General features: G+C 39.6%; 1 protein-coding gene across 1 annotated transcript; it reads left to right on the forward strand.

Annotated features, from left to right (window-relative positions):
* Positions 1-38,725: 38,725 nt before the first annotated feature.
* On the forward strand, positions 38,726-55,984 carry LOC308684652 (immunoglobulin lambda-like polypeptide 1; the record flags this gene model as incomplete). Its single annotated transcript, XM_081355903.1, has 5 exons — positions 38,726-38,848; positions 49,558-49,676; positions 53,505-53,559; positions 54,237-54,285; positions 55,489-55,984. 5 exons carry the CDS (start codon positions 38,726-38,728, stop codon positions 55,803-55,805), a joined length of 663 nt encoding a protein of 220 aa, XP_081212029.1. The 3' UTR covers positions 55,806-55,984.
* Positions 55,985-72,089: the final 16,105 nt, after the last annotated feature.

The raw sequence follows: 72,089 nt of genomic DNA on the forward strand, positions 1-72,089 counted from the left end.
ACGCCCAAACCACACCTATGAGTAATGAAGCTCTTCAGACCAACCCATTTTAGATTTGCGCCGGGCGCAAGAGTCATTTATCCCACCGGGAAAATAGCAACAGCGCCAAGACCCGCCCACAAAGTTACTTGCGCTTTGCGCTTTGACAATTGCGTTTCAGATCGTTAAAATAGGGCCCTATATGTTTACTTATACATCATAATAATGAATAAAGTCTGTGAAAGGTTTGATATTGTGTAGTTTGTGATCCTCCATCAGCAGCTGCAGTTTCTCTCAGCTGTATCAGTGCAGTCACTGTGACGTCTGACTGACAGAGGTTTTTGTACGACTCTTTATCACTGTGTGAACACATGTTTACTGTTGATATAGTGATAACTCTGACAGTAATAATCTCCTGTATCTTCAGTCTGGACTCCACTGATGGTCAGAGTAAAATCACTGCCAGATCCACTGCCACTGAATCTAGATGGAGTTCCAGTATTACGGGATGTTGCTGCATATATGAGGAGTTTAGGAGCTTCTCCAGGTTTCTGTGAGTACCAGTGTAACTCATTACCATTCCACACTCTACTGCTGGTTTTACAGTTTATTCTGACTTCTTCTCCTAGTTGAACTGCTGTTATTGATGGACTCTGAGTTACAGTGATCTGTCCTCTACACTCTGAAAGAAAACAAAAACAAAAATTTAAATGATATATATGACATATATGGCAAATATATACATTTCACATTTTAAGAGAATTAATAATCATTATAAAAACTTTATTACACAAACCTTGAGCAAACAGTGTAAGAGTACAGATGAAGATGTTGATTGTGTTCATTGCTGTAGTTTAGTCTTGTGTGATGATGAAGAGTGTGTTCTGTTCTGCTCTCAGTCATGAAGTGTTAAACTCACAGCACTATAAACACTCTCAGAGCACTGAAGCATGTGCTGACAATGCAAAGTGACTCTCTATTTAAATCATTATCCTGAAGACTGTAGATCAGACACAAACACTTTTCAGTTTACAAAACACTTTACAATAAGGATTCATTAGTTAACATTAGTTAAATACATTAGTTAGCATGAACTAATAATGAACTGCATTATACAGCATTTATTAATCTTTGTTAATGTTAATTTCAACATGAATACTTTATTAAAATCTTAACAACATTGTTGAACAAACAGTGAACGGCTGTATTTTTATTAACTAACGTTAACAAAGATGAACAAACACAGTAACAAAAGTATTGCTCATTATTTGTTCATGTTAGTTAATACATACATACATACAATACATTAATGTAATACATTACACACAAGGGTAACCAAGGGAACGTCTCGGGTTACTATTGTAACCCTCGTTCCCTGAGTGGGGAACGAGACGCTGCGTCGATACTCGACTCTTTGGGGAATGCCTTCGGCATGCCTTCTGAAATCTGTAGTGGAACTACTCCAATCTTGATTGGTGCTGCGTCTTTCGTCACTCGTGTCGTTGCATGTGACGGTAATCCGGAAGCTATAAAAGGACACCGGCACATAGCCACGTCAGCTTTTGAAGGGTCGAAGCAAGTCGTTCTCAGGAGCGCGAAAAGTGTGACCGAGGGGCGCAGCGTCTCGTTCCCCACTCAGGGAACGAGGGTTACAATAGTAACCTGAGACATTCCCTTTTGCAAGAGAACTCCCGCTGCGTCGATACTCAACACTCTGGGGAACGAATACCCACACCGCCATACTGAGAGACCCCGTCCTGGTGTGAAGCAATCTGGCACACTCAAGACATGAGAACTTGTGAACCTGGTGCAGAGGGCAGATCCAGACTGTAATGTTTTATGAAGGTGTGTGGGGAGGCCCAGCCAGCGGCATCACAGACCTCTTGAAGAGAAACCCCTACTAGCAAGGCTCTAGAGGATGCCACTCCTCTAGTTAAGTGGGCTTTTATCAGGAGAGGTGAAGGAAGATTGCGCACCTCGTAAGCTGAAGAAATAGCCTCTACTATCCACTTGCTAATAGTCTGTTTGGAGACCGGGGAGCCATTCTTGGATAACCCAAAACACACAAACAGCTGGTCCGACTTCCTCTAGCCCGAGGTCCTATGTACATAGGCCTCAAGAGCCCAGACCGGGCATAACAAGTGTAGTTTAGCTTGATCAGCCGACACTGATCGGCTGGAGTGAACTCGAGGCAAAAGGGAGCCACAGATAGCGCCTGCAGGTCGCCAACTCGTTTCAGGGAAGTAATAGTGAGCAGGAAGGCTACCTTAAAGGATAAAAATTTCTCAGACACCTTATCCAGGGGTTCGAAGGGTGCCAGGGATAACCCTTTGAGGACCACTGCCAGGTCCCACGTGGGGACCCTAGGCTGGATGGCAGGCCTCATCCTCCTGGCTCCACGAAGGAAACGAATTATGAGTGGGTGTGTCCCCAGAGTGCCCACCGTTAAAGGCGTGTGGAAGGCTGATATAGCCGCCACATAGACCCTAAGCGTGGACGGGGAGAGCCTGTCAGAGAAACGATTCCGGAGGAACTCCAGCCACTGAAGCCACTGGGCAGTTAATTGAGTCCAAATGACGTTCTCTGCACCATGAAATGAAAATTTTCCATTTAAATGCATAAAGTTTCCTCGTGGAGGGGGCTCTAGAGTTTAGAATGGTCTCAACAACCTTGGTTGAGAGACCAGAATTTGTGAATTGGTCCCCCTCAGGGGCCAATCCAGCAGCTTCTTGGGCTTCAGCCAAGGGTGAAATATCAGGACCTCGGACTGAGGAGGGAGGACCATCCTGATCCGGATTTACCGCGGAAGGCCTGCCAGGAGAGCCCAGATATTTGGAAGCCATATTCGGGCCAGTCAGTACGGGGCTACTAGGAGTAAGCTGATCCCGTACTGCCGAACCTTTTTGCACTCTAGAACCCCCGGGGGCAGAACAATCGGGGAAAACATACACAGACGTGGCTTCAACCATGTCTGTATCATGATATCCAGACCCAGCGGAGCTGGAAGAGCACGGGAGAGGTGGCCGTCCGCATGAAGGGGAAACGGTACCACCTCCGACAAACCGACCTCCATCCCGGCTAAAGCCAACTTGGGGTGGAGTTTGAAATCCCCGGGCCGCAGCCCCTGCCTCGACAGGATGACTGCACCCTCTTGATCAGAGAGACCACCGACGTTTTGTCTGTCAAAAATAGAACCTGATGGCCTCTCTGAAATCTCCTCACACCCTGTGTTTCCAACACAGGTTCTAGGAGCAGAAACCATAACTTCCTCCCCATGATCAGAAAACGAGGGCATATGCGTGTAACTCTGGTCATGCGGAGTGGGTTCCCTCTCGGGAAAAACCCATTGGTCCTGAGCCACTACTAAAGGGCCCCCATGTACAGCAGGCCAAAGAATAGTATGTTGAACACTGCTGCCAGCAAACCCACTCTTTAATAAGGTCATATAGTGGTGGCCTGGCCTAGCTTAATATTCATGACTATGGTCAGGAAGGTGAATGTCCGAGCTAGAGACAATTGTGCCTGCATCGTTTCCAAAAAATGGCTTTCCATTTTTCAAATGGCTTCGGTGACCTGAAGCAGCTAACTGGCAGGAACTAACCGAAATATGCTCTCTACAGACCTCCTGAGAGGCGGCGAACTCGACAGGGCCGCAACGTCTTCGGGCAGACACTGCGTTTTGTGTTCGCTGGAAGCTGATGTGTCCCGAGGCGCCATCGGCAGTGGGAAGCAGACATCGATTTCCTAAGGGCTGCATAAGGAGGCGAGACTCTTGTACTCGCTCTCCTGGGGGAACGCCCCTAAGGGTCCACGTGTTACAACAAGACCTCTTAGTCGAAGCCATCTTAACCCGAGAGACTGTCCTCAGACCTGTCTTCGGTATGGAGGGCTTTGTGTGAGAATGTTTCCTCTGGCCCCAAGCCTTATACGGGGGGGCACGAGAGGCAACCTTCTCAAAATATGAGGAGCTGGTGGCTGTCCCATGAGGCTGCCCCCTGGCAGCAACCCCATGAGACCTGGACTGATAACTGGGGATAGCTGATTGTCAGTCTGCTTCCTGAAGCCTCTTGACAACGGTTCTTGACGCGTCGCCAAAGAGGCCAGAAGTCGAAAGCGGGGGATCGAGAAGGAAGGCCCTGTCCTTCTCCCCGATCCCCAAGCGATTTAGCCATAAATGTCTCTCTGAGACGACTAGTGCTGCCATAGAACTGCCAATGGCACGGGCCGTCTCTTTAATAATGCGGAGACATAAGTCAGCCTGATAGAAGAGCAACTTTGACTGAAAAAACTACTCGTTACAACCGAGGTATGCAGCAAAGCATTTGTGAAGCCACAACACGCACAACCTTGAGGCGGATGGGCTACAACAGCAGAAGACCCCACCGGGTACCACTCATCTCCACTACAAATAGGAAAATGAGGCTACAATTTGCACGAGCTCACCAAAATTGGACAGTTGAAAACTGGAAAAATGTTGCCTGGTCTGATGAGTCTCGATTTCTGTTGAGACATTCAGATGGTAGAGTCAGAATTTGGCGTAAACAGAATGAGAACATGGATCCATCATGCCTTGTTACCACTGTGCAGGCTGGTGGTGGTGGTGTAATGGTGTGGGGGATGTTTTCTTGGCACACTTTAGGCCCCTTAGTGCCAATTGGGCATCGTTTAAATGCCACGGCCTACCTGAGCATTGTTTCTGACCATGTCCATCCCTTTATGACCACCATGTACCCATCCTCTGATGGCTACTTCCAGCAGGAAAATGCACCATGTCACAAAGCTCGAATCATTTCAAATTGGTTTCTTGAACATGACAATGAGTTCACTGTACTAAAATGGCCCCCACAGTCACCAGATCTCAACCCAATAGAGCATCTTTGGGATGTGGTGGAACGGGAGCTTCGTGCCCTGGATGTGCATCCCACAAATCTCCATCAACTGCAAGATGCTATCCTATCAATATGGGCCAACATTATTAAAGAATGCTTTCAGCACCTTGTTGAATCAATGTCACGTAGAATTAAGGCAGTTCTGAAGGCGAAAGGGGGTCAAACACAGTATTAGTATGGTGTTCCTAATAATCCTTTAGGTGAGTGTATATGCATGTATCGTAAACCATCAGCTAAAATAGAATTTTATAGCAATCTTAAAACCCTTATTAATCTTACGAACATGAAAAAAGAGTTAATTCTAATAGGTGATTTTAATATTAACTGGGACAATAAGAAAGAAAGAAAAAACCTTAAACAGATAACTGATTATATTAATTTGGAACAATTAATTAAAACGCCAGCTCGAGTAACTAACTGTTCCAAAACAAGAATAGACCTAATTTTTACAAATAAACCTGCAAGAATTATTAAAACCTACAATCTTTTAACTGGTCTGTCTGATCATAATGGAATCTTTTTTTCACAAAAATTAAATAAAACACGATCTCGTAACCTCAAATTTTCAAATAATTCTTTGTATCATGATATAATCCCCAAAAGTCAACATTCAAATCTGGAAATAGTCCTAAATAAGCAGGATTGGGCTGCTTTTATCTCATGTGAAGATGTTATAGACAATAGTGTCACTTTCCACAGTAAGGTTAAAATGGTTATGGCATCATTTATTAAAAAGGTGAGGCATAGAAGAACAAATGACAATGACATACCATGGCTTCATAATGATTGCAGGTTGCAAATGAAGATAAGAGATCAATTACTTAAAAGGGCGATTAAAACTGGCCTTACATCAGATAGACAACTATTTACATCAGCTAGAAATAAAGTTATACAAATAATGCGGAAAGCCAAAGCACATTTTTTTATGACCATTATTGATAGTGCAAAAGGGAATGGGAAAAAAATCTGGCAAAGCATTAACAAACTAACTGGTAAAGAGAATAAACAAGATAAATTAACTGAACTTAAAATTAATAATGTACTGGTGAAAGATCCACTCATCCTAGCATCTGAGTTAAACTCGTTTTTTAAAAATTCTGTTTCAAGAAATATCTCAATTATACATCCCATCTGAAAGTGTTTCTTTCCCTGTTAACTACACACAGCCTATATTTATGATAGAAGAAATTACGGAACCAGATGTGGCCACCATCATTGATGAATTCAATAATTCCAAAGCTAAAGATGAGTTTGGATTGGAGACAAATTTCATTAAGTTGCACAAAGAGTCTTTAGTATGCCCTATTACACATATGATTAATCTATCAATTAAACAGTCTGTTGTTCCCCCAGACTGGAAGATGGCCAAAAGTACACCAATTTTTAAATCAGGGAGTAGATTAGACATTAATAATTATAGACCAATCAGTATTTTGCCTGTTATATCTAAAATTATTGAAAAATGGATAGCAAAACAATTAAGCATTTAAATGTATGTGGCTCTCCTTTGCATCCCATGCAATTTGGCTTTCGTGTCCATCATTCTACTGAAACAGCTGTAAATGTCTTTACTGAAAAGGTCAAACATTCGTTAGACACTCATTCTGTTGTTGGTGCTGTTTTCCTGGATTTGAAAAGGGCTTTTGATACCGTCAATCATCAAATGCTCTTGTCTAGATTGACTAACTTAAATTTTTCCGAACAGGCCATCAGCTGGATGAACTCGTACTTAACCAACAGAATGCACTGTGTCTCTGTCGACAATATTAAATCTCCTTATCTCGAATGTCCAGTAGGAGTCCCCCAAGGCTCCGTACTTGCACCAATTCTATTTTCCTTATACATAAATGACTTGCCTACAGTATGCCAAAACATCAATATTTTAATGTATGCAGACGATGCAGTAATTTTTACACATGCAAAAACTGTTAAAGACGCCTCTCAGTCGCTTACATCTGCACTGAATCGTGTACAGGAGTGGCTCACAAAATCATGTCTACTTTTGAATCCTAAAAAAACTGTTTGTATAATGTTTTCTAAACGGCAGATTGAATTGACACGTTCAAATATATTTTTAAAACAAGAAGAACTACAGATTGTAAACGAATTCAAATACCTTGGTGTTGTATTAGATTCCACACTGTCTTTTAAAAATCATATCAAAAGCCTTTCAAAAACTGTTAAATTTAATCTAGTTAACTTCAGATATATCAGACCATCACTCTCATGTAAAGCAGCCAGGGCTGCGTTTCCCAAAAGCATCGTAAGCCTAAGTAGATCGTAAAAATGATCGTACGACTGATCTTAATATTACGGTCTGTTTCCCAAAAGCATCGTAACTTAAGTAGCACTTAAAAATCATCGTAGATCTACGAGTGCTCTGGAGTAATTGTAAATCCCCAAGTGCATCGTAAGAAGACAGATTTATGAGGTCACCTCCAGGACAACCGGCAGATTACACCTTTAACTTTATTGAAATGCAATGTAATTATAATATAAGGTTTTGATTGTACTTTATTGTACACTTTATTACTCTTTTTTTTGTGGTTAAATTAATGTATAAATAAAATAAAAAGGTCAGAAAAGAAAACAAAAAATATATAAAAATTGAAATCTAATAATTTTAATCAAAATTAAAGGAATAAACAAAAAAATAAATAAAAGATGTAATATGCTTCAAAGACTGGGAAAAATTGGGATGAACAAAAAAAAATCTGTCAATGACTTGCTGACATGCTCGAAAACGTACTCGGTTACTAACGTAACCTCGGTTCTCTCTAGAAGAGGGAACGAGTACTGCGTTTGAAAAACGCTGCGGGAAAAGTCTCTTTTCACGAAACACTGAAGCAAAAATTATCCTTTAATTTTTCATATATGTAAAACGCGTTGCGGCAGCAGCAGACAGCTGAAGCAAGACGGCTTGTCTGCTCATTGGCTGCTCTGCGGCAACTGCATAAGCCTATCGAGCGCAGGCTGATGCAACATCAGACCAATGAGGGCGCTTCGCGCCCTCCTCGCCACTTCCCGCCGAGACGGGCGTGGCTTACCTCTATAAAAGGAGCTCGAGAAGGCTGACCCACTTGATTTTGATCGCCGAAGCGAACCAGACTGAACCAAACGCACGGCAAGGGAACGCAGTACTCGTTCCCTCTTCTAGAGAGAACCGAGGTTACGTTAGTAACCGAGTACGTTCTCTTACGAGAGTTCTCTCGTACTGCGTTTGAAAAACGCTGCGGGAACCCCTTGCAAAACGCTGTGCGTGCTGGGATAAAAACACTGATCACCGGAAGCCATTTCAGGCATACAGTGCATAATCACCAGATAGACTCACACAGAGTCGGGGAATAAGGGGGGGAAGCCTTAATTCCCTATACTGTAGCGTCTGCAGGCTTAACATGACCTCACAGGGAGAGTCTAAAGACAGGAGGGGATTCCTCCTATGTCCTATAGACATGTCCACAGACGCGAATATGACATCACATAGCCAGGGTAGGGAGCCTGCACTAATGTGGGAAAACGTGGGTCTTACACAGTTCAGCCCAGTATAGTCGGCATAGTATTACACCGACATAAGCTTAGCCTGTAAGGCGGGAACCTCTAGGTTATAAAACCTGATAAATGTAGACGGAGAGGCCCAGCCTGCCGCCGTACATATATCCTGTAAGGAAATCCCGCTGGACCAAGCCCACGAGGAGGCAACGCCTCTCGTAGAGTGCGCTCTGACTCCCAACGGGCATTGAATGCCCTTGGCAGTATAAGCCAGCGCTATTGCGTCAACTATCCATCTGGATAGGCTTTGTTTCGAAACAGCCGTTCCTTTGGAACGTCCGCTGAACGAGACAAAGAGCTGCTCTGTCTGTCTAAAGGCAGCAGAGCGGGACATATAAGTTCTTAAAGCCCTAACAGGGCAAAGAAAACTCGAGTCCCCTTCCTCACTCGACGCCGGCAGGGCAGCCAGGGAAATGACCTGAGCCCGAAAAGGCGTGTTGAGGGATTTCGGCACATAGCCGTGCTTAGGTTTGAGTATGACTTTAGAGTCATTAGGACCAAACTCCAAGCACGTCGGGCTCACGGAGAGCGCGTGCAGATCGCTTATGCGCTTCACTGAAGCGAGAGCCATCAAAAACACTGTTTTGAAAGACAAATGTTTGAGGCTGATTGACTGGATAGGCTCGAAAGGGGCACCTTTCATGGCCGCCAGGACCGTAGAAAGGTCCCACATAGGGACTGACGGAGGCCTGGGTGGATTCAGTCTCCTAGCTCCCCTGAGGAAGCGGATGACTAAATCATTCCTTCCTAGTGACTGACCCAGCGTTGAACCTGAGAACGCTGAAATAGCCGCCACATACACTTTGAGCGTGGAAGGGGATCTGCCCTTATCCAACAGCTCTTGTAGGAAGGAGAGAACCTCCGTTACCTCACATTCGAGGGGTGAAAGGCTCCGAGCTGTACACCAGCCGGAGAAAACCGACCACTTTGAAGCGTAGAGTCGCCTGGTCGACGGCGCTCTAGCCTCCGTGATGGTATTCATGACTCCCTCTGCGAGACCAACGGGTATCCGTTGAGCGCCCACACATGAAGGGACCATAGCTCCGGGTGTGGGTGCCAAATCGAGCCCCTGGCCTGCGAGAGGAGATCTCTCCTCAACGGCACTGGCCATGGAGCAATGTCTGCTATCTGCATCAGAACTGGGAACCATGCCTGGTTCTTCCAGAACGGTGCTACAAGCAGCACTGGGCATTTCGTTTTCCTGACCCGTTCCAACACCTGAGGCAGGAGGGAGACGGGGGGAAAAGCGTATAGCGGGCAGCGCGGCCACCTTTGGGACAGCGCGCTGTCGGTCTTTGAAAAGAATGCGGGGCAGTGAGCGTTTTCGTGGGACGCGAATAGGTCCACCTCCGCTTTGCCGAATCTCTCCCACAACAGCCGGACTGTTTGTGGGTGTAGAGACCATTCGCCCGTAGGAACGTTGTTCCTGGACAGTCTGTCCGGGCCCACATTTAGCAGCCCGGGCACATGTACTGCTCTCAGCGAGCGTAGGTTGTGCTGAGCCCATAGCAGGAGGCGTTTCGCCAGCCTGTACAGGGATATGGAATTCAGACCGCCCTGGCGATTTATGTAGGACACCACTGCCATGTTGTCCGAACGGACTAAGACGTGTTGGTCCTTGATGTGGGGACAAAAACGCGTCAGCGCGTTGTGCACTGCCAGCATTTCTAGGCAGTTTATGTGTTGGAGCTTTTCCCGTTCCGACCATAGGCCGAAGGACGGTCTGCCGTCGAGCAGCGCTCCCCATCCCGAGGTGGATGCGTCCGTAGACACCATCTTCACCCTCGAGGAAGTCCCCAGGCTTACACCTGATTGGTACCAGTCGTTCGCCATCCAAGGTACCAGGGCTGTGACGCAGTCCTGATCGACCTTGAGGCGTAAATGACCGGACACCCACGCTCTGCGCGGAACCCGCGCTTTCAACCAGAACTGCAGCGGGCGCATGCGGAGCAAGCCCAGCCGGAGAACTGACGATGCTGAGGCCATGAGACCCAGCATCCTTTGAAATTTTCTGAGCGGGGTGAAAGTGCCGCGGCGGAAAGACATCGCCGCGCGCTGAATGTTCAGCACGCGCTGTGGCGACAGCCGCGCTGTCATAGACTGTGAGTCCAGAACTATACCCAGAAACGGAATCGTTTGGCTGGGGTTCAGTGAACTCTTCGCCCAATTGACCGTGATACCAAGATTCTCGAGGTGATCGAGTAAAATGTCTCTGTGCTCTATGAGCTGAGATCGTGATTGGGCTAGGATCAACCAGTCGTCCAAATAGTTCAGCACTCGCATGCCTCTGAGTCTGAGAGGAGCGAGCGCTGCGTCCATGCATTTCGTAAAAGTACGAGGTGCCAGGGACAAGCCGAAAGGCAGGACTGTATACTGGTATGTCTGACCCTCGAAGGCGAATCTCAAGAATCGCCTGTGATGTGACGCTATCTGTATTTGAAAATACGCGTCCTTCAGATCTATCGACATGAACCAGTCTTCTCGGCGAACATGCGCGAGAATTTTGCTGGTTGTGAGCATTTTGAAACGGCGTTTCACTAATACTCTGTTCAGTCGTCTTAGATCCAGAATGGGTCTGATACCGCCGTCCTTTTTGGGGACTAGAAAGTATCTGCTGTATATCCCCTGTTCGCTTTGAACTCGGGGAACAAGCTCTATCGCCCCTTTGCTTATCAGTTTTGATATTTCGGCGCGAAGTAGGTGTGCTACATTCAGCGGTACCGAAGTTTCGACGCGCGCTGTGAAGCGCGGAGGGCGTCGATAAAACTGTAGTGAGAAGCCTCTCTTTATAATGCCTAAGACCCAGTCCGAAACCCCTGGAAGCGCTGCCCATGCATCTGCATGGTTGGCTAAGGGCCGGATACAGAGCGCGCTCTGTTCGCCGTGCGACAGAGGTGCTACGGGGCTCACAAACATAGGCGTTATGCCTGCGGCATTTGAGGCGGGGGGCGCGCTTAATACAGCGGGCGGAGCGCTCGCCCTCGACCTTACAACAGTGTTTGACTGAGTGAGGGAGGGCTGCGCGAGCCCCGTGGGACTCATGTGTGCGAGTAGATGTGGGCTGTGAGCGGGCACATTTACTGCTTGGGGCGCGCTGCTTGTGTAAGCAGCGCGCGCGCTCACAGGTCTCGTTTTTACAGAGAGCCTGTGATCTGATAGACATAGTGTTCGTGGGCACTGAGTAGTGGGCACTTTTACTATGTGGGGGGCGCAATCGACCTGAGTCGATTTTATTTGCGCGAGCCCTGGGTGCAGGGCTGTGCTTATGTGTATGGATTGGCACAGAGGAGTGGGCATCGACACTACACTTATAGCACCATTGGCCGTGGCCGGGACACCAGAAAACACACTCTTTTCGAGACATATCTGGGTAGCCGTAAAAACGGCTTTTGAGTGCAGGCAAGGGGGCACTTGTACTGGCTTGCGCTTTGCAGAGAACGCTGGGACAGCCGCGAAGCTTGGGGATGAGACAGCGAGGCGCTTGGGTGGGAGGCCGGCCGCAACGGGACTCACACATCTGCGCTTTCCTAGGCGGGCTAGGACTTCTTCGGGACCTCTGGCTTCACTACAATCCTCGGTCGCGGCGCGCGCGCGGGGCGCCGGGCGCTCGATCGAGAGCGGGGTCTCGAGCTGCGCTGTTGAGGCTGCTGCGAAGAGGGGGCCGAAGGCGGCGGCTGAGGCTGTGCGGTTCGCGGGGTCCGTTTGTCTCGACCCGCCACGGAACCAGAGCGCTTCGGAAGGAAGTGCTTGAAGGCTTGAGACGCTTTCTGGGCTTCGGTAAATCTCTCTACGAACTCGGAGAGAGAAGAACCAAAGAGGCCAGCGGAAGACAGCGGGGCGTCGAGAAACGCGATGCGCTCGGAATCGGCCATCTCCGTGAGCGTCAGCCATAAGTGCCTCTCAGCGACAGTGGCGGAAGCCATACAGCGTCCCATGGCTTGTGCGGCAGCTTTGGTGGCTCGGAGCGTGAGGTCCGAAGCACTCCTCAAATCCGCAATGCAGACAGCATCAGGTCCAGCCTCGTCCCATTTACGGAGGAGATCACCCTGGAAAATCTGCAATGTAGCCATGGTGTGTAGCGCTGACGCGGCTTGCCCAGCGGCGGAGAATATTCGCGCGAGCAGCGTCGACGTCATGCGGCAGGCTTTTGAAGGCAACACCGGTTTAGTTCGCCGTCCAGCAGAGGGCGGGCACAGATGGGTCGCTATAGCCTGTTCCACCGGCGGCAGAGAGAGGTAGCCTCGTTCATTCGCCTTGTCCAAAGAGGAGAATGCAGGCGACACAGATGAGCGTGTACGCGCAGAGTAGGGCGCGTTCCAGGCCTTCGCAACTTCTTCATGTAACTCAGGAAGAAAAGGAGCGGGCTTGGATTCCGGAGAATTGCGCTCACCTGGGAGGAAGCTACCATCGAGCCGGGTGCGAGAGGGGGGCTCCGGTGCAGACCACTCGAGGCCGAGGTTCGCCGCGGCCAACGCGAGCACTCGCATGAGCTCCGTCTCGATGCTGGCTCTCACTGAGGGCTTTCGGGCAGGAGGCGCGAGGTCCTCAGAGCTCGCCCAATCCTCGCTGCCTGAAGCGAGGAGAGAACAGGAATCCTTTTCCCCCGACGCGGCCTCCGAAACAACTTCCTCTGATGACGCGGCGGCGGGCTGCGGGCGCTGAGCATCAGGAAGTGATTCGGGGGAGGTCGGTGAAGCTGGCGGGCGAACCGGCGAGCTTGGTCGGGGTGGAGAGGGTTCCGGGACCCGCTGCGAGCGGCGCTTCTTACGGCGCGGCATCGCGGCGGAGAATGCAGGCTTCGAGAAGGATGCCAGGCGGGTCCTCAGAGCCACCATAGGCAAACGCTCGCAGTGAGGGCAGCCGCCGTCAGCGAGTGCGAGCGCTGCATGGTCCTCACCGAGGCAGGAAACACAGATGACGTGGTCGTCTCCCCCGGCGAGTGGGGCTCTGCACGAGCCGCAGGATTTAGGCATCTTTAGAAAGACGCCGCTCTTTTAGGGGGTGAGTGCTACGAGAACACTCACACACACACACAAACAGAGCACAATAAAGGATATGGGCGTCGGAAAGCGCAGCAGGTACGGCTGTAGAAGGCGGCGTAGGCCAGCGGCTTCGAGGGCTCGTCCCGCTGAAGTGCTTGCTTCTGACGACGCTGCTTCCGTGATCCAGCGATGCATGCGCTTCGCTGAAGAGATTAAAATCAAGTGAGTCAGCCTTCTCGAGCTCCTTTTATAGAGGTAAGCCACGCCCGTCTCGGCGGGAAGTGGCGAGGAGGGCGCGAAGCGCCCTCATTGGTCTGATGTTGCATCAGCCTGCGCTCGATAGGCTTATGCAGTTGCCGCAGAGCAGCCAATGAGCAGACAAGCCGTCTTGCTTCAGCTGTCTGCTGCTGCCGCAACGCGTTTTACATATATGAAAAATTAAAGGATAATTTTTGCTTCAGTGTTTCGTGAAAAGAGACTTTTCCCGCAGCGTTTTTCAAACGCAGTACGAGAGAACTCTCGTAAGAGAACCAGCCATGTATTGGCCATTTCTTGGTTGGCCATCATTGGTCCCACCACCTGTTTTATTAAATGTTGTCCTCTGCAGAGCCCTTTTCCTTTTAGCAAGGCTGGCAAAGTCCTGCCACTTCTTCCTGACCTCCTTTCCTGATCTTTTAATGTACCTAGTTACAGTCAGTTTTCTAGCAAAATTCTCCCAGATTTTTTGTTTTTGTTTATTCGTATGACTTCCCTTAAACCTCCTAAAAATAATGTTTGTATAGCTCCACCTCCTCTAAAATGACCTTAATCTCTTCTTTTAAAAAAAGGTATTTTCTTTTCTTTTTTTCTTCTACAAGGTGACATTTCAGCACTTTGACAAACGGACAGCGACTCTTAAGTAGCACTTAAAGCACAGCTGCGAACGATCGTGCTAAGTGCATTTTTGTGAAACGCACGTGAAATGAACACGAACGTTCGTAAAGTCGCTCGCAGAAAATCCTCGTAAGTGCTAAGATCCATCGTTATCTGGAAACACAGCCCAGAATGTTTCTTCATTCTATGATCCTGTCCCATATTGAATACTGTTTGACAAACTGGTCACTCACAACGCTCAAACAACGCTCAAACCAATGGTGTCACTTTTCAAACGAGCTTTAAAAATATTTGATAAAAAACGTACTTGGTTACTAACGTAACCTCGGTTCTCTTTAGAGAGGGAACGAGTACTGCGTAATAGCTTACGCTAGGGGAAAACTCCTTTTCCACGAGATATTGAAGCCAAAAATTATCCTTTGTTTTGTATTAATGTAAAACGTGTTGCGGCAGCATGCAGACATGGGCGAGACGGCTCGCGCGCCCATTGGCTGCCCTGCGGCAACTGCACCAGCCTATCGAGAGAGCCCTCTCATGACGTCAGATCCAATGAGGGCGCTTCGTGCTTGGGCTATAAATATAGTCTTGGAAGGCTGGTTTAGCTGATTTTTCATCTCTTCAAGCGAAGCTCACGCATCGCTGGATCCCAAGATCCCAAGAGGAAGAAGCCGTGCCGTCTAATAAGCCTTCTGCGGGACGAGCCTTCGCATCTGAAGCAGCTGGTCAACAACTCGCCGTTCCTGCTCACGCTTTCCGGCGTCTATATCCTTTTCTGCTATTGTGTTTTTGTGTGTGTGTGTGTGTGTTCGCCGCCACTCTCATTGCACTAAAAGAGCCGGGCGTCTTTTTCAAGATGCCCCTTTCCTGGGTGAGGATCACGCAGTTCTCACTGCGAGCTAGTTACTGCCTATGGTGACTCAGAGGACTCATCTGGCATCCTTCTCCGAGACTGCACCTCCGCCCGCCGCGGTACCGCGCCGTAAAAAGTGCCGTGCTCAATGAGTCCCAGAACCTCCCCCAACCCGCAAAGCTCGCCGGTGCGCCCGCATGCTTCACCTGCTTCGCTAGAGTCTCTTCCCGATGGACAGCGGCTGCCGTGTGCCGTCGCTTCCGTCGTGGATATCGACCAAGAAGCCGCGTCTGTGGGGGATGATACCTGCTCTCCGTCTGTTCGAGCCGCACAAACTGTGCCGTTCACAGGGGATGTCTGGAGCGGACGGTCACGGGGCTAGCTTTCTCTCTCCCTCTGTTCGAGCCACGCAAACTGCGCCGTTCACAAAGGAGGTCGGAAGCGGACGGTCGGGTTAGTTTTTTCTACGTTACAAGAAAGCTACCCTGCCCATGCACCCCATTCACGCGTCACTCACAGGCGAAAGGAGAAAAGAGTGTTTTTAGTCCCGCCGAGGCCGGATTGACATTTCTCACACATTTCTCAGTCCCCTCTTAAGTTCAGGCGATTGGAAATATCAATATTGCAGCAAACGAGCCTGTTATATACACGCACACCTGCAAACAAACGCCGAGGCAAACATGTTGCAGGGCTCCAGACTAACTTTTTGCCTTGGTTGCACTGGTGCGCCTAACTTTTTTATTTAGGTGCACCAGCACAAAATTTGGGTGCACCCAAATCTATACACATTCATATATATTATGTAAATTAATTTAAACAAGAAGGTGTAGGTAAATACGTTTTTTTTTTTTATTTGAAGCACAATTTTTAAAGGTATTAAAAATTCCTACTCTTACCGATACTGCTTAGCTTATCGACACGGTATTTTAACTGTATTCTTATGGTTCTTTTTGTTTTTTTATATATAATAAACAAAGATAAACAATAGATAAACAAAAGATAAACAATTAAACAAAGATACACATTATATAGGCCTACACAGTGCTTTAATTTTAGGAAGGCCTACTAACATTACTGTTCAGGCATGGTCTAAAAAGAAATCTAATAAAGTAATAAAATGTTTTATGTTTTATGTTTTTCTTGCCAATGGGTTTTTTACTACAGTGTTGCTAATTTTGAGTTCAAAGTCTTCAATTGATTCTTTTTTTTGTCTACCAAGTAATTTGTTGAGATTTTGCCAGATCTTTTTGCCATTTCCTCTGGCATTAGTGATAATATCCATGAAGAATTTTGCTTTTGCCTTTCGCATATAGTCTTCTTGTGCTGAGTAGTCCACTCAAACAGACAGAACTATCATTCCGTAACTGGTGCATTACATTAACATTAACAGTGTCTCTTTCAGTAGACAACACTCTTTTCCCCTCTTACTCGTTCGTCGCTCTCCCTCCCTACTTTTCCGTTTCAATCGTTGTCTTCACATTTGCTCTCGCTCCGCTCACTTCCTTGTCCTTTGAACTCAAATGCGATTGGTTCTTCCTATTCTTACAGGCATTTTTGGAAGCATTTTCACATATTATTTCACAACAAATATTTAACATTTCAAATGCTGTATTCAGTAAAACATGAACATTACCCAATATGCATTTCTCTCATTGAGCAAAGTCATTACTTCATTGCTGGTCAATGAATCTTAACTTTTTAACCTTAAATTCAATTTATTAAACTATGAAATTATTTATTCAAACTTGTATATCTTATATTAATGAATACATTTAAACAGGGTCACACTTAAATCATTACAACAATACTTTAAATCATTGGTTATTTAAATTTAATAAAACCATTAAAATGGAATCAAGAGAAAAAAAAGATAATTTGGTAAAAAAAAAATAATAATATATTTTTAGCACTATTTCATAGTACCCTAAACATATAATTTATTTATTTTTTTTAATTTTAAGTTATTGTTAAATTGTATAAGTTTCATGATTTCAATTAAAGTTTTTTTCAACTGCTTCCACACATTTTCAAAACTTTGCCTCTTTTTTTCAAAACTTAACACAAATCCAAGAATGGCACACACAAAATGCAAAACGCCTCACATCTCTTGCAAAATGAAGCACTGCATTCAGAATATCACAAAAGCAAACATCTGTCTCACGTTGCAAACACCTTTGCCAAAATATTATATTTCTGGATACATCATACACACAGTTATTCAAAACCTGCTCTTCTTTCATGCGCTCCTATGTACATTTCTGTACAAGATTACAGTTTTTCTCAGTCGCTTTGGTGCATTTCTCACATCACTATTTACATTTGCACAACAGTTAGTTCAACCTCCACAACATTTAGTCATTTGTGCACATCACAGTAGCAGTTTCTCATTCCTTCCAACAAATTGCAAATGCTTTTGGACACGCATCAATTGCTTTCATACAACTCTCTGCTGTTTTATAACATTATCATATGCTTATGTCATGTCAGTCAAAATTAACTATACTTGTGAATTCTGAATAGTCATTCCATATAAAACTAATAGTCCTCATTTCATTGCTTGAGTCATTACATACAAAATTTTTTAACTAATTGTCAAAATCTGTCAAAAAAGCAAGACCGTTTCTCTTTTTCTGATTGCAAGAGATGATATTCGCTGTGATGTAGATGAAATTATGTGGCCAGACAGAGAGGAACGTCTGGATGTGCATGAATGATTACAGTACTATGTATGTTGTATGTTCAGTTCCAATATGTACTGCAATATTGTTTACAGTTGTGCACAGCTCTACCCAACACTGTAAAAAAAATAATAAAAAAAAATTCTAGTGACTGATAACATCTAAATTTTTCAATTAGTCTGACGTATTATTTCTCATTGAGCCAATGTTACTGTAACAGACTATTGCAACAAGAATTGCACTTGGGCCAATTTACTGTAAAAATTTAGATGTGATTAGTCACTAGACAGTTTTGACTTGGAGAGGTTAGAAATTTCTTACAGTGAAAGGGAGTTTATGTTTGTTGTAAATAAGGGTGTATTTTTTCTTTTGCACAATGCTGTGAGCAAATTTAGAATTGCAAAGAGCATATGCAGTAAAAATGTGAAACACATATATTCAGTGTCTTGTACTCAGTTACCTCACTAAATACAGTAATGTGTAACTTTACTGTATTTTTCAAATGGCTGTGCAAATAGTATATAGTGCTGTCTTGAGCATTTTCAGGTAGTGTCACCAAGATCTGACTTTTTTGCATTGGAAAGCATTTACAGAGTAAACTGTCATAATGAAAACATGACAAAGCCATTTGACTATCTTGTTCATAAACGATGGTGTCAGGACTTTTCATATTGATGACACTGACACTTTCATTGACATGAATACTTGCTTTTGAGGAATGAGCTCTCCATTTTGAGCAAGTGACACGCTTTTGCAGGTTATCAACTAGGTTTTGCAGTTTGTACTAATTGTTTTGAGAACTGCATTAACTGTTGTGCAAATGTAAATAGTGATGTGAGAAATGCACCAAAGCGACTGAGAAAAACTGTAAAAATAATTGTCAGAGAGATGTTGAAAAATTCACGGTAAACACGAAATCAAGATTGAAACCAAACTATTTTTTTTTTAATGTAAGCATTTGTTCATGCTTACATTTCATGTTGTCATGTTCTGTGTGAACACGTGGCTTATGAGTGCTCTCATTGGCTGCGTGCTCATGTCTCTTCTGTAAGCACATGGCTTGTGATTAGTTTTACTGGCCATGTGCTTGTGTTTTGTGTGAGCACATGGGTTGTCATGTGTTTCCTTGTGCCATGTGCTCTCCTGTCTGTCTAACCCTGCCCACCTTGTTACCTGATTATTGATTCATTTTCCTCACCTGTCCTCCCTCATTACCTGCTTTGTTTGCTCTCCCTATTTATTCCTGCTGTGTTTGCAGTAGGGACAGGCGATATTTTTGGTACAATTTTAATGATACCAATACCACTTATTTTTTTAATTGTACATGTGATTTTTTTTTTGTATTATTTAATGTAAATTTTTTGTAAAATTTGATCATTACACTTACATGCAAATTACATCCACATGACACATACTGGCCATTAATAAATTTATTACAAAAGCAAATTTTACAACAAATAAATAAACATGTTTAAAATAATACAGTTTTTTACAAAATAATATTGATTAAATAAAATATACATTATAACATAAATATTAATAAAATAAAATACTAACAACATAAATTATGCATATTTGCATTCATTTTTAACTTCATACATATTTTTCCTATTTAGCAATATTCAGATAGACATTTCAATTTCAATGTCTTTTTATTTTTAATTGCTGATACAGTTTTTCTAATCTTTAAGCTTCAGATTGGTGTTAAGGAAAGGCAACATGTTAACATTTTTGGGTTTAAGCCGATTTTGCCTCTGACTAATTGTCTCTCCTGCCTTAGAAAACAGCCTCTCTGCTGGAACAGAGGTTGCGACAATTCCAAGATATTTTTTTGCGAGGTTTCTGAGCAGTGGAAATGTGCTCTCATATTTTTTCCATCAAAGGGTCCTCACTTCTTGGGATCACCATTTCTTCCATATATCTGCGCATCTGAATGTATGCATCTGTATTTGCTGTGCGATTCCCCTGAAAAGCCAACATACGTGTGTCAAACTCCTGCCATAATCCTCCCTTGGATGTTGAACAGTCAGCATCCCTTTCAGTGTCTGCAGCAGATGACTCTTGAGACACTGTCAAGGCTGTTCCTGTAGAGGTGCTTGATACTGAGGGTTCACTGCTTGTAGCCCGTCTGCCCAGAGCTTGCATCTCACTGATGAGCCGCGATTTGATGGTTTCCACATTTCCAGTCTCACAAAATGGAATGTTTCTGAACCTAATGTCCAAAAAGGTGCTGGCTGCAAGAGTATAGTTGTGCTCAATGTTTTCAAAGCGTTGTTTGCATTGTGTTGCGAGCTGTAAAGCTAGAGTATTACCATTCTGCCCAGCAGACATGGTTGCATTTTGGAGAAGCGAGACCAGATGTATGACTTTTGAAATGGTTACATACTGCTCTGCTGAAACGTCCTTAGTGGCCTCCTCAAAGGGCCTGAGAGCTTCAATGGCTTGGCTGAGAGGGGACTATTCCTCATCATTCAAGCACAAGGTGTTTCTCCCAAGAAGACAAAGTGCTGCTATAACCGCTTGTCTTTGCTTTGACAGTCTCTCCAGCATGTAGAACACCGAACTCCACCGGGTCTCTACTGCTTGGAATAGTCTGTGCTCTGGCAGTTGCAGTTGTACTTGCACTTCTTTTAGCTTGTCAGATGCTTTGGTGCTATGGTGGAGGAACCGAACAATAGCACCACACTTCTCTAGAATGGACTCCAAACTCATATCGGCCTTAATGGAGTCTTTCACGACTAAGTTAAGGGTGTGTGAAAAACAGGGAATGTGTTTCCAGTGGGTTTTCCGCACAGCTAAGACCATATTAGCTCCGTTGTCAGTAATAACAGCAGACCTTACTGGTAATGCCCCAGTCATCAGATATTTTAGTGAGGAGCTCAGCTATATGTTGTCCTGTGTGCTGTACAGCTACATGGACTGTCTCAAGAGTGCAAGCCTGCATCTCCCAATTCTGGTCAATAAAATGTCCAGATACAGTCAAATATGCTTCAGTTGTTCTTGATGTCCACGTCACTTGTTAAAACCACACTGCTTACAGAGTCTAATGAGTGTTTCAGTCATGTTTTTGCTCATATAGCTTTGTAATTTCACTTGACATAAAGGATTTCCTACTCGGGATATTGTATCGGGGATCAACCACTTTCATGAAATTACAGAAACCTGCATCCTCAACCACTGAAACTGGTTGCAAGTCAGTAACAATCATCTTGGTTAGGCTGCTTGTGATGTCTTGGGCTCTTTGGGAATCACCTGAAAAGGATAAAGGTTTGCAATGACTAAAGGGAAGCTGAATATATGTATGATTTCTGAATGATCATGTTACTGAAGACTGGAGTATTGGCTGCTGAGAATTCAGATTTGCATCACAGGAATAAATTACATTTTAAAATATATTTAAAATAAATAAAGAAACTGTAATTTTAAATTGTAATAATATATGTATTACTGTGTTTACTATATTTTTGATCAAATATATGCAACAATTGTGAACATAAATATTATTAAAAAAAAAATATTACAGACCCCAGTAGTATATGTCTATATATAATATAACATGTGGGTTGCCCGAAGGCTAATGTATATATTAGGTTTTTACCCTAATGTAGCCTAACGAAAGAGAGAGAAGGAGATGATAACTCTGTAGTGCCTGGATAGGGTCTCCCTGAAGACTCTCCTGCAGCGTCTTCTGTCGGACAGAGGGTGGAGCGGGAGACTGGGCACTGTTGGCAGCTTGGTTTTGTTCAGTCTCTTTATATGTTTCAGCGTGTGTTGTTTTTAAATGTTTAAAGAGGTTACTTGTGTTGCTGCTGTGTGAAACTTTCTTGACACAAATATTGCATCTTGCAATATTTTTGTCTGCCGTTGAAAAGTAGCACCACATAAAACTTCGCTTTCTTTCTAGACGCGTGCGATACGTGCCGTCTACATGACGTGTACGTGTGGGCAGGGCACGTCGCTCGCTTCTCTCACGGGCCAGCTAAATATGTCAGGGAGGGGTGTTTTCTATTTAGCACAAACCTTAAAAAGAAGTACCAAAAACACTTAGTGATACAGAAATTATTAATATAATTTTAATATCAATATTTTTGTAAAGGTATCGATACGTAAACTACTTTTGCCATATTGCTGTATCTTAGCTTGCTACATTTCCCAGGGTGAAGCTTCAGTGTACAGTACAGTACAGTAACCGCTAGCTTAGCTCTCTACATTTTCCAGCTTGCCCAACACTGTTAAAATCCTTAACATTAATGTCATAATTTAATTTTTTTATTTTTTATTTTTAGTATGAGATTTTACAAATTTATCTTGCAATAATGACTTTTTTTCTCATGTGGAGGGAAAGGGCTTCCATATACTAGACATGCTTGGTGGATTATTATTTTTATTTTTTAGTATTGTTTAAAATTGATGCATTTCTCATTCATTCTTTATACTGTAATACAGTCAGTAAAATCATATTCTTATCATATAATGAATCTTAATGTGAAAAAAATAATCATTCAAACTTTAAAGATAAAGGTTCATCATTTGTGTAATGCTCCTGTTGTTAGTGTGTTTTAGTTCAGTGTGTTATGAATGACGTGTGTTTTCTGAATGTGAATTGTTGCCAGTGTTATGGAGGAATGAGCTTATTTTGAGACATATATGAAGTGTTTTGTTGGTCTGAGTGAGATTAACTCTTTGGCCAAGATTCATGTTGGTAATGCAGACTGAATGAAGAGTTTTGAAAATGTGGCTTCAGTATTAAACAATGCTTGTTAGCAATTTAAAAAAAAACTCTAATCAAATAAACACTAGCATGTTTTTATTAGGGTTAAATGTCCTTGCTGAAGTTGTCTTTAAATGTGTGAAGGTGTTGTGCTGTTTTATTTTTATTTTTTTCATCTTTCTTAGTTTCCATAAGATCATCTCTCAATGCAAATCAACCCAGTTATTAGGCTAACTGAAATAAAGCCATGCCAATCTCTAGGTATGGTGAAGGCTATGTGATGATGTGGGGCTATTTTAATCCCAAAGGCCAAGGGAACTTTATCAGGATGCATAGTATCCTGGATCCATGAAGTAACTGGCCTTTAAAAATAAAAATCTGCCTGCCTCTATGAGAATTTAACATAGGGGTGTCCTGACTTATGTATTTTAAGGAAGAACATTTATTTATTTACGATACATTATTCATTCACAAAGAAAATTGGTGTCCTTAAAGGTTGGAGTTTTCCTCATTTTTTTAATTAAGGCATTAAGATCAATTTCCAAAAGATGATTTTTTAGTCCTCTTTTTAGTCACCTTTAGCTTGGGTGTGTTCACTTATGCTAAGCACTGTATATAAATGAACTACATTAATAACGTTTTTACAACAGAAGTTAACCACCACTGAACTTACTTCAGCTGGACTAGGATGATATTTTCTTCTAGATCTGCTGTACGGCAGAAACAAACTTTGTTGCATTATTTTCCTGTTATCACTTTAAAGCTGCTTTGAAACAATCTTTATTGTATAAAACGCTATATAAATAAAAGTGACTTGACTTTGTGATCCTCCATCAGCAGCTGCAGTTTCTCTCAGCTGTATCAGTGCAGTCACTGTGACGTCTGACTGACAGAGGTTTTTGTACGACTCTTTATAACTGTGTGAACACATACTGACTGTTGATCCAGTGATAACTCTGACAGTAATAATCTCCTGTATCTTCAGTCTGGACTCCACTGATGGTCAGAGTAAAATCACTGCCAGATCCACTGCCACTGAATCTAGATGGAGTTCCAGTATTACGGGTTGTTGCATAATATATGAGGAGTTTAGGAGCTTCTCCAGGTTTCTGTGAGTACCAGGCTAACAAATTATTATTCCCCACATTACTGCTGGTTTTACAGTTTATTCTGACTTCTTCTCCTGGTTGAACTGCTGTTACTGATGGACTTTGAGTTACAGTGATCTGTCCTCTACACTCTGAAAGCAAACACAAACAAAATGTATATATATATAAAGTATATGATAAACATATATATGTTTATTTCACATATTAAGAGAATTAATAATCATTATAAAAACTGTATTACACAAACCTTGAATAAACAGTGCAATGGTCCAGATGAAGATGTTGATTGTGTTCATTGCTGTAGTTTAGTCTTGTGTGATGATGAAGAGTGTGTTCTGTTCTGCTCTCAGTCATGAAGTGTTAAACTCACAGCACTATAAACACTCTCAGAGCACTGAAGCATGTGCTGACAATGCAAAGTGACTCTCTCTATTTAAATCATTATCCTGAAGACTGTAGATCAGTCACAAACACATTTTGGTTACACTTTACAATAAGGTTCATTAGTTAACATTAGTTAAATACATTAGTTAGCATGAACTAATAATGAACTGCACTTATACAGCATATCTTTGTTAAAGGCAGGGTGAAACACTCAGTTTCAGTCAATCTCATGTTAATCTTGAGTACCTATAGAGTAGTATTGCATCCTTCATATCTCCAAAAAGTCTTTAGTTTTATTATATTTATAAAAGAAAGATAGGCTGTACCGAGTCTTTCCGGAAAAAAACGAGCGGCTGGAGGCGTGCCGTGTGGGCGGAGCTAAAGAATCACGAGCATACATACAGAACACGTTTTTGCTTAGAAAAACGTGAGATGGGCAGTGAAATGGGGGAAAAACACAAGGTCTCGAGAGTTTTTTAAAAGTAGAAATGATTTTAACTTGAGCACAGTGTTTTTAGAACACCATGTCATGCGCGAGTTTTACAACATTTGCGTGTTTACTCGTGGTTTATGAGGACATGAATTGGTTTATGGATTATTGTATGTGACTTAGCAGTAGCAAGCGGAACAGTTTTGCACATCAGACTAGTATTTTCATAGAAAAACAATGGAATAGTAGCGCATTTCAATGAAGAAGTGCGCTTTGTGTGAACGGCCCCTAGGTTTATTATGAAATAATTCATTTATTTCAACATATTTTCACACACTTTGTGTATTGTTGTTTGGAGTGATTTTACAATAAACAAACAGACACCTACAGTGGCCAGCTAAACAAATGTATTTAAACACATACACACCATACATCGCATGCTCCATAGATACATTAAGTATACGTGATTATGTTGTTTACTTGCTGTGCTTACGCGACAATAGCTAACAACATACAGACATTTTGAAGCAGTTTTACTCACCGCCTGCGGTTCCAACGCACGACCGTGAACCTTTATCGTTGGGACTGCTCCATCCTTAAAGGGATAGTTCGCCCAAAAATGATATTTAAGCCATGATTTACTCACTCTAAAGCCGTTCGAGATGCATATGTCAATCTTTTTTCAGACGAACACATTTTCAGTTATTTTAGAAAATGTCTTAGATCTTTCAGTGGTTATAATGTGAGGCAATGGGGTCCAGCTGATTCACGTTCGAAAATGTGCATGCATCCTTCTCAAAAATAATCCATCGGCTCCAGGGGGATAAACGAAGGCCTTCTGAGGGTAATCCGTGCGGTTTTGTCGTAAAAATATACATATTTAAAACTTTATAAACTAAAATAACTGGCTTCCGGTGGCGGTCGGTGCGCGTTCACAGAGATGCAAAGCGTCGTGACGTAGAACGAACGTTGAGTTTTGTTTTGCTCTGCTCTCTAGCTGCGCTGTCACGTTCGTTCTACGTCACGACGCTTCCTACGCTACGTCTTACGTCATATGCCAGCAACCATCTCTGTGAAAGCGCACCGACCGCTGCTCTTTGTTTCTTTTTTGCCGTGTGTTGTGCTCCCTCTACAGGTGCAGTGCAGAGCTACGGGGAATAATCAGGTGGATTGGATACACCGGTGCACAGGTGTGTCTGTCTAGAAAAGCATCCCGACTGGCGTTCGTGGTTGAGCGTTCTTTTCCTTCTTCCGGTCCCTGGCCAGGACCGAGATGAAAACTGGCGTTGTGGCGTACTTTGAAAGGCCTCGTGCCGAACTTTGTCATTGAATATTTGGAATAAATGTGTGATTTGTAACCGCCGAACACGCTTCCTCCACCTTCATTGTTCCTCCCTGTTAAGGGCGTAACAATTGGGGGCTCGTCCAGCGAACCGCGTATATATTTGGATTAACCCTCTGGGGTCTAAGGTGTTTTTGGGGTCCTTGAGATGTTCTGACATGCCCTGACATTTGTGCTTTTTTCTGTTGCTTATAAACATATTAATGGCAACAAAAAAAATTACACACTATTTAGCACAAACAGGGCTACCATAATATGTGAGCAACAATAATGTACATGTCTGCATTTTTGAGAGAATAATGTTTATGTGTGGTTATTGAAAACTAAAGTTTCTGAAATAAGACCATAAAACACATACTAAATATGTGCCAATAAGACTTTTGTCTAATGGATGTCATCACCTAGTGTTTTTTCTTCAAAATTATGTGAAAATCATCCTGCCTAATCATTCACATAACACAATACATTGATTTGAATCTTGCAAAGCACTTTCTGTTTGGAAAGGCAATATGCGGAGTGGGCGTCAACGATCCAATACCATCATGCATATTTAGTGGTTCACACCTGAGACAATGGGGCCCGCATACTTAATGAGCCATTCATTCAGGTGAGTCACTGAGCCACAAGAATGCAAGAGCAACAGTTGGAAGCATCTCTATTCTTTTTTATTTTTCCACAAATTGTGCTTGCAAATTGGCCTATAATATCCAAGGAAAACATGTCTAGTAATTGTGCAGTTAATTCTCATACTGTATTTTCAGTTTTGGAATATTTATCCTCTCCCCAAATTTGTCACTAATAAAACACAATAAAAATTATTTAAAGAAAAGGCTTATATTTACCTTTTAATAGTTTGTTTACATCTACCTTGTAAATATATTTTTTTATTAAAAAGGTGGTAACACTTTATAATAATGTTCAGTTGTAAGGCATTTATAAGTGGTTGGTTAATGATGAACTAATCATTTACAGAACATTCATAAATGATTAGCAAGTGATATACTAACATTTTATGTATGTTTTATAAATTCCGTTGCAAGTCATTTACAAACATTTTTAAAAACATGACTATGCGTTTCATAAATGTTTAATAAATTATGTTACTTTTTTTAATGTTTTGCTCACATCCAGGGGCGGAGCCAGACGATGTAAACATTCGGGGCTTAGCCCAAACCTAGGGGGGTCCGGGGGCATACTCCCCCGGGAAGATTTTTTTCCCATTTACGTCAGCTAAATGCACTATTTTTCAGGCAGTTTGAGACAATAGAATGCCTAAAAATATATACACTATCTGGGAAAATAAACACAGTGGTATCTGGTGGCATGTAAAACTTATAACAGCCCTTGACTGGGGCCAAAACGCCACCATAACTCGCTGATAATAATTTAAGTCTCATGTGTGCAATAAAAGTTCCAAAGACCTGTGTCTTATTATTAAATTTATTAAATTAGCAATACTCTGCTGCTACTATTTATTCATTATTACTGTTCACCATAACAATTCCTTTAATTACGTAAATACTAATACGTTTATTACATTATTACAGGCGCATCTCAAATTTTGAATATTGTGGAAAAGGTCATTGTGCTGCACCACCAGAACAAGAATGACAGATTAAATTCTCAGGAAACCTTTGCAGGTGTTTTGAGTTGATTAGCTGATTAGCTGTCAGGTCGTATAAATATGAAAAGACAATGCAGAAAAGTAGAGCGCATGTGGCGGAAGTCAAAACTTGTAGTCCATTATAACATCTACAAACATCAAACACTTTCTCATAAGAGCCAACAGTATTTGTAGTACACATTACTAAGTATAACTTATAACGGGTTGTAAGGTATTGGTCAGACTGCGACGTAGGAAATCTCTCTCACTTTCGATGTCCTTCCATTTATCCTCAAGGAACTTCATTTTAGCTTTTAAAAAAGTATTTTCTTCCTTCATTTTTTGTAGGGAATCCTGCTGAGTTGGTGCTGTTGCTGATGCTCCTGGTGGAATATAGAAAAAACACTGTTGCACTTTAACACTCTATCTAAATAGCTATATTATATCTATATTAGTAAACTAGAACATTTACTAGCCAATGGCGATGCTATTGCCAAGGTGTGAGATAATGCATGATGCATAATTAATTCATGTCAAGATCATGGTAATACAGTAATGACTCAAGTATTACTAAATTGTTTAGAATGAATTACTAAGAAATGTATTTTTGTTTAATAACAGAAAAAAAGGTAAAAATTAAAGATTGTGAAAGCTTTGATTAAGGAGATCCCATTAATGCAGTAACAATAAATATTAGGGGTGTGAAGAGATTTTGTGATATTAAAACATGACATTAAAACGTGATATTTCTAGTTGAGGTGAAAAGCTGTCCCGTCAAACCCCTAATATTTCATGATTAATATCATGTGTTTAAATATGATGGTTTCATTATAAATATGGTGATTATCTCTATGATGGACACCCAACTTCAATTATATTAAACATCTGAATCTAGTCATGCCAACAAATGGAAACTCATTTTTAATTGCCTTTAACAAAATATGAACAAGCCTTTGACTCAAAATATCACATTTTCACCTGCATCGTGAAACACGGATGTTTAGGAAAGAGCAGCAGAATGGTTTTGTGGTTTAGGAATATCAGCACTAACTCTTATTTCATATCAAATAAATTACTATCGATAAATGTATATTTTTAAAGTCTTTAGAACTAACTTTGAACTAAACATTGATATTGTGTAGTTTGTGATCCTCCATCAGCAGCTGCAGTTTCTCTCAGCTGTATCAGTGCAGTCACTGTGACGTCTGACTGACAGAGGTTTTTGTACGACTCTTTATCACTGTGTGTACAGCCTAGTGCTGCCTGGCCAGTGAAAACTCTGACAGTAATAATCTCCTGTATCTTCAGTCTAGACTCCACTGATGGTCAGAGTAAAATCACTGCCAGATCCACTGCCACTGAATCTAGATGGAGTTCCAGTATTACGGGTGTTTATTTGATAAATCAGGAGTTTAGGAGCTTCTCCAGGTTTCTGCTGATACCAGGCTAAGTTGCTGTAGTATATTCCTACATCTATATTACACTCTATTGTCGCTGTTTGACTCTGTTGGACAGTTTTAGCTTCAGGTTGAGTCAGAGTCACTCCTCTGGATTCTGAAGAAGAGAAAAGAAAAACTATTAGTGTTTAAAACTATTATCATCATATACTTTTACAAAAACACCAAATCCAGAGTCAGATTTTACATCTTACCTTGAATAAACAGTGCAATGGTCCAGATGAAGATGTTGATTGTGTTCATTGCTGTAGTTTAGTCTTGTGTGATGATGAAGAGTGTGTTCTGCTCTCAGTCATGAAGTGTTAAACTCACAGCACTATAAACACTCTCAGAGCACTGAAGCATGTGCTGACAATGCAAAGAAGTGGGCAGGATTTACAACAGCTTGTGCTGATAACAAACTAATATACACTAGAGTTACAGAATCATGACTTTATTTAGTATTTTTATTGTGACTCCTGAGACACTGAGGATGTGCAGATGAACGTCCATCTCTGTGTCCATATTCAGTCATGTGACCATCATCACTGCTACACTTCCACTAGATGAAGCGCCATCACTAAAGTAAGATCATGAATCATGAGTCTGTTCAGAAAGTATCAGGACTGATTGTGAATCTCTAATCAGAGTTCATGGTGTCACTCCATCTATCATGAAGCCTCATGTGTGTCTGAAATCATCAAATGGAGAAGAAACAGGCTGTTAAAGATGGAGACATATTAGAGCTTGTTCACGTTTCATGATCTTGTGTGGAGAATCATAACCAGTCCAGATACTTTTAGAACAGACCTTGAATATGAAAACATGCTTGACTGTGGAGAACATGCAAAATACCTTTTATATTTCCATTGTTGACACTTTCTATTGACTTTGGCTCTAATATTCAATAAACTCATTATTTGAAGAGATTTTCACTGAAGATTGAAGTCTGAAGCTGCAGGTTTTTCTGTGAATCATGATGATTGATCTGCATATGAAGAACAGAAGCATCATTATGAGAAACTCCACAACATCCTCCATGATCAAAGAGGTCAAAGGTCACCTCAGAGGTCACAGCTCATCAAATATATTTCTTTAAACAGTGTTATATCAGAAAGCATTTAGTCAAATCTGAATGAGTGAGTGTTGAGAAGAGCTGAGGATCTTCTAATATCAGTGTGTTGAAGTGTTGTTTCTCTCTCTCTGCTGGAGTGTGTGTTCACTCGAGTGGAATAGAGGGTTTTGTACGAGCGTTTCATTAGATTGTATCACTGTGGTGGACTTTCGGTGGAGGAACTAAACTGGTGATCGGTAAGTCTGTCTATTTAATCACCTAATAAAAAAATACAATTTAGATTTTCAGAAAGTGTTTTATAGTTGAAACAAGAACAACATTTATTATTAATAATGACTATGTAGATAATAACACTTTATATTTTTTTTTCATAAATTATTGTAACCAAAGTTAAAATGCATTATATTCCTTGTTACATCTAGAATTGGTTGTTTGTCATGAGTTTTAATGTATTATAATTTCTAAAGGTGTAACAATGAATAGATAATATTACAATGTATTCATTAGATCATACATGCATAGACTTTTATAATGCAATATGTATGAAGGCTTTTAATAAAGTGTTACTGATATTGTTGTATAATTATTTAATCTAAAACAATGATATTATTATTAGAATTGCATTATTTCTTTTAACAAAAAGGAATTCTAAACGTATTTCCACACTGTGGCTCACTCTGCTGTGAATGTGCAGTTGTGTTGTGTCCAACCACCTAGTCGATGTAAGACTGCTGAAATCTTAAATGCAGTTTTACAGGAGTTCAAGTCCGCACTGCGTGCAATGGCTCCTCGCAATATGGATCGCCCGTCCATAACGAAGGTGAATTTGCATGACCTGTCCCGCTTTAACATCCTTGCTGGGGACCAGGGCTTCTTGTTCAGGTTACTGCAAAAGTGCATTAACCAGATAAGTGAGGGGTTCAACGTCCAGCTGATATTGACACTGTCCAAGTTTGGACAGAAAGATGGCGACCTGTTGGATTTGGGTGCATTGGTGGATCCTGAGTGTATTATGTGTGTGTCTGTGCACACTGCCTGTACGGTCCACTCAAAAGACCCAAGGATCCACGTATTTTGGTCTCAGTATGGTGTGCAGGAGGTGGTGGGGAATAGAGGGAGTTTGTTCTCAGCTCTCTCTATTAAGACCAGTGCTGGTCTCGTTCCACCTCCTTTGAGGCACTGGACATCTAATGAGACACAGCAAAGTCGCATTGAACGATTGTTCAAATTTTCAGATGCTGTGAATGCTGGCATGAGTGTGGTTGGGGCAGAGCTGGCCATGCTGTTACTGTGTGATTTATATGATCGCAATGACAGAATCCCCATTGCGGCCCTGCGAAACAGTATCTGCCCGGGGACACTAAAGGGGTCCATGTCTATCCAGGGTCTAAGTGAGACCCTGGAGGCGAGGCCTCGTTTGTGTATCCCCACACATTCAGCAGGGCCAAGGATATGGTGTCTCAAGCAGGACATAATGTAAAGAGTTGCTTGATGACAGGATTGCGAGGACACTGCCTTCGCTATTTCCCAGCCTTAAAGTTTTACAGTGTGAACAATAATAAAAAAGTGTCGTGGAACTTTAAGGACTTCTGGGAAATCCACGACATTAACGAAGAACCATCCGTGGAGGCTAGGGCAGCGAGCCTGGTGGGAGACGTGTGTCTCGAATTGGAGAAAAGGGGACTTTGCTTCATTAGAAATACTGAGAAGTACATGCAGCATGGTATGCCCTGGGTGAAGGAGGTGCTTCTGAGGCTGCCAGAAGCTCTCCAGGGCCAGGACCTTATTGATGTGATGTGCTTCATAAGCTGCATTGGGATCCTCCAGAATGGGGATTACATCAGTTTTGACAAACTGAGGGTCCTTCTGGAGGATCTTCCTCTGTCCCAAGCAAGGCTTAGGACATTACAGGTGCTGTCACAGTTTTTGTTGCCACGGGTGTATGGCATCAAACACTGGTCCCTACATGAGACCATACCATATAAGGTACGCGTCTCAGCTACTCGTCCACCAACAAAGAGTAGTGTGCCAGAGAGCACCGTGTCTGAGCCGGTGGCAGAGGAGGGTGCAGAGGATGACTTCAGGAGTCATGAGGAGAATGTGAGGAAGCTTCTTCCACGTGCTCTCCCAGTGAACTGCTCCATCCGCTGGAGTAGCATGGAGCTGGCATTGGTGAATGTGAATCCAGACATTAGCCACAAAGAGGCATATGCCGAATACATGTGCCAGTGCCAGTCCCGGAGCATTGCCTTCCGCACGTTCAATGCGTTCTGCAGGAAACGGAATGTTATGATGAAGTAGTCATCCATTTATTTTTCTATTTATGTTATTTATGTTATATCTATAGGGTTAGTGTTAGTTTTAGATTAGTAATTATAATAGAATTAGTGTAAAGTATAGATGTTAGTTAGTAATTAGGGTTCATTTGTAGGTTTGGTGTTGGTTAGGGTTAGGCTAAGTATTTTTATATATAAGAGAGTGGTAACTTGTTTTTGTTTTTTTACAGTGATAGCTGTGTTGGGTGTTTTTTTATGTAAGTTAGGGTTAGGTTTAATATAGTATAGCGTTAGGGGTTGTATTTTTTGTAAAAAAATAAAAAATATGGCAAAAAAAATAAAAAAAAATAACAGTAACCCAACCTCTGACATTACACAAATCAGTGTACTGTCAGTGCCGGTCCCAAGTCCGGATAAATGGGGAGGGCTGTTGTACCATTCTAAAGGGTTAGTTCTCAGCTTTCCAATAAGTGTACTCCCATGTCGGTGGTATGTTTGGTACATTAGATATTGACACTCGAAATTGAAACCGGAAGTGGCCATATCTCCTAACTAGAAAGACAGAATGAATCATGGGAGGGGTTAAAAGAAAGGTCCGGATGAGGCCTTTAAGATGAGACTATGTACATGTCATTCTGAGCTTTGGGGGCGGAGCTATGGGGCCTAATATATTTGTGTATCCAAAAACTATCTCGGTCTAGGAAGGATGCAACGACTCGTGATTGGTGTCATTGGAAAGGTCTCTGAGAGTGCTTTCCGACACCTCGTTTGTGTCGCTGCGACCTTCCTAGACCGAGATACATTTTTGAAACATGAATATATTTTGTCCCATAGCTCCGCCCAGGAAGGGGCCAGCGACATAAACCAGGCATCATTCGAAAGGGTTTTCTCAGACCTTTCCAAAGAGTCTACTCTTATGGCTGTGGTATGTAGGGGTCCTGAGATATTGACACACAAAATTGACCCGGAATTGATCTTATAGCTCCGCCCAGGAAGCAGCCAGCGACATAAACTTGATACCATTCGAATGGGTTTTTTCTCACCTTTTCAAAGAGGCTACTCCCATGTGTGTGCTATGTAAGGTTTATGAAATATTGACACTCCAAATTTAAACCGGAAGTGTCTATATCTCCTAACTTGAAGGTCGCATGGAATCATGGGAGGGGTTAAAAGAAAGGTCTGGATGAGTTGCAGTTGTGTTGTGTGTGTGTGTGTGTGTGTGTGTGTGTGTGTGTGTGTGTGAATGTGTTGTGTTTGTCTCCTGCAGCTGGTCCCACAGTGAAGCCCTCAGTGTCTCTGCTGCCGCCCTCTTCTCTGCAGATCTCTGGAGACTCAGCCGCACTGCTCTGCCTGCTCAGCTCTTACTCTCCACAGGGGGCGCTGGTGAGCTGGACACTGGACGGGTCAGAGGTCACCGAGGGGGTTCTGACCAGCGCAGAGAGCCAGCAGGACGGCCGCTACAGCCGCAGTAGCGTCCTGACCCTCAGCAAAGCACGCTGGGAAGAGGGAGAGCTGTACGTCTGCAGAGTAACACATGATGGAGCTCCTCATGAGGTCTCGTTCCACAAGAGCTCTGAGTGCTGATGTTTCTCTCCTGAAGATGAGCCGTATCTGAGTGTCCTGTGTCAGGCAGGATTCACATGAGTCTAGTGCTGCAGCTGGAGTGATTTACAACTCAATACTGAAACTGAGTGTGTGTGTGTGTGTGATCTTTCAATCTGCTGTGTTTGCTGCAACATTCAATAAAGCTTCTCAACAAGTTCACTTTGTGTCTGACAACATCATTCAACTAACAGATGAAGATGCAGGTGCTTTTCAGAAGGTTGATGTAGCAGTAAATGTCAAATAAAGCTCTTGGGGTTTGAACATGGTCTCTGGAGACAGAGCTGCTCTATTCTGAGAGGATCACAATCACTCCACCCTGACAATGCAAATGGGGTTTTCAGTCTCACTCTCTGATTGGTTACATGATCTGGACTGGAACACTTTCACTTCTGCTTTAGTGAAGCAGCGCAGACAAACTGATCATTTATAGGAGATTAAAAAGTTTAGAATATAAAAAATATCGTAAAAAAGGTCAAGATCAATAATCAGCCGTTCTGACACTAATTATTACATAATCATTACATTTATAGACAATGGTGTAAACATATATGAAAATGTTATGAAAATCATAACTAATACATGATCACAAATGAAGAATCAGTGTGTTGTTAATAAATGTTAATATCATAGTGTATTTGCTCATTGTTCATACATGTTTATATTAAAGTGTATTTGTTAATTTTATAATAAAAACCCTTGGTTGAATGTGTGTTTCACTGCCAGTTTCTGCCCAGCCGACTCTCAGCCAGATCTGTCTTACAGTGCCTGGGCCAGACCTGGGCCATATCAGTCAATAAGAGTCGCTTTACAGGGTGTGGGCCACATCTGGGCCAGAGGAAGCTCTGTGTGTCCATGTTCAGTGTGTTGGGCCAGTTTTGGGCCGGGGACCCAGTCAGAAGTGGAGGTGGGCCAGGCAAAGTTTGCTCTCTGGCCTGCTGTTATCAACTCAAGAGTGAACCAAAATCTTGTTTTAGTGATGGAGAAACAAAGCTTTTAGAAACCATTGAACCGATTGATTTGCATAATGATTCACTGTATTGAAGCTCTGGAAACGCCACACGCTGGTCAGAACAGCGGAAACTCAGCATAAAAACACCTTTTACACACCAAATGCTAATGTTTTTATTTAAAGTCTAATCTATTCAATGCAATTACCAAATCATCTAATACCAGTAAATATGAAATGTCTTTATAATATGTGTTAGTTTATTAAATTGTAGGGCTTGTTTTGTTTGTTTTATGGCGAGCTTGGTAATCAGACCAATTAGACACTTTTAACTACAACTCCTTTTTTATTATAAAAATGTGTCAATAAACGTTAATATTTAAAAAACTGATCTGAGATCAGGTGAAATGAAATAGACAGTGGTTCATGGGTTCACAGAGATTATCGCCCCCTAGTGACGAACCAGTGACATTTGGAAACAGTGATGACATGAAGCCAGAGCTGCCAGATTTGGGCAGTTTTGAGTTTGATTTTGCTGGTAAAAATTGGTTTGGCGGTTTTCAAACACCTACATTTTATAGACTAATTGGTTAATAAACAAAACTCAAGTGTGCATGTAGTCCATAAAATCAGTCATCATGATGTGTAAATACACCGGCCCACTGCAGATCTGATTCAGCCAATCAGAGATCAGCAATCAGACGTGATCATTCATGACTGACAGGTTTTTAGTGAGATCATTTGTAGCTGTATATTCGAGTGATCAGTGTGTCAAAGTGGCATAAATATACAGTTGTATCTACAGTAAAGAGTGGGAGAGTGACCCAACTCTCTAAACGTGGATTACACCTGGTGGGACTCGAAGGCTCTTTATGAATATAACTGTAACTCTGAGAGCACAGTTGAATGACTTCATTGAAATGGAGTATGGGACTATGACTCCTGTCCATCATCATGAGCACACTGGCCTGATCAGGACATCTGCAACTTCTAAACCGTCCAGACTGCGCTCTACTCGTCCCGACCGCTGCTGGAAGAGGTTTCAATCATTCATCAGTTTTGGCTGTGCTAATTTCTGTTATGATCTACAATGTGCACTTCAAGAAAGACGTACTCGTTCTGTTTAAAGTTAAAGCGCAACACAAAGGTAACTGCATTATTATTATTGTAGTTATTTTTCTGAACACGAATGGCACATTTTCGGCTTTTAATGTGTGTGTGGCTTTTAATGTCTGTTAATTTCTAGAAATGAAGTTCACCCGCAGGGGAACCGCCTAACTCATCTGCAAACTCGACCGGGAGAAACAAGCGTCTTTTAGAGGAAATGTTCTCTTTTATTGAGATATTATCTTGCTAGAGAATATTCTCCTTTGGAAATAAAGGAAGTGTTGAAGTGCCCAGAGAAACTCTCTTGCTGACAGATAGGGAACTCAGTAATATTAAAGATCCGTCCTCTAGTGGTGAAGGATGGAAGTGCAATTAAAGTGATTGACTTTCCTACAGTTCGATTACATTGTAGTGGCAAGTTTTACAGGGACAAGCACCACTCACATTTTCTCCACATTTGTGTCCGGTTTAGTAAGTGATATAAGATTGTGTTACATGTTTACTTGCATCATAATAAATGAATAAAGTGTGTGAAAGGTTTGATATTGTGTAGTTTGTGATCCTCCATCAGCAGCTGCAGTTTCTCTCAGCTGTATCATATTTCCCTGATGTAAAGTTTTTTAAAGTTGTGAAGTTGTTTTTATTGTCCGGCGCCTTGGCTATGAAGAAGGCTTCTTTTGATGAGCTTGATAAACCAAAATGGTACCGTCTCAAGAAACTTCTTAGCAACGTTAGAAGTTCTTTGAAATTGCAAAGTAAAAAATGAGTATGTTTTGGTTGTCAAATAACCCTTGTGGAGGTTTTTTATTGTCTGGTATTCTTTTACTCTTTTTCATGGCACCTTTGAAATTTAGCACATTAAATATAAATGGGTGTCGTGAGGCTTTGAAAAGGACTAGTCTTTTTGAGTATATTTTTATGAAGAAGAGTAGTGTTGTTTTTCTACAAGAAACACACACGGATGTTAATAATCAAATCCAGTGGCAGAGTGGATGGAATGGACAGGTTGTTTTGAGTCATGGGTCAAGTAACAGTGCAGGAGTGGCTATTCTTCTTGGAGCTGAGTTTAAGGAACAAAATGTGAGCGTTTTTGAAGTTCTACCAGGTAGAATGCAGAGAGTAGATGTTGCGTTACGTGGGCTCGATTTTTCATTTTTCAATGTATATGCCCCCAATATTGGGACTGAACGTATATTTTTCTTTGGGAAACTTCATACAGCATTAAGCAGTGTCCCACAGGGGAGAATTATTGTTTTGGCTGGAGATTTTAACTGCACTTTAGATCACACAGTGGACAGAAATCATGAAGAACCTCATAGGCCGTCAGCAGAAGTTTTTAGAAAATTGATCATTTATCAGGATCTCGTGGATGTTTGGAGAGAAGCTTTTCCTGATGTAAAACAATATACGTGGACAAAAGTAAATTCAAATAGGGTTTCTGCAGCAAGACTTGACAGAATTTATGTTCAAAGAAGTTTTTGTGAAAAGTTTCTTGATAGTTCTATTATTCCTACTCCTTTCTCAGACCATCATTATGTGTCTGTCAATATCACTTCTGCACAGAGCACATTTAAATGCCCCTACTGGCGCTTTAGCAATAAGCTTTTGCAGGATCACCACTTTGTGCACTCTTTTACACTTTTCTGGGAGATGTGGAGAGAGAGTAAGTCTCAGTATAAATCCCTGAGTCAGTGGTGGGATATTAGTAAAGTTCAAGTTAAGATGTTTTGCCAGAAGTATACTGCACATAATAAGAATACTCTTGGAAGTGAAATGAGAAAACTTGAACAGGACATTTTGCAGCTGAATATTGAACAATATGATGGAAGTACTGTTGAAGTGTTGGAAACTAGGAAAATTCTTCTCCACAATCTCCTGGAAGAGAAAGCAAAAGAGACTCTGGTTCGGGCAAGGTTTACATCCTTTAATTGCATGGATGCCCCAACATCTTTTTTTTTTCAGTTTGGAGAAGAAAGTTGTTGATAAAAAAACTTTAAGTCGTCTGAAACTTCCTGAAGGAGGTGAAACAACTGATGAACATGAAATAATTGCTCAAGCACTGCTTTTTTATGAAAACCTTTACAAAGCAGAGCCATGTGATGGAGAAATAACAGAAACACTTCTCCAGGATCTACCTCATCTGATGGAGAGTGATAAGGCCAAGCTTGATCAGACTTTGCACTTAAGTGAATTGACTGCTGCTATTACAGACATGTCTTCTGGAAAGGCTCCGGGACTGGATGGCTTAACGGCAGAATTTTATAAGCGGTTTTGGTCAGTGATTGGAGAAGACTTGTTCTCAGTTTTCTTAGAGTGCTTTGAAAGAGGCACCTTACCGCTGAGTCTACGAAGAGCACTTATCACTTTGCTACCCAAGAAGGGTGATCTTGCGGATATAAGAAACTGGCGACCAGTGTCTTTGCTTGGAGTGGATTATAAGATTCTGTCAAAAGCATTAACTAATAGATTAAAACTCCATATATCGACAATAATTCACGCAGACCAGTCATTTTGTATTCCAAAACGCACAATATTTGATAATTTGTTTCTGCTTCGTGATTTGATCTCTCATTTGCCAGAGACAATAATGTTAATGTGGGTTTTTTATCTTTAGATCAGGAGAAAGCTTTTGATCGTGTGGATCATGAGTTTCTGTTTAAATGTTTTAAAGCTTTCGGTTTTGGTTCTGTTTTTAGTTCTTATGTTAAATTATTGTATACTGATATTTATAGTTTCTTAAAAATAAGTGGTTCACTTACAAGACCTTTTTCAGTTGGCAGAGGCATACGGCAGGGATGCAGTATGTCAGGTATTTTATATGCCATAGCCATTGAACCGTTGCTAACTGTTCTGAGGCGTCAACTTCGTGGAGTTTCAACGGCGGGCCTTTTTGTATCAGAGATGGTACCCGTTAAACTCAGTGCTTATGCTGACGATGTCACTGTCATAATAAGATCCAATGAAGATGTGTGCAAGCTGGAAGTGGCTCTTGACATGTATCAAAAAGCCAATGGGAGGAAGAAGGTAGGCCTGTTCCCAAACTTCCTCAGCGCTGCCCCTGGAGTTCAGAGGGGTTTAAAGTGCTGGGGGTCTTTCTTGGAACAGAGCAATACATGCAGAAAAACTGGGAAGGCGTTTATGAAAAGGTGGCTGGTCGTTTACAGAAATGGAGATGGATTCTCCCACAATTGTCATACAGAGGAAGGGTTCTTGTTATTAATAATCTAGCAGCGTCTATGCTGTGGCATCGCTTGACTGTTATCGACCCCCCCAAAGAACTACTACAAAAACTACAGAAGGACTTTGTGGGGTTTTTTTGGGATGGTTTCCACTGGCTTCCTTCAGGAATCCTATATTTGCCAGTAAATGAAGGAGGTCAAGGACTGATTGAACTATCAGCTAAAATCAGAGCCATGAGACTAAAATCTGGCCAAAGGCTGCTTTTTTCTAGAGATTTTATCCCTTGGGTGTCTTTTAGACTAACTTTACTAAGATCCCTTTGTAGTAGTGATCTTGATAAGCAACTGTTTCTGATGTCACCGTTTATTGAAAATGTCACATTTGGTGCTAATTTTTATGCATCGGTTTTGAAATCTTGGGAAGTGTTTAGGCTGTATAGGTCTGAAAATGATCATTATGGTTTAAATGAACCACTGTTTTTAAATCCTTTTTTAGGAAATGTTTGCATGTCTAATAGTATAGTTAAGTTATGCATGAAGAAAGGTTTTACTAAAGTGGGGCACTTGATTAATGTAGACTTTGCATTGCTGGAAATAATTATTGATGGGCTGGGTTTTGAGTTTAACAAAGTAGGCTACTTTTTATTTATGGCTGTAGGTATTCTAAAGTGAACAAGGATCGCTGTACTGTTGCTAATTTTATACTTGGGCAAGCAAAATTAGCTATGTGGAAGACTTGCAGACTTGCTCTGGAAGGAAGAATTGTTAAAGTTTTGACTCTGTTTACAGCACTTGTTGAATCAAGAATAAGGGCAGAATATATATATTTTAAAATTACCGGAAATATGGGTGAATTTATGAACAAATGGTGTGTAAATAGCGGTTTGTTTGTGTTTTGTGAAGAAAACTCTTTATCATGTTTGGTGAATATTTTTGAACATTTATTGTATTAATGTTGAGTGTGTAATGTAATTATTGATTGAGTAAAGAATTTTAAACGTCTCTCTCTCTCTCTCTCTCTCTCTCTCTCTCTCTCTCTCTCTCTCTCTCTCTCTCTCTCTCTCTCTCTCTCTCTCTCTCTCTCACTGCATCCGCGGCCGCTCACGTGCTGCGTGCCTCACATGTCCTCTCTCCTCGTGCCTTCACATGTCCTCTGCCTCCTTTTCCTCACACCAAAATGCCTTTTCATATCCATTGTTAAGACACACGTCCCAATTGCTGATCGCCTCCCTCATCACTCACAGCTGACACTCGTTTCTTCCTTCATTACCCCGCGATCGACAATCACGTCAAAACCGGAACCGGCTCCGACGGGGAAACGCCCCCCTCAAAAAAAAGGTTCCGCCTGCCTTTTTGTCACCCCGTGACATATATGCACAATAAATTAGGATTAAATTAAATTAAAATCTAGGATGAATATATTCTAATCCTGCTTTTTTGTCATTAAGGGAAATGATCTCTCAGTTACAAATTTGACTGGTAAATGATAAAGAATGATATTTAGACATGGTAATTTATGACTGGATGTAACTTTTGATACTTTGCAGTAAAAGTGTCTCTCCTGTTGACTTCGCCCCATCAGTGTGGCTGTCATGAAAACAATAGTGAAGACCACTGACTTTATTAAACACTTACACATTAAAAACAGCTGGTGTTTCTGCTTCACTCCGCATCGCTCTCATACTGTGATCTGAAACACTGACAATAAAACATCCCAGTGCCATAATCAATATCAGCTCTAACTCTTATTTCATATCAAATATATTACAACAGATACATTTATATTTATTTTTTTAAGTTTTTAGAAACTGTGGTAAACATTGATATTGTGTAGTTTGTGATCCTCCATCAGCAGCTGCAGTTTCTCTCAGCTGTATCAGTGCAGTCACTGTGACGTCTGACTGACAGAGGTTTTTGTACGACTCTTTATCACTGTGTGAACACACAGCTACTAGGACAGTGTATACTCTGACAGTAATAATCTCCTGTATCTTCAGTCTGGACTCCACTGATGGTCAGAGTAAAATCACTGCCAGATCCACTGCCACTGAATCTAGATGGAGTTCCAGTATTACGGGTTGATGCTCTATATATGAGGAGTTTAGGAGCTTCTCCAGGTTTCTGTGAGTACCAGGCTAAGAAATCATTATTATACACTCTACTGCTGGATTTACAGTTTATTCTGACTTCTTCTCCTGGTTGAACGGCTGGTATTGATGGACTCTGAGTTACAGTGATCTGTCCTCTACACTCTGGAAGAAAACACAAACAAAAATTAAAATGATATATGATGATGATATAAAGTATATGACAAATATATACATTTCACATTTTAAGATAATTAATAGTTATTGTAAAAACTGTATTACACAAACCTTGAATAAACAGTGCAATGGTCCAGATGAAGATGTTGATTGTGTTCATTGCTGTAGTTTAGTCTTGTGTGATGATGAAGATTGTGTTGTGTTCTGCTCTCAGTCATGAAGTGTTAAACTCACAGCACTATAAACACTCTCAGAGCACTGAAGCATGTGCTGACAATGCAAAGTGACTCTCTCTATTTAAATCATTATCCTGAAGACTGTAGATCAGTCACACACACATTTTTTCAAAAACTTCCTCATGTTGAGAAATGCTAAGCTATTATACACACATTTCTGAAGGTTATATTGACAGAATCATTATTGATTCAGTCATTATTATTATTTAAATTGCATTTATTTAACAACTGACGAGGACAATATTGATTTGAAGACATTAATTGAATAAAGTTTCATGTGTCTAGTTCAAAAAAAGATCAGAGTTATGAATGTGGACCATAGGGTTTAAGAGCTACAGACATTTGTATTTGGGTATGTCATTTTCAGAAAATTCTCAAAAATAGGGGTGCTGGTTAAGAGGTTAATATATATTAAATATTGATATTAATTATATTAAGTTGCTATAAAACGTTGAATTTTCATATAGCTACCAGTCATGCTTCATTAAGCACACACACTTCTCAAGATTTGTTAAACATCATTTTCTTGACAGCATTGCTTTAACTGTGTACAAACATCTGATAAACGTTTGTTTAAAAAAAGTGCGGATTCACTCGTAACCAAATGCAACATAGACGTTTCCTAAATGTGTGTTTAATATTTGACAGGACATTTGACAGACGTACAGTATGGCAGAAACTCTTAAAAACACATCTTCCAGATGAACACACATCAGATAGCCGTGTGTGTGTTGAATGTGTGCTATAATGTCATCCATTTGGCCTAAGCTTTTGTCAACACTTTACATTACACACATAAATGCTTATTTTACTAATTTACATAAAGATTTACATAACTGAAGATAATTTTTAGATTTTATTTGTCTATGATGTAGTAGCCTTTTGATCACATAAATGACAGATCTAACATTAAATCTTGTTTGGATGTTACAGGGGCCGATGAACACACAGCCTTAGATGCAGCAATCACAGGTTTTGAGGAAGTATACTATGAAGGTAAGATGATGCCTTGAAGAATCGCATGCGCAGGGTAAGATTTGTGAAAGTGTGCATAAGATTGCAAGCGTAAATTAAATCTGCATGCGCAAGAGAAGATTTGTAAAAGTGTAAATCACGTTTCAAGCGCAAGAAAAAAAAAGTACAACATTTGACTGGTTTTCGTAAGTGTAATTCATGTGTTGTGAAACTGCAGCTTAAAGGGATAGTTCACTTTGAAATTAAATTTTGGTATGTTTTAGCTTACCTGAAGGGCATCCAAGATGTAGGTGTCTTTTTTTCCGCAGTAGTTTCAATTTTGATATTTTTAGGTCAAACCGTTCTTGTCTGTCAGTCATATAATGCAGGTCTATGGTCACTGTCTCTAAGAGCATGCACAAAGTCCAAATTAAAACAATTCCCCATCGTCCAAATTAAACAATTCCCCATCGTAAGTACACATTGATGGCCTAAGACACGAAACGAGCGGTTTGAGTGAGAAAACGAACAGTATTTATATCGTTGTTACCTCTTGAACAAAGCCGCGTCCAAATGATCTGAGGGCGCAGGCGGGTATAGATATATACACTGATGTCGCCTTGGCTACGGTTTCGTTCCAATGACCTGCAGTAGCGAAGGCGACATCTAGTGTATATATCTATACACGCCCGCGGGTAGGTATAGATATATACACTAGATGTCGCTTGGCTACGGTTTCTATCCAATGAACTGCAGTAGCCAAGGCGACTTCTAGTTTATCTATACCCGCCCGCGCCCTCAGATCATTTGGACGCGGCTTTGTTCAAGAGGTAACAACGATATAAATACTGTTCGTTTTTTCACACAAACCGCTCGTTTCGTGTCTTAGGCCATCAATGTGTACTTACGACGGGGAATTGTTTAATTTGGACGATGGGGAATTGTTTTAATTTGGACTTTGTGCATGCTCTTTGAGACAGTGACCATAGACCTGCATTATATGACTGACAGACAAGAACGGTTTGACCTAAAAATATCAAAATTGAAACTACTGCGGAAAAAAAGACACCTACATCTTGGATGCCATTGAGGTAAGCTAAAACATACCAAAATTTAATTTCAAAGTGAACTATCCCTTTAACGCTAACGCATAATAAATATGATCTGACTTCCATTTTTCTGCGCTCACACTTTTGCCACGTTTTATTTCGCCGAAATACGGCCAAAATCATTGCAGTGATTTGCAACCGAAGACAACAGTTTAAAGAACTGCAAACTGGATTGAAAGTGCTTAAATTCCTTAAGAGAAAGAGAGAGAGAGAGAGAGAGAGAGAGAGAGAGAGAGAGAGAGAGAGAGAGAGAGAGAGAGAGAGAGAGAGAGAGAGAGAGCGCAACAATGAAAACATTTAGAAACTGTGAACTCTCAGGCTGCCCCGTTGATAGGCTGCTTATAAGGTCCATCCGATCAGCGCATGCGTCTTCTGAGAAAGAAGTTACTTGACAATAATGTTAGCTTCAGGATATAGGGTGACAGACCAGAGGAGCCTCTGTGCATCATGACACAACATCTGTAATGTCTGCTAACGCCAGAACCAGGGTGGGAATTATGTCATTTTAGGGGCAAGGCCATTTGGCCTCCACCTTTTCTTTTTTTAGGGGCACCAAGGCCATATGACAGGGCACAAAGGCCATTGAGTACAATTCGATGGTTTTCCCATTCAGATACCATAACATCGTAATTTGGAATAAGACATGGATTATGACTTTTTTAATAAAAAAACATTTTTTAATGAGAGAGAGAGAGAGAGAGAGAGAGAGAGAGAGAGAGAGAGAGAGAGAGAGATAGCCATTACATCCAGAAGGTATACACCCTCACACAACAATAGAAACAATATAAATGCCAATAAAAGCCTTTTACCGTCGTGTCAATAGATTTTGATTAATATAGAGAGGATGAGAGAGAGCAAGAGTGGAGAGAGTGCGCGCGCGACCAGGGCTCTCTTTCTGCTCGTTCTTTCAGTTAACATGCACCCTGTCACAAGCGCAGCAGTCATCATCTACATTAGGCCACTCACCGATCAAATAAGGCTTTAGCGGCAGCCAAAAAAAAATTAAATGCAGGAATAACCCTGATGTCTCTTAAATGACTGAAATAGAAGCAAACTCGCAAGCAGGTTTAGCAGCAAACCAGCCGGGTACTCCGTTTGTTTCAGCACACGCTGCGCGCGAACGAGCACCAAGTCACATGATATCGCTCAGGTCCTACTCTCAACATAATAAATCCACGCGAATTTTTGGAATTTTAGAAGAAAGGCCTGCACTTAACACAAATTGAAACTCATAGTTGGATGGGGGTTCGGAAATTTAATACCTCGTCAGATTACGTTTATTACTTTTTAATGCCCTTAATTTTGGCGAAATTCATTTACTACCTTTTAATACTTTTTACAACCCCGCGGACACCCAGTACTAGCAAATAGATTTTTAGTAAAAACTGACTTACTGCGTCCCTTGAGAAAATACAACAAACCAGCACAACTAAAACACTGTGGCATAACGTTATTGCTATCCATAACATCAGCAGCAGATCCGAACATTAAGAATGTGTTCTTCTTAGTAAGACACTTGTCACTGTTGGGATTGAACTTGATACTCACCGTATCATAAATCTATCCAGACGCATGCACTTAGCAGCAGACTCCCGTAATAGTTTGTCATTTTTGTTGCGAATTCTTTTTAAGCTTGGCATTTCTGGAAAAGACGTGCGACAGTATTAGCGACCCATCATTTAAAAGTGTCTAGCTGCAGCTAGCATAAGTTTAATGTAGCACTAACATCAGCGAGACGTTGATTACAAATAGTTCTAAATAGTCCTATCAAATAGTGCTTCTTAAACGTAGATGTTCAGTTCAACCTAACACCACATACGTCCGTCATGTAGGCTATACACTGCAAAAACTCCTGATCTAGCAAAGATTTGCAATCTTATATCTAGCTGTAAATTCTTATTGATATTGTTTTAAGAATAAAATACTATGTAAGATCAGATTGTGTAAGATTATTCAGATGGTTTTAAGATTATTAATCTTTTTTTTTCTTACTTGGTTAGTAAATCTTAAAGTTAGTAAGTTTACCTGCAAATTAAGATAAATTAATGTGAGAGACATCGTTTGAGGCCAGTCTTGTGTCTTTTAAGACTTTTTTTAGCTTTAAGAACTTGTTTTAAGGTTGCCCAGTAAAAAATGCTCAATCACACACAGGACTTGTTGATTAACATTATTTATTACAAATACCGTGGTTTTATGTCAACATCAACACATTTACAACTCACCACACAAGTCACCACACTCCTTCCAAACCTCATCCAGTATGTTTAATTACCCAGTTTTAAGAGCAATAACATCATCAAGGTTATATTTTGTCAAAACATATGCACTGTTTTTGAGACTGATTAGATAATAAGATGTATGATCGATTAGCTTTTCAGCATCTATAAACTCTGTTGCCTGAGCTAGATTAGGTACAGAAATTTCATACGCTAGTAGATCTCTATTCAAATCCAGAGTCTCATAAAGCTGATATTCAAAACAATACAGTGAACAGTTTACAACATAAATGTTCTTTATAAGTCCAAAGACAGGCACTTTCCCATTTGCACGGATGATTATCAGAGACTTTTCTTTGATGTACTTGTTACCATTAAGAATAAGCCACTTCACTGCAACTGCATGTTGAATGCCATCAATCCCCAATAAATCTCTAATCTTTGCTGTAATGTACTCCATATTTGTCACTTCTGAAACAGGTCCCAATTCCTTCTCATGTACAAAAATAGGATGCTCAGTACCAAGTTCATTTTGACAACTTTCAAAAAGTTGATTACGGTTTGCAAGTGACTTGCAGACATTTTTGTAGTTCAATTTCGATGACCACTGCTTGAAAAAACAGTGTTTTGACTCAAATCTCATGCACATATGCCTTATCAAAGGGCCTAGTGAAAGAATTTGAGCAGGGAGATGTAGCATATAATGTTGCTTAGGAATTACATTATTCTCAGGAAAAAGTTGCTTAAACTTTATCAGATGCAGCTCAATCATTGTTTTCAGTCTTAATAGACTTTGCACAGATAAAATAGGAGCAAAAAGTATCTGAACTATCTCAATTACAGTATGTGCAACATCTGGAGCAAAAAAAATATTCAAAATCAATAATATAATAATTTGCATTACTACACTAGCTTTAACATAAAATTAAAACATGCATTTGAAAATGTTATAAGTTCCAAAATAAAAAATGAAATTTATTACAGAAATTAGATGTTTTAGATGTTTAAAATGTTCAAGCAAATATTATAGCAAAATTATAATTTAGGTTATTTTTCCTAGTTGCTTTTACACTCAAAGTTAAGGCACTTGATGCAATGATCGTCTCGGAATCCTTTTTTTAAATCCAGATTGAATTTTGCCACGTTCATCGCGGGTATTTAATAAAAATGCTATCATAAGTGTCTTAACTGTGAGTGTAAATGCAATTAAGAAAAATAGCATTTAAATTATCATTTTGCTACAATTTTACACTGAACATGTTAAAGGGTTAGTTCACCCAAAAATGAAAATTCTTTCATCAATAACTCATCAATTACGAGCTTTCTGACCCCCCATAGACAGCTAAGCAACTACCACTTTGACGCTTTAAAAAGTTCCTAAAGTGATTGTAAAACCAATCCATATGAATTGTGTTTTAGTCTAAATTTTGTGCTTCCTTTATGATGAACAGGTTGAATTTAGGCTTTTATTCATCAATTCACATCAGATACGGTAAAAGGAAGCTCTAGCATGTTCGCTTGACATGCGAAAACAAATGAGGTTCATTCTCGTGTGTTGCGCAGCACGTTTGAGAAAGAGGTTTGTTCTCACGTGTCAAGCATGTTCGGTTGAGCTTCTGAAATCTGTTCATCATATAAAGCGATCATGTCTCTTCAGAAAATTTGAACTACGGTAAACTGCTCGATTCAAATGGATTGGTCTTACGATCTCTTTATGAACTTTTTGAAGCATCAAAGTTTTAGTTGCATGGACTGTCAATGGGGGAACAGAAAGCTCTCAGATTTCATTAAAAAGATCTTCATTTGTGTTCCAAAGATGAACGAAAGTCTTAGGTTTGGAACAACATGAGAGTGAATAATTAATGACAGAGTTTTTTTAATTTTGGGTGAATTATGCCTTTAAACATCTCTAATCATTTTTGTAATATGTTTAAATTATATGTTAAAACAAGTGTAGGAGATGGCTAATTTAATTATATTATTGAATTTGAATTGTCACTTTGCCCCAAACATTGCACATATGGTATGGAAAATGTAAATTTAAATAAGAAATACATTGCCATTTTATATATTACATTGCCATTTTGCAAATTAAATTTCAAAATGTCTTTTGATACCTGTATGCTACCATAATAAAGAGATCGTAAAATAATTTGAATTGAGCAGTTTAGTCCAAGTTTTTCTGTAGAGATACGATCATTTTATATGATGAACAGATTTAGGCTTTTATTCACATATATTCATCAATTCACACATCAGTTGCGGTAAACGAAAGCTCAATCTTGTTTGCTAGACGTGCGAAAACCGATGATGTTCATTCTCGTGTGTTTTGCAGCACGTTTGAGCTTCCGCAAGAACCATTGAGGTTTGTTCTCGCTTGTCAAAGCAAGTGCGGTCGAGCTTCTGTTTGTTCAATGTTTAAATGTGAATAAAATCCTAAATTTAATCTGTTTATTATACTAAGTGGTAGTCTCTTCAGACATTTTTTACTAAACTTCTCAATTCAAATGGATTAGTTTAACATTTTACTTTTCTGGGTATTTTGTATGAAGCTTTAAGTGAATCATTTAAAACTTTGTGGAAAATGTAAAAATGCAGAAAGTTTTTTGTGTGTGTGTGTGTGTGTGTGTGTGTGTGTGTGTGTGTGTGTGTGTGTGAAAATTGTTTTCTTATCTGCATTTCAGTTATTCCAGAAAATGGACCGAATGCATGCTGTGGTTGATTTAAGGTATTTCCAGGATTCCTTAAAGGTATAGTTCAACATTTTTTTTTTAATTCTGTCATTAATTATACACCCTTATATCATTCCGAACCTGTAAGACCATCGTTTATCTTCGGAACACAAATGAAGATATATTTGATGAACTCCAAGAGCTTTCTGTTCCTCCATTGGTAGCTTACGCAACTAAAACATTCAAGCCCCAGAAAGGTAGTAAAGACACCATTAAACTAATCCAAGTGACTCCAGTGGTTTAACCTTAATTTTATGAAGCGATGTAAGCTTTGTTTTGCCAAAACAAAAATAAACATAATTTACCTCTATATTTACAAAATAATATTATCTAAAGCACATTCACAGAACAACACCCGGTCTTGAGTCAACACAATTCGCATGCGTCGTAGTGCTCCCCCTACTAAATAAAGTGGTAAATTGTGTTTTTTGCTAAAACAAAGCACCTGCATCGCTTCATAAAATTGGTTAAACCACTGGAGTCACATGGATTACTTCAATGATGTCTTTCCTATCGTTCTGGGCCTTGAATGTGTTAGTTGCATTGCTCCCAATGGAAGGACAGAAAGCTCTCAGAATTTCATTAAAAATATCTTTATTTGTGTTCCGAAGATGAACAAATGAAAAATGTTTGGGTGAACTAACCCTTTAAGTAAAATTGTTGAGGTTGGCTAAGCTGAAATCCGTTATAGAAGCACATTACATGGATGCCAAACGAGATGTTGCAGGATTTGTAGTTCACCCACAAAATGAAACAGTCAATGGGGTCCCATTGACTTCCATAGTATGAAAATAGTATGAAAAATGTTCTATGGAAGTTAATGGGGCCCCATCAACGGTTTCATTTTCAATTCTTAAAATATCTTCTTTTTTGTTCAAGTAAACAGATTTGGAACAACTTGAGGGCGAGTAAATGACAGAATTTTCAGTTCTAGGTGAACTATCCCTTTAAGTCTAGAGGTCAAATTTGAGCTTGTCATTGGGAGTATAAATTTAATAAATTTACATCTGTCTTTACTAATATTGATTCTTCATTATGTTCAGGAAGAACTGGCTATCTCAACCCACTCTGCAGATCTTGGGAACTTCTTGACTGGACGTGTCTTCAGTGAGAGGAGAATCTTCAGCAGTGTAAAAATGGAGGGATCTGAAATTGCCAAGCAGTTCGGTTGGAGGATGGTGTTTTAAAAAAGTTAAATAAATGCAAGGGTATTGTGTGAAAAATGGGAAAAAAAACAGCTGGCTTTGTTGTAGATGAGAAAATATATTTTATGTACTGTAACATTTTAGTGTAATTGCATTTTAAGTTCTTTCAAATCTTTTTAAAGAAGTGATATTCTGTTAATTTTGCTAAGTCTTTATTGTATTGTGAAGTCTTTGATGTATTTACACAAAAAAATACTTTACTGTAAGTAAAGTTGGAATGAAAGTATTCAAACGTTCATATGTATTTGATATGTATTTACAGAAATTATTTAATTGATGCCTTTTGGATTCAGTTGTTGAATGTGCACATTATTCAATAGAAAAATAGCCTTTAATAGTTCTCGTAGGAACAAATTTGACACAGTTAAAGTCCCTGTAAAGTCAAAATTAAGTATGTGTTCTGAGTTTGTCACACCACAGAAAAATGTGTTATTAGCCACCCAGCCAAATCTGAATGATAAAAAAAAGCCGGCAAGTACATAAAATAAGCTATCAAAATCTTGAAAAAATGAGCAGTAGTCTCTGCTCTCAAACGCTGGGGGCGTGTCCGCTGGCTGCGCTGAAACCACGCCCACTCGCGGGAAAGCTACCGTCGCCACACTCAACTGTCACCGCTACAGCCGGAATGGATGCTCCTAGCAGCTTAATTTGTTTTACAAAGCCATACATGTTCGAGCCTGGACTACCTACTATAATTATAACATAAGCACACAAGGCAACTTACACTCATTGGTGGGCACGTACTGCCGACGATGGCACCAGTTGTCGGCGCGACGGGAGGATGATCGCCGAGGCGGGAGATAGTCGGTTCGGCCCCATTCACCAGTAACAGCGGATTATCAGTGAATGAATCCCAGTTGTCTCCGACGAAAGTTTATAAAACTATCCCGTGTAAAATGATCACTACAGAGGCGGGTTTTGGCGGTGATCCTCAGCTCTCCATCAAGGTGGCTCTTCACAAAATTAATCCACTTCTTGTTGATATGATAGTTTTTCGGAAATTAAAATAAGGACACCGATCTGTTTTGTACGTGATCGCATCCAGGTAATACGCATTTCCGTGACGAAGGCATAGCTAGCTAGCAAACTGTAGGATGTAGTAACTAATAGTACTGACAGTAACTCGCGATCGGCAAACTGATGTGAATGTGCTATATTGTTAGGGGAGGGGCCAGCATCAGGGGCTCCAGTGCGTCATCAAGTAGGGGCGTGTCCAGGAGCTCAGGGGCTCCAGTGCGTCATCGAGCCCCCGTTTTAGCCCCGCCCAAAAAATCCGGAACACAGCAATGGTGAAAAACTGTTTAACGGTCTAACTCCACAATTCAGTACTTCACAGTTCACAGTCTTTGTAATATGATTTAGCAATACATTTCTAACATTTATAATGTGTTTAGAATTTTTTTTTAGAATTGCCTTTACAGGGACTTTAAGGTACAAAGGGGCTTGTCACTGGGGTGGTACCTTAAAGGATCAAATTTGTACCTTTGATAAAGGTACAATATTGTACCAACAAGTTTTAAAAAACAAAAGGTACATTTTGGTTGCCCATGGTACAAATCATGTCCTTTAAGGTACAAACTAGAATGGAACAAATTTGTTTCTCTATATTAAGGTACAATTTTGTACCAGTAAAAGGTACCGCCCCAGTGACAAGGGTTTGTACCTTCTTTGGTACAAAATTGTACCTTTTTTTCTGAGAGTGAATAAGAGACAAACATTTCCAATAGTCTTTGATGAGGTGTATTCTCTTGCAAGAAAAGGCCAGCAGTCGTACAGTCACACAGAGTGACACAGAGTGTGACAGTGAAGGGAGGGCATCCTTTCTCCTTTATAGTCTTGACTCCAGAATGTTATCTTTCTAGGCAAATGATGGTATTTCAGCCATATGTGGAACATTCTTAGACGTGTTCATCATATTGTCTCCTTGAGTGGAGGCCCTCCTGTCACGACCAACACTCTTTACCATTCCAATACAGTTCCATATTAGAATAAGGTTTGTGTGTGCTCTTTTACTGTCATATGATGGTCACACACATCTTACTGTAAGTAAATATATATATATATATATAAAAAAAAAAAAAAAGAATAAAACAGGAAAAAAAATGATTTGTTTGTTTTTGTTGTGTGTGTGTTGTACTGTGTAGTACATGAATGAATAAAAATGTGCCAATGTATCCACTGGTTGTGTCTTCTGTTTCTTGTGTGTGTGTGTGTGTGTGTGTGTGTGTGTGTGTGTGTGTGTGTGTGTGTGTGTGTGTGTGTGTGTGTGTGTGTGTGTGTGTGTGTGTGTGTGTGCGTGTGTGTGTTTGTGAGGGCTTTTCAGCAAGAGTGAATGGTTTTGAGTGTAGAGCTTAATTTTGACCTGAAAATATGATGTTTGGGGAACTGGGTGAGACGTTGTGGATTTGTGTTAACAGTTTTGAGAATACGAGGCATAGTTTCAAGAAATGTGTTTAAGCAATCGAGAAAAACTGTAATAACATTAGTAAATAAGGAAGGGCACAACTCAATGCAGTTTTTATGACTGTTCATTAGTTACTTCTTAGTTATTTTTCTTGAACCTTAATTAGTAGATAATTAATAGTAGTTATTCAGGAGATTTGACAGAATTCATTAGTTATTGATTAACTAACTGTTACTTAACACAATCATAAAATTCTATTACATACTGATTAGGTAACACATCTTCCTTAGTAGTTAACAGTAGTGAAGAAGTAGTTAATGAAGAATTACCCATTAGTTCTTCAGTGATTCCTTATTAGTTATGCAGTAAGAAACAGCATTCTGAAGTGTAACCACATTTTCTACACATTTTAGATCAGTTTAGTAAGGGATATTAGATTGTATGTTACATGTTTACTTACATCATAATAATTAATTCATATCATATTGAATAAAGTCTGTGAAAGGTTTGATATTGTGTAGTTTGTGATCCTCCATCAGCAGCTGCAGTTTCTCTCAGCTGTATCAGTGCAGTCACTGTGACGTCTGACTGACAGAGGTTTTTGTATGACTCTTTATCACTGTGTGAACACATGTTTACTGTTGATCCAGTGATAACTCTGACAGTAATAATCTCCTGTATCTTCAGTCTGGACTTCACTGATGGTCAGAGTAAAATCACTGCCAGATCCACTGCCACTGAATCTAGATGGAGTTCCAGTATAACGGCTGTTCACTCTATAAATCAGGAGTTTAGGAGCTTCTCCAGGTTTCTGTGAGTACCAGGCTAAGTAATCATTATTATACACATTACTGCTGGTTTTACAGTTTATTCTGACTTCTTCTCCTGGTTGAACTGCTGTTATTGATGGACTCTGAGTTACAGTGATCTGTCCTCTACACTCTGAAAGAAAACACAAACAAAAATGAAAATGATATATATAACGATATACAGTATATGATAAAAATATTTAACATTTCAAGAGAAACAATATTCATTATAAAAACTGTATTACACAAACCTTGAATAAGCAGTGCAATGGTCCAGATGAAGATGTTGATTGTGTTCATTGCTGTAGTTTAGTCGTGTGTGATGATGAAGATTGTGTTGTGTTCTGCTCTCAGTCATGAAGTGTTAAACTCACAGCACTATAAACACTCTCAGAGCACTGAAGCATGTGCTGACAATGCAAAGAAGTGGGCAGGATTTACAACAGCTTGTGCTGAGAACAAACTAATATACACTAGAGTTACAGAATCATGACTTTATTTAGTATTTTTATTGTGACTCCTGAGACACTGAGGATGTGCAGATGAACGTCCATCTCTGTGTCCATATTCAGTCATGTGACCATCATCACTGCTACACTTCCACTAGATGAACCCGCCATCACTAAAGTAAGATCATGAATCATGAGTCTGTTCAGAAAGTATCAGGACTGATTGTGAATCTCTAATCAGAGTTCATGGTGTCACTCCATCTATCATGAAGCCTCATGTGTGTCTGAAATCATCAAATGGAGAAGAAACAGGCTGTTAAAGATGGAGACATATTAGAGCTTGTTCACGTTTCATGATCTTGTGTGGAGATTCATAACCAGTCCAGATACTTTTAGAACAGACCTTGAATATGAAAACATGCTTGACTGTGTAGAACATGCAAAATACCTTTTATATTTTCATTGTTGACACTTTCTATTGACTTTGGCTCTAATATTCAATAAACTCATTATTTGAAGAGATTTTCACTGAAGATTGAAGTCTGAAGCTGCAGGTTTTTCTGTGAATCATGATGATTGATCTGCATATGAAGAACAGAAGCATCATTATGAGAAACTCCACAACATCATCCATGATCAAAGAGGTCAAAGGTCACCTCAGAGGTCACAGCTCATCAAATATATTTCTTTAAACAGTGTTATATCAGAAAGCATTTAGTCAAATCTGAATGAGTGAGTGTTGAGAAGAGCTGAGGATCTTCTAATATCAGTGTGTTGAAGTGTTGTTTCTCTCTCTCTGCTGGAGTGTGTGTTCACTCGAGTGGAATAGAGGTTTTTGTACGAGCGTTTCATTAGATTGTATCACTGTGGTGGACTTTCGGTGGAGGAACTAAACTGGTGATCGGTAAGTCTGTCTATTTAATCACCTAATAAAAAATACAATTTTGATTTCAGAAAGTGTTTTACAGTGGAAACAAGAACAACATTTATTAATAATAATGATTATTAGATATTGTGGCGACACTTTACTTGAAGCTTTTATGTATAATAAAGGTATCAATAGCGTATGTTATAATGTCATATATGTTTTCATAAATAACTGTCACCAAAGTTAAAATGTTTTATAATATTTGCAAATTCCTTGTTACATTTTAAAGTGGTTGTTTTTCATGAGTTTTAGTGTATTATAATTTTTTGGAGGTGTAACAATGAATAGATAATATTATAATGTGTTAAAACCTTGGTTACAATTATTGATGAGATTATACATGCATTATAATGTGTAAAACAATATATAATTAATGCATTAAAAATACTTTTTATAATGCAATATGTATAAAGGCTTTAATTAAAGTGTTACTGATATTTTTGTATAATTATTTAATCTAAAACAATGATATTATTATAAGAATAGCATTATTCCTTTCAACAACAACAAAAATATATATATATATATAAAAAAATTAAATAAAATTCTAAACATATTTCCACACTGCGTCTCACTATGAGTTTAATCAGTTTATTACAGGTTTGTTTTTCCTTCATTTATTTCTACACTGAGTTCATATTTAGTTCATCTTTTATTGTAGAAATCATACATGGAAAAAAGAGATTTGACATCAGAATGTAAATGTTGCTCCTTTCTGTAGTTCAGTCAATGATACTGAATCTCTTTTGCTCATGTTGTGCTTATAATTCAGTGTTTTGTTCATTCTGTGTGATTCAATTGTGTTTTAACTCTGTTTGAAATTGAGTTACATTTTCAGTTCAGGTGAATATCTCAAAATTTAAGATATTTATTTTCAGAGTGAATAATTGCTGGAATTAAAGCAGTCAGATGGGCCTGATAATAGATAATATGTGTTATAACTGCTGTTACACTTATTGATTAGATCATTCATGCATTTTAATGTATATAGCAGTGCATAATTAATGCATTAAAATACTTTTATAATGCAATATGTATGAAAGCTTTAAATAAAGTGTTACTGATATTGTTTTATAATGATTTAATCTAAAACTAGAGCAGCATTATTCCTCTGCTGTGAATGTGCAGTGCAGTGTGTGTTGTGTGTGTGTGTGAATGTGTTGTGTTTGTCTCCTGCAGCTGGTCCCACAGTGAAGCCCTCAGTGTCTCTGCTGCCGCCCTCTTCTCTGCAGATCTCTGGAGACTCAGCCGCACTGCTCTGCCTGCTCAGCTCTTACTCTCCACAGGGGGCGCTGGTGAGCTGGACACTGGACGGGTCAGAGGTCACCGAGGGGGTTCTGACCAGCGCAGAGAGCCAGCAGGACGGCCGCTACAGCCGCAGTAGCGTCCTGACCCTCAGCAAAGCACGCTGGGAAGAGGGAGAGCTGTACGTCTGCAGAGTAACACATGATGGAGCTCCTCATGAGGTCTCGTTCCACAAGAGCTCTGAGTGCTGATGTTTCTCTCCTGAAGATGAGCCGTATCTGAGTGTCCTGTGTCAGGCAGGATTCACATGAGTCTAGTGCTGCAGCTGTAGTGATTTACAACTCAATACTGAAACTGAGTGTGTGTGTGTGTGTGATCTTTCAATCTGCTGTGTTTGCTGCAACATTCAATAAAGCTTCTCAACAAGTTCACTTTGTGTCTGACAACATCATTCAACTAACAGATGAAGATGCAGGTGCTTTTCAGAAGGTTGATGTAGCAGTAAATGTCAAATAAAGCTCTTGGGGTTTGAACATGGTCTCTGGAGACAGAGCTGCTCTATTCTGAGAGGATCACAATCACTCCACCCTGACAATGCAAATGGGCTTTTCAGTCTCACTCTTTGATTGGTTACATGATCTGGACTGGAACACTTTCACTTCTGCTTTAGTGAAGCAGCGCAGACAAACTGATCATTACATTTATAGGAGATTAAAAAGTTTATTATATAAAAATATCATAAAAAAAGATCAAAATCAATAATCAGCCGTTCTGACACTAATTGTTACATAATCATTACATTTATAGACAATGGTGTAAATATATTTGAAAATGTTATGAAAATCATAACTAATACATGATCACAAATGAAGAATCAGTGTGTTGTTAATAAATGTTAATATCATAGTGTATTTGTTCATTGTTCATACATGTTTATATTAAAGTGTATTTGTTAATTGTATAATAAAAACTCTTGGTTGAATGTGTGTTTCACTGCCAGTTTCTGCCCAGCCGACTCTCAGCCAGATCTGTCTTACAGTGCCTGGGCCAGACCTGGGCCATATCAGTCAATAAGAGTCGCTTTACAGGGTGTGGGCCACATCTGGGCCAGAGGAAGCTCTGTGTGTCCATGTTCAGTGTGTTGGGCCAGTTTTGGGCCGGGGACCCAGCCAGAAGTGGAGGTGGGCCAGGCAAAGTTTGCTCTCTGGCCTGCTGTTATCAACTCAAGAGTGAACCAAAATCATGTTGCTCTAGTGATGGAGAAACAAAGCTTTTAGAAACCATTGAACCGATTGATTGGCATAATGATTCACTGTATTGAAGCTCTGGAAACGCCACACGCTGGTCAGAACAGCGGAAACTCAGCATAAAAACACCTTTTACACACCAAATTGTTTTTATTTAAAGTCTAATCTATTCAATGCAATTACCAAATCATCTAATACCAGTAAATATGAAATGTCTTTATAATATGAGTTTGTTTATTAAATTGAAGGGCTTGTTTTGTTTGTTTTATGGAGAGCTTGGTAATCAGGACTGCGTTTCCCAAAAGCATCGTAAGCCTAAGTTGATCCTAAAAACGATCATACGACTGATCTTAATATTACGGTCTGTTTCCCAAAAGCATCGTAGCTTAAGTAGCACTTGAAAATCTTCGTAGATCTACGAGTGCTCTGGAGTAATCGTACATCCCCAAGTGCATCTAAGATAAGTAAGAAGACAGATTTATGAGGACACCTGCAGGACAACCGGCAGATTACACCTTTAACTTTATTCAAATGTATGTGATTATAATATAAGGTTTTGATTGTACTTTATTTTACACTTTATTACTCTTTTTTGTTATTGGTTAAATTAATGTATAAATTAAATAATTAAAAAGGTCAGAAAACAAAACAAAAAAAATGAAATAATTTAATTTAATACTTTTGAAAATGAATTTGTTCACTCAAAATGAAATGAATGAACAAAAAAATAAATAAAAGAAATCCTTTAAATCTGCTAAAAATGGCATCTTTGTTTCGCTCTATCTCCTCTAAAAGGACATCAATTTCATCTTTTTGAAAGGTATCTTTTCGTGTGTGTTTTTTTTTTTTGTTGTTGTTTTGTTTTTCAGCCATTTTGTCAGTGCCTCCGCTTGTAGGTGCTTTATATAGACTTGTCTTGATTGCTAATCCACAACAGATGACAATTATTAGGTTAAACGTTCAGAATACGATTCCATATAAGGTGTTTCAGCACTTCACAAATGGACAGCGACTCTTAAGTAGCACGTAGAGCGCGTTCTCGCGCGTTCATGTTAAGTGCATTTTTGGGAAACGCTTGTGGAATTGCTGCGAGCGTTCGGAAGTTTGCACGTAGAAAGCGCTCTTAAGAGCTAAGATACGTCGTTATCGGGAAATCCGGCCCAGACCAATTAGACACTTTTAACTACAACTCCTTTTTTATTATAAAAATGTGTCAATAAACATTAATATTTAAAAATCTGATCTGAGATCAGGTAAAATGAAATAGACAGTGGTTCATGAGTTCACAGAGATCATCGCCCCCTAGTGACGAACCAGTGACATTTGGAAACAGTGATGACATGAAGCCAGTGCTGCCAGATTTGGGGAGTAACCCCAGAGTGCAGTCTGGACGATTGGGGTGGGGCGACACATTAAGGCGGGGCTACACGTGTCACTCCTCCCACCCCCAATTTCATTGGTTTATAATACAGGCATAAGCATGCGCATTATATATATATATATATATATATATTTGTCAAAAATAAAGTCATAGACTAAGATGTTAGATGTTCCAATGTTGGCTATATTCAAACTAATGAATACATATGATAAAATGTAGGCCTACAATTATTATTTTTTTATTTTTTTTACAAAGAAAGAGTACATTTGAAATATTGTTGAAATTGTAATTGTTGTAATTGTAACATTTTTAATAAAATAGCAAAACATATTTACAAGAGAGATGTAAGCGAAATCTTAAATGGTCAATATAAGTCTTCTAAATACATCTTTTGTCCTTGCATTGTGGCTCAGTCAGTGTCACACCTGAATGAATGGCTCATTATGCAGAGTGGGTGGGACATTGTAATCTAAGGTGTTAACTACTCCTCCCCCTCGCATATTGGCTTTCCAAGCAAAACCTGTTTTACACCATTTAAATCAATGTATTTTTTTTTGTGAACGATAAAGCAAGACTATTTTCACATAATTTTGAAGCTAGAACTCAAAGGGACAACATCCATTAGTCAAAAGTCTTGTAGACACATATTTAATATGTGTTTTGTGGTCTTAATTCAGCAACTTTCATTTTAATGTTTTCCAATAACCATGCATAAACATTATTCTCTTAACAATACAAACATCTACATACACGTTGCTCGCATATTATGGTAGCCCTGTTTGTGCTATATAGAGTGAATTTACACCTTTGCCATTAACATGTTTATAAATAACTGAAAAAAGCACAAATGTCAAGGCATGTCAGAACATCTCAAGGACCCCAAAAACACCCTGGTCCCCAGAGGGTTAAATTGAAGGGCTTGTTTTGTTTGTTTTATGGAGAGCTTGGTAATCAGACCAATTAGACACTTTTAACTACAACTCCTTTTTTATTATAAAAATGTGTCAATAAACATTAATATTTAAAAAACTGATCTGAGATCAGGTAAAGTGAAATAGACAGTGGTTCATGGGTTCACAGAGATCATCGCCCCCTAGTGACGAACCAGTGACATTTGGAAACAGTAATGACATGAAGCCAGTGCTGCCAGATTTGGGCAGTTTTGAGTTTGATTGTTCTGGTAAAAATTGGTTTGGCGGTTTTCAAACACCTACATTTTATAGACTAATTGGTTAATAAACAAAACTCAAGTGTGCATGTAGTCCATAAAATCAGTCATCATGATGTGTAAATACACCGGCCCACTGCAGATCTGATTCAGCCAATCAGAGATCAGCAATCAGACGTGATCATTCATGACTGACGGGTTTTTAGTGAGATCATTTGTAGCTGTATATTCGAGTGATCAGTGTGTCAAAGTGGCATAAATATACAGTTGTATCTACAGTAAAGAGTGGGAGAGTGACCCAACTCTCTAAACGTGGATTACACCTGGTGGGACTCGAAGGCTCTTTATGAATATAACTGTAACTCTGAGAGCACAGTTGAATGACTTCATTGAAATGGAGTATGGGACTATGACTCCTGTCCATCATCATGTGCACACTGGCCTGATCAGGACATCTGCAACTTCTAAACCGTCCAGACTGCGCTCTACTCGTCCCGACCGCTGCTGGAAGAGGTTTCAATCATTCATCAGTTTTGGCTGTGCTAATTTCTGTTATGATCTACAATGTGTACTTCAAGAAAGATGTACTCGTTCTATTTAAAGTTATGGCTTGTTTCCACTGAGCGGTACAGTATGGTACACAATTATTTCCGTTTCCACTGACAAAAGTTGTGAATGGTACCGAATGGTAACTCATCTGCAAACTCGACTGGAAGAAACAAGCGTCTTTTAGAGGAAATGTTCTCTTTTATAGAGATATTATCTTGCTAGAGAATATTCTCCTTTGGAAATAAAGGAAGTGTTGAAGTGCCCAGAGAAACTCTCTTGCTGACAGATAGGGAACTCAGTAATATTAAAGATCTGTCCTCTAGTGGTGAAGGATGGAAGTGCAATTAAAGTGATTGACTTTCCTACAGTTCGATTACATTGTAGTGGAAAGATTTACAGGAACAAGCACCACTCACATTTTCTCCACATTTGTGTCCAGTTTAGTAAGGGATATAAGATTGTGTTACATGTTTACTTACATCATAATAAATGAATAAAGTCTGTGAAAGGTTTGATATTGTGTAGTTTGTGATCCTCCATCAGCAGCTGCAGTTTCTCTCAGCTGTATCAGTGCAGTCACTGTGACGTCTGACTGACAGAGGTTTTTGTACGACTCTTTATCACTGTGTGAACACATAGCTACCACTGATAACATGTAAACTCTGACAGTAATAATCTCCTGTATCTTCAGTCTGGACTCCACTGATGGTCAGAGTAAAATCTCGTCCAGTACTTGCTGTTCCACTGCCACTGAATCTAGATGGAGTTCCAGTATAAAGGGTGTTTATATAATAAATCAGGAGTTTAGGAGCTTCTCCAGGTTTCTGCTGATACCAGGCTAATAAGTTGCTGTATATTCCTACATCTATATTACACTCTATTGTTGCTGTTTGACTCTGTTGGACAGTTTTAACTTCAGGTTGAGTCAGAGTCACTCCTCTGGATTCTGAAGAAGAGAAATGAAAGTCAATTAGTTTGTTAAGCACCTTTTTAGAAAAAAACATTTGTATAATGATCAAAACAACAATGGCATATTATATTTATATTAAAAAGTAACAACCTTGAATAAACAGTGCAATGGTCCAGATGAAGATGTTGATTGTGTTCATTGCTGTAGTTTAGTCTTGTGTGATGATGAAGAGTGTGTTGTGTTCTGCTCTCAGTCATGAAGTGTTAAACTCACAGCACTATAAACACTCTCAGAGCACTGAAGCATGTGCTGACAATGCAAAGTGACTCTCTCTATTTAAATCATTATCCTGAAGACTGTAGATCAGTCACAAACACATTATCAAACAACTTCCTCATGTTGAGAAAGGCTAAGCTATTATACACACATTTCTGAAGAGTCTATTAACAGAATCAAACATATTATTGATTCAGTCATTATTAATATTTAAATTGAACTTATTTAACCACTGATGAGGACACTATTGATTTGAAGACATTAATATTAAATATTGATATATTAATTATATTAAGTTGCTGTAAAATGTTGAATTTTAATATAGCTACCAGTCATGCTTCATTAAGCACACACACTTCTCAAGATTTGTTAAACATCGTTTTCTTGACAGCATTGCTTTAACTGTGTACAAACATCTGATAAACGTTTGTTTTAAAAAGTGCAGATTCACTCGTAACCAAATGCAACATAGACGTTTCCTAAATGTGTGTTTAATATTTGACAGACGCAGTGAAGAGGCTCGAGATGAAATATGAGACATCTGATGAGTGAAGAAAATAAAGAAAAGTCAAAGTAAATATCAGAATATTTATGAACCATTTACAATTAAGCTGTGTGGAAAAGTATGAAAATATAATTTATTTGTGTGTGTTTAGGATGCATGAAATACAGCTGAAAATAGCCTTGGCAAGACTAAGGATTTGGCATTTATTCCAAAAATAATAAAACTAAATAATTTCCATGACAGAATGCTATTAAACACAACAAAACTGAGAGATTTGATGGAAATGACACTGTGGTGATGACACTGATTTGCTTTTTCAGCAAAATGACATTATTGTAAATGTTCTATGAAAAGGAGATGCATGTCAGTAAATCTGTAGTCTTCTACAGAAACATTAGACTTTATTTGATGGTTTGTAACCCCAGTATATCTCCAGAAACTAGAGAAGTAGTGTATTCCAGTAACATGAAGCTCCTGTGAGGACGCTGAACATCTGCTGATGGAGCTGCTCTATTCTGAGAGGAACACAATCACCCTGATGATGCAGATATGAGTTTCTCTGTCTGACACTTTATTAGTATTCATTAATAATCTGTTACCTATTTAAGCATCAAGAACGGTAAAACATAAACACTGTCGGCCAACATCGGTTAACAACATGTAGGCTTCAATGTTATCGTCTAAACGGCTAAAAATAATAGACAATGAATAACAAAGCTATGAAAAGTGTTTCAAATCAATAAATGAACATTTCAGAAGTTTTTATTTTTCACAGATAGCCTATTAAACTACAAACAAAATTATAAAGATGGTAGAGCTGAGATTTGAACTCAGACCACTTGAAGCACCGCGGCGCTCACGTTGTAGCGTTGACCAGCTATCGTCTGAACTCTGTCTTATGAGCATGAGCTTAAAGCAACACTAAGTAACATTTTTTACCTTAAAATAATGTTTCTGAAATCGTATCAGTGGTTCATCAGGTCGTAACAGGGTGAACGGCACTTCTGGATTCGCTTCGCAGCTCAATATCTGCTATAACCGCACTATGCAAGTTTGCCAAACTGGGTTGCGTTTCTGTAGTTCGAATGAGACATAAGAAAACTACAAATTTGACTTGCTTTACGGCAAGCGTTACAATAGTCATTTATTTTTTCTTCGTTTCTGATGTCGCAATACATCATGCTTTCATGAAATCATGCAACATACTCTACCTTGCCTGTGAACATCGTTCATTCAAAGCCGGAGCTGGATAAACAAATAGCGTGCGTGCGACAGTAGCTGCGGGCGGCAAAATTATTTACGACAGCGGTAATGGACAATTCCGCTTCCAACCTGTAGGGCGACCGAAGAGGAAAAGTTCCTTAGTGTTGCTTTAACGTCTTATGCTTACGCAAAGCCTCATTGATGTGACATTTTTCTATTGCAATGTTTTATGTTGAAATGTTTTAATTATTTATTAAAGAAAATTATGCTAATCATAACAACCAACTGTACGCCTATTTAAATATTAATTAATGCTAAAACACAAATACTGCTGACTAACATCAGCTATCAAGTCCTGACAATGTTTTAATTTTACGATCATTTAGTTTAATTTATTTTACTGTTATGTTTTAGTTCATAAATCTAGGCCTAGGCTACTAATTAAAATACCACGAAATATAAGAACAAGGTTCTGTGTCTTATATTTTGCAAGAGATACATGCAAAATCATCCAAATCATTCGTAACACATGCAATAAATAAGAAAATTCTGAACAGAGACAAGCAGAGACATTTTAAAGCAAAGACTATGTATGAAAGCATGACATGCAGTGAACATAAATACTCAGTTCATTTCCTCTGAATATAACAAAGAAAATAAGGAAATATATCTACACTCTATTCAGTGTTGCACACGCAATGCGTGTTCTGGACTACACTACCCATAATTCCCTCCCGCGCAAACTACAATTTCATGTCCTTACGACATTAAAGGAACAGCTCCCTATTTCCCCTTTCTCCCACAACACTTAGTAGCAATTCCCTCTCTCTAGGATAAGCTGAAAGCTCTGCCATCATATGTTGCCTTTTTACATTTTTGTAAAAACGTTACATTTACTGACCGAGTCTATTTCTTTTGTTCTCCATAAATTAATGAGAACATTTCATTTAATTGAAAGGAGGGTCCCACTTATTTATTTATTTAGTTGGAATTCAGTCAGCTTAACTGTTAATGTAATAAAATAATTAATGAACAAAACAAACTATATACAATTGTTTCTTAACTTGCCTGTGACGTATGCAGTGCCCAAATTATTATTTTGGACAGACAATTGAAACCTGCCTCTCAATTAAATGAAATGTTCTCAATAATTTATGGAGAACGAAAGAAATAGATTTGTTCAAAGTAGACATAATCACTAATTTAGTCATTTCACACGCATCCGATGTAAAAAAAAAAAAAAAAAAAAAAAAAGTATGATGGCAGAGCTTTCAGCTTATAGATTCCCCTATCCAAGAGAGAGTGAAGTGCTACTAACTGCTAATGTGGATTTCTGTCTAGATATGCAATAACATTTTGCAAAAGAAAACCTTAAAAAGGTTAATTATAGATAAAGTAAGACAGAAACAAACCTGTTCACTGGCCATTTTCCTCAGCTCTGGCAAAGGCAAATTTCAAATCAGTGCTTCTCCCGGGAGACTAGCGCTAAATTAATCCCTTATCTTAGTATGGAATTATATATGTGCCAATAAAAATGAAAGAAACTTTTGCAAAAATGAAAAAAAAATTGCATTGAGAATGGAGAAAAACACTCAGAAAATAAAACCAATCAAATAAACACCAAAAAAATTAATATCGTCTTCAGATAAACTGCATTCTTTGTTTACGATTGTCACGTTCCCTTTCGCTAAACATGCGTTTGATTGCGCTGCCAGAGTTTTCGTTTTCGAATTAAAAGTTTTTGTTTACACTGCGCAAATTTACGTTCGCCATTCTGGCACATCATGTGGGCAGGCTTAACAGAGGTTTGCTCTCATTGGCTAGTGAGATTTGGATTGAAGGCTCCTTGAACCGGAAGTAGAGACTCAGCGGCGCGAATTTTGGAATCTGTGGGACAGTCTAACAAGTAACAAAAGTATAATATTAAAGCACATCAATATTAATAAAACACGGAAATTTTTTCCGAGATGAGTAATCAGGAGCGGCACGGAGCGTCATCAACATCCTCAACGGCCTCAACCGCAGGGCTTTCGAGGCAGCCCGAGGTAAGTTTAATATAAAATCAATAGACAAATCTAGATACGCGTTTTTTTCTGCTCTCTATCCAAGCTATGTCTTTATTTAGATCGGTCGTTACGTGTTTTATGTCACGTATAGTCTTATTATTCACATGTCTGCAATGCACTTTTGTAGTTTGAGTACTTTGATTGCTCTTTATACATTTAGCCTTTACCCCCAACATGCTCCCTAAAACAAAATTAAATATTAGAACAAGTTTTTCCTCAGACCACCTAACAAATGAAGCCATGCAGAGATAACACAGGGGTTAAGTTCATGTTTTTAAGAAAGAAACAATAAGAAAAGTGTCAGACAACAGACAGCCAGGCAATGGCACTTATTGAGACAGAGAGGAAGAGGTGGCGTTACGTGTTGAAAAGAAGAGTGTCAGTAATCCAGTCTCTTGCTGAGAGAAACATGGCTCTGAGAGGATCCACAGACACACTCTTCCGGCCCAATAATGACAGATTCCTGAAAGAAGAAGAGCTTATGGCCAAATCTGATCCTGTCTTAAAGCAACATATAGATAGAGCAGAGAGTGGAGCAGGGAACATGACAACATACCTAATAAAAAACACACAAAATGAACTGATAAGTGCTGTCAGATCAAATTTTGCAAATACTTTTCCATTATACTGGATTGCACCCCTGATATAAGCCATACAGAGCAGCTCTCAGTTGTCATTAGGACTGTGTCAGTGGAGGACAAGCCACAAGTGAAGGAGCACTTCAGTGAGCTGATGCAGTGTGTTTCAGCTGGAGACGGCAGTGGACCGGCTTGGCAAAACTAAAACTTTCTTGACTGACTACAGCGGTAAAGGCTTTGCTTCAGCTCCAGCTTTAGCAAGAGAGATGTGTGAAGAAATGAAATTGGATGCTGTTCTCAGAGAGAAGAGGCTGTGATCAACACGTAGACAGTTCTCATATGAATGTCCAGATGAGCCCATCAGTGATGCACTGAAGAGGATGGAGAACATGTGTAATGTAGTGGTGGATGTGGCCATTGTGTCACTGGAGGAGTGGTTCAAGACCTTGGCAGAGGTCAAGGAGAAGTTTGGTGTTCTTGTCAATTTCCCTAAGATGAAAAATGAAGAACTGATGCAGCAGTGTGTGAGACACTAAGCGGCACTTTAACCCTCTGGGGTCTGAGGGGTTTTTGGGGTCCTTGAGGTGTTCTGACATGCCCTGACATTTGTGCTTTTTTCAGTTGCTTATAAACATATTAATGGCAAAGGTGTAAATTCACTCTATTTAGCACAAACAGGGCTACCATAATATGTGAACAACTTGCATGTACATGTTTGTATTTTTGAGAGAATAATGTTTATGCATGGTTTTTTAAAAAACTAAAAACTAAAGTTTCTGAAATAAGGCCACAAAACACATAGTAAATATGTGTCAATAAGACTTTTGACTAATGGATGTCGTTGTCTAGTGTTTTTTCTTCAAAAGTATGTGAAAATTATCCTGCCTAATCATTCACATAACACAATACATTGATTTAAATTTTACAAAACACTTTCTGTCTGGAAAGTCAATATGCGGAGTGGGCGTCAACGATCATGCATATTTAGTGGTTTGCACCTGGAGACAATGGGGCCGCATACTTAATGAGCCATTCATTCAGGTGTGTCACAAGAAAGAATGCAAGAGCAACAGTTGGAAGCATCTCATGTTTTTTTTTATTTTTACACAAATTGTGCTTGCAAATTGGGCTATAATATGAAAAGTAAAACATGTCTAGTAATTGTGCAGTTAAATCTCATACTGTATTTTCAGTTTTGGAATATTTATCCTCTCCCCAAATTTGTCACTAATAAAACAAAATAAAATATTATTTTAAAGAAAAGGCTTATATTTACCTTTTATTAGTTTGTTTACATCTACCTTGTTTTTTTTTTTTTATTAAAAAGGTTACAATTACAACAACAATTCAAGTGTAATATTTATTTGTAAAAACTAAAGTATACATTTATCATACATATTTCAAAGGATTCATTACTTGAATATAGCCTAAGCTACATTGGAATAAACACTATAACATATTATTTGATTACTTTATTTTTGACAAAAGATACTATATTTAACATATGAGCAAATATTGTCAAACAAAAGCTTATTTGAGGTCGCAGATATTTTACAGTGAAAATGTATAATCTATTCAAAACTAATCAATGAAATGTTGTCTTTCATATGTCTGTAACATAGTAACTTTCGTTTTTATAATAAGAAATATAAATGTTAATTTGCAGTTTAATACGTTGCTTATACAAATGCATTTTATTTCAACATATTTCACTCGATTTTTACTCAGTAGCCTATAGCAATACAGTTTGCTAAAAGCAAAACATTCACAGACAGAAACGATTCAAATTTAAACCGTCTTTTGCCAGTTGTGGTAAACAGCGGCATCTCTGCCGTTCATTCATTCGTTCATGCACAGAAACGCGTCGCACTTGAGAATGAAAAAAAAAAACTTACTACATTGTTCCATAGCCTCGGATCTGTTGCTCCTTGTACTTCTGAGGTAAATTTACCATTATAGTATTATTCCTCACAGCGCTGCGAGACTGTGTAAACAAGTACAATGATCTGATGTGTTTTCTCGAGCTGATATGGGGGCGTTCACAGAATTGCGCGGATTGCCTCAGACATTTGCGTTTGAATAGCGCGTGCGCTCCGGGGCGGAGTCACATTACATCTGAATGAGCTCTAATTAGCTCGACTGGAATCGCTCTCTTTTAATACAGATTTCACAAGCTGAGAATATTTGTTTTTTATATATATTACTTCATTTAAAAGTAGAGAATTTAAGCTTCATGCCTGTGTGTCTGTATGCCTGTTTGACTGAGTATTCGCTGAGTTATGGTTCATTTTCGGACGCGTTTCAGAATGGACTACACTGACAGAGAGGAGGCAGAACTCGCATCATGTTTATTTTTCTTTATTTGGCGAAAAGCACAACACTTTGTTTTTATTGTGAGTGTACACAAAAATAATACACACTTAACAGGATAGATTGATGTATAACACAAGCATATAAGATAAAATTTTTATTATTATTTTTTTTTTTTTTTTTTTTGCACTCATACGGAAAAAAAACGAGTATATCGCGCCGGCGCGATAGCCGACCTCAGGGGGTTAAGTAATGGTGGACAATCAGACATAGATGAAAACAACTCGCCCTAGAAATGAGAAGTTTCCCTGACCTACCATCAGCCAACATGACCACCATGGAGATTCCTGAGTTTCATCATGAAAAGCGACTGCAGGAAATCTGCTCGAGCATGTGTGTGCACTGAGAGTATCAGTGACTGTAGCGGCTGCGGAGAGGAGCTTTTCAAAGATCAAGCTGATTAAAACACACATGAGCTCTACCATGAGCCGAGAGCGTCTAAGTGGACCTGCAGAGATCAGCATCAGTCATCATGGGGCTCACAACTTGGCTTTTGATTACAATTACAAGAGCTCTAGTGTGCTGGACTGTATCATGTAATAGAGATGTAATAGAGATAACATTTATTTACTTAGTATTTATGTTAATGTTGATCACTATTCATGTTATATTATAGTAAGTTGTAATTGATATGAATGATCTATCTAAAATCTCTCCTAGGGAACCAGCGGAGTCTGAGCCGGCCCTGCATTTGAGGGAGAGACACACATGAATGACAAACTAATATTAGTCAATGAACAATAAACTGGGTTAATGTATTTCAGTGTTACTTTGGAAGGAGAGGGAGCAATGTAATTTGATTCTCTTTGGAACTGAAATATCAACAACCTTCAAGTTGCAACCTCTTCAATCAGCATCAATATCAGTAGGCGTATCACATAATTCACTATTTTGTACATATGCCCAGAGGAGTGTTAGGGGGCAGGCTATATATTATCATCAAGTAGGCCTATACTAAATAATGTAGTCAACATTTTTATTTTATGTTGGTTTAAGTTATAAACAAAACATGTTATAAACTGAAAAAATCCATGGTTCAGCATCATTGTTGGCAAAATGATCATGATAGCCTATATATTTCAGCCATATCTGGTTTAGTCTTGTGTAGATTTAGGCTACTTTTTTCATTATAAATTAGTTTTCTTTTGACCTTATAGGCTGTATTGTAATATGCTATCATGTAAACAGTGAAATATATGTATCTCAAAGTATCAATAGTTCCCATAAACGTCATCCGTTGTCCCCCGAACCCACCTAGTATTTGGCACAAAAATATACGTTGCGCGGAGTGTCAACCGCAAAAGTATTTATCTTTAGTATTTTAATGTTACAAGAACATTATTTCTGTAACATAAATTAGCCTAGCCTTTTAAGAGTAGTTTAATTTCTTACTCCAAAGACTTAAGAGAAATGTTTCTCAGATGGTTAATCTGAGAAACACTAACATCTAAATGTATTTACAATTATATTTAAAAAGATATATTTGTTTTTGCTTTCAATCTGATGCTAAATTAAGTGGAGATTATTAATTTGTCTATAACATGTAGAATAGATATGATGCAAATTATTGACAACAGGTTCCTAGGTACGTATCAAATATGCACAAACTGGCATTGGGGGAAAACATACGCTATCTCGGCTGCAGTCTGAATGGAAGCGGTGTGATGTGAATTTGCGACAATCAGCATTAAGTGGATATAACTTGGGGTGAACATTTCTGTTTGATGAAAATTATTAATAATTTCAAAGGTTGGACCTTCCTCAGTCGATGATGGTGGATTTCATGATGGAAACTCAACAAGCCCAAATGACCAGGTAATAAATACCAATAGATAACAATAATGAAATAGTAAAACACAAATCATATTAAGAAGCTCAAATGTTACTTTTAATTTTGTTTTTATTAATATGTTTAAAAGTTGTGTTATGCACACTGCCAACTATGTTCCAGATTCAAGTGGCAACTCCTCTGACACAAGTTCTAATAGTAGAGATCTAAAAATCATAGACAATCATCTTCCCCACAAAGTGTTAAAGGAAATATCATTGGGGATCGCTACAGCCCACAGTTCGGATAGTACCAACAGTTCCAAGGAGCAGAGAAGTTTTAGTTCCTCAAAGATGAGCGGCGGCCATTGTAGTTCAGTGATAAGTTGCAGTGACAGTTCATCAGAGAAGACATCGCACAGCTCCATAAATGTCACTTCGTTGCCAAACACAGCAAAACGAAGCAAGTACAACAAGAAACAATATTGTCTTTATTGTAATAAGGCCATTTCTAAATTGGCAAGACACCTCGAATCTGCTCACAGTACACAGCCTGATGTTGCAAAGGCTTTCAGTTTTAAGAAAAGATCTCACGAAAGAAAAGATTTGTTACGCGCTCTTAAGAAGAGGGGAAACTTTAACCATAATGCCACTGTGGCAAGCAGTGGTGATGGAGAAATGGTTGCTTGTCGAAGACCCACTAGAGTCAGACAATCTAATGACTTCAGTCACTGCAAGTTTTGTCAAGGACTCTATGCAAGAGATAGTCTATGAAGACATGTCAGAAACTGCCCTCAGAAGTCTGTTGAGGTGGAGACTAGAGTTGGCCGAAAACGGATCCACATTGACCTGCCAAAAGCTGAAACAGTTCATGAAGCTGTTTGGAAGATTGCTTGTGAAATGAACCAGGATGACATTTCTTTAGTTGTAAGGAGTGAAAGAGACTTAGTCTTGGCGAGTGAATGTACAATGGCAGGAAACCAAATGAGAAAAGAAATGATTACATATTTGTCAAAAAATGAGAGAGATGGCAAGACTCTTGATAACTGCAAGAGCTACAACACCTTTGAAGAGCACTGAAGACCTTGTTATGCCCAGTAATTTCCCCCACGTGATACAAGCAGTGAGATCTGTTGCTGGTTATGACTTGGATAGCAATTCATATAAAATCCCATTATTGGAATTGGGTCACAGTTTGGCTAAGGTTGCAGGCACTGTGCAATGCAATGCCATCATTGCAAATCGCAATGCCGTCGCAGAGTCTGTCAAGCAATTCGCCACTCTGTGTGAGAAAAGATGGGCGGAATCCATTTCAGGAGCTGCACTGGGTACACTTCAACAGCCACATGGAATAAACCACATGTTTTGCCCTTTACACGGGATGTGTACCTGCTGCCAGAGTGGTTACTAAAAGAAATAACCCAAAGTAAATTGAATTAAAAGAAAAGTAAATTAATAACTGAGTTCAGAATTGTAAAGTTAAAACTTTTTCCATTAATGATCCAAAAGTGTTTTCTTTTTGTTCTTATTTTTCTCATGTTGTGAATATGAAAAATGTATGCTGTATTTTGAATGTTATGTTGCCTTTAAGAGAATATGATGTGTAGTTCACTGACGACCTATCAGGAGAGAGTAACGCGAATGAGGGGATGACGTCAGAGCACGCGGAGAGATGAGATGTTAGCACAGAGAAATCGGCAGAGATAATTCTGAGAGAAATGAACAGTGATTTTGACGTAAAACTAGACAAAACGTCTAGAGATGTATTTATTTTATTTGAACTGAACTATACGAGTGATTTTGAGTTAGTTTTGAGTGTTTTTATCGTGGACATGGCGATGACACGGACTGAGCTCATCACTGTGTGGAACAAGATGGCGAGCCTCCCAGCGAATCCTGATTAAAACTAAACCATCGAACGATTTCATCGGACCCTCTGCTCAGTTTTCCCCGGACGGAGGAAAAGGACTGTGCAGGACGACAGAGTGAACTGACGTCGAAATCTTATCTTTTCTCTTCTCAGTCGAAGTCTATTTTCCCCTTTCACCACAACGGTAGGCCTGAACTGTTGCATCTAACGTTCACTGGGGTGTGGACGATATTTTTTCTCTTTTGAATTCAGAGACTGGTATTTGAAAAAAACACTATATTTGAACTGTTTATATATTGATAGTTGAATTGGTCTTTATCGTTTGTTCATTGTTCATTGCTTGTTTTTTTTTTTCTCTTTAAAGAGAAGGGTTTATTGTGTGAAATAATTGAGATATAATTGTTATTTTTATTTTACTTTTATTTCTGAGTTGAACTGGTAAAAAAAATGGAAACTAAATAAAGTTTTATGTAACAAAGTTCGGGAGGAGCATGTTCAGGTAATCATCCAATCAGCACAAGAAGAAGCCAGTATAAATAAAGCCTTCCCTTACCTCCTGTCTCATGACTAATTTCTCAGTATCCCGCCACCTCCCCATCACCTCACACTCGGCTGGGTCTGCTCATAGATACCTATGATCCATAC

This window comes from Scardinius erythrophthalmus (genome assembly GCF_964197995.2).
Source record: "Scardinius erythrophthalmus genome assembly, chromosome: 24".
NCBI lineage: Eukaryota > Metazoa > Chordata > Actinopteri > Cypriniformes > Leuciscidae > Scardinius > Scardinius erythrophthalmus.